This window comes from Lycium ferocissimum, chromosome 2 (assembly GCF_029784015.1).
Source record: "Lycium ferocissimum isolate CSIRO_LF1 chromosome 2, AGI_CSIRO_Lferr_CH_V1, whole genome shotgun sequence".
NCBI classification, from domain to species: Eukaryota; Viridiplantae; Streptophyta; class Magnoliopsida; order Solanales; family Solanaceae; genus Lycium; species Lycium ferocissimum.
In genome coordinates, this window is record NC_081343.1 from 20,780,477 (window position 1) to 20,852,565 (window position 72,089).

A 72,089-nucleotide genomic window follows, 5' to 3' on the forward strand; every position below is an offset into this window, starting at 1 on the left:
TGTTGAGATAATTTCAATGTATATGGATGTTATCTAATTTTGTTGGTGTGTTGATGAGATTATGCTCCTTGATTTGGGAGAAAGAAAGTGTATATTGTTATTGTATGTTGATAAACATCGTGTGGGATGTTTTATGGAATATTTTGGTATTGATGATGATGCTGTTAGTGGTAGTGTTGTTGTTTTTGTGTTGGTTGTTGGCATTGTGATTTCGGGCTAGGGATATAAATGGGAGAGATGCTGCCCGAATGTTGGCAGATTCTAACGGGGTTTAATTTGAAGACTTAAGATAAGCATATGACAATAAGCCTAACAGTAGTATGAATTCTCTTGAATGTAAATTTATGAGTTTGAAAGGATAAGCGTTAAGTAGTGGGAGATCAACAAGTTATGTTAAGGTTATCCTTTCTTTTAATTTGGCATGATCCATGATAGAACGAAACGTAAACGAATGTTGCTCCATAATGATTCTACTCTTAGAACATTAGAGAAATTTACTCCTTGACATTCCTATGATTGAGATTCCAAGCATATTGTTTCTTAAGTCCTAAGTCCCGAAGGGGCATGTACGAGGTTTCACATTTCCATGCATTTCTTGATTAATTCCAAGTCCCGAAGAGGGCGTATGATTATGATGACTAGAGAGTCACTCCGAAAGGAGTTCCGAGTTTTATAAGCTTTATCATGCATTATACATATATACATATTTATATACTTATGCATCATGATATTATGGGGCATGGGAAAGGCTATAGCGTTATATACGCAAACCACTTGATCACTGGTATATGATGATTGTGATGCCCGAAGGGGCCTATATGACATGATGCCCGACGGGGTGAAGCTCGAAGGAGCGAATGGGTAAAGGTGCATATACATATATACATGTTTTCAAAAGTACATTATGTATATTCATGGTCCTTAGCGACAGTCACAGGTACAGGTTGACTCCTACATTCTTTCTTATCCTTTGAATCTTGATATGTTGTTTCATTTCTGCCTTACATACTCGGTACATTATTCGTACTGACGTCCCTTTGCCTGGGGGCGCTGTGTTTCATGCCACACAGGTGCAGACAGATGAGTAGAGGACACTCGCTATAGGATGTTCCCGGGCTATCAGCTGGTTTGGTGAACTCCATTTCTATTCGGAGTATTGCCGAGTCGGAGTACATATGTATATATATGTGTCATATGCATTATGGGTACGTCGGGGCCCTGTCCCGACCTATGTTATGGTATCTTGGTTCATGTTAGAGACTTTGCAGACAGTGTCCTGTGGATAGTGCGTCGAGATGTCGACAGTTGTGTAAGGCCGCCACATAGGTCGATGTGTTCATATGCATTGATTTAAAGATTTTATTGTCACTAAAGGTTTTCTTTCACTAAACGATAAGGGAGAAGTCCCTGACATGATGAAAGAGTTCTATTAAAAAGTTTTCATGTTTTACTTGACGGAAGTGTCATTTCATAATTTAAAGGTTCACAAAAAGGTGTGACTTATGAATAGAATGGTAGTATGGCAGTCAGCCGAGTAGGGTCTTGGGTGTCAGTCGCGGCCCTTCGGTTTGGGTCGTGACATAGACTTTGAGTACTTGAAGGCTCTTCGGAAGGGCAAGGCTTAGATTTGATTATTTGTGGCTCCAGCTCAGCAGCGAGGTAGGTAACAGCTTACCTTCTGGTTAGAATTCGGTTAGCGAAGCATATGTATAGTTAGTTATTATCGGGGAAAGCGTGTTACTAGTTATTTTCGGGGAAAGCATGTTACTCCTTCCGGTATGATGTTGGGATAGGAATTCTCAGGTTGATATTGTTGACTGATCTGTGGGCTTGTTGCCTCTTTGTGATTTATTGGCTTGGTCCCATGTGTGTGATATTGAACTTTTACTTAGTTGCCATATTGTGATTATGATAATGTTGTCTCTCACTTATCTTGACATTATCATGGATAGAGGAAAAGACTTGACTTGATACTGATATTGTGATATGTGTCCATGTGTGGCACGGCTGGGATTGATATGATTCGCTTGTTATTGTTATTTTGCATTGCATTCATCCTCATTTCCATGATACATTGATATTTCCTGTGATTTGGTGCTGATGATGATAAGTGAGAAGGAAACATTCGTGATTCTTTGAACATACTTGATATAGTAGCCATCTCTGGGTTGTGCGCAGAATGACTCATGGTGTGGAGGCGAAATCTAATTAGGTTGGTTCCATAAGGTGTTATGTGGGCTTGTTGCCATGTTTTCTATGTTTGTGAATTTTATTTGCATTAATCTCTCTCTTGATATCCCATTTATCATCGGAAGGCTGGGATAATGAAAATGGCTTAAAATCGTGAATTGTGCTTTATGACAAGTGTAATTGATATCATGCATGGCATACATTCTTATTTCATATGATGATTTGTTATAAACTGTAATGTGAAATGATAATAACTGAGAGAGTGTCGCCTCCGAGGTCATTGCAGGAGATCAAAAAAGAGAGATGAGGGTCCGACGCCCGAGGTCTTTGTCGGGATAGTAAGAGTGTCTGATGCTCGAGGTCTTTATCGGGATCGTGAGAGTGGTACATAGACTTTGCGGGCCCCCCATGGGTCATGACTATCGAGATGTGTAGGTATTTCATCCGTCACATATGTGTACGATATGAGATAGTTGTCTAGTGCATTGCATTGCATTGCATCGCACATGCATTTATATTACATCCATTCGCATCTCTGATTCTAGTTGTTGTATCTATAGTATTGCATGATGCGTTCAGCCTTGATTTCTTAGATGTTGATTTATTTGAGATGTTGCGTGGTTGTTAATCACTTACCTAGACACTTGATAGATTCGAGGACTAGAGGTTCCACCTAGGCTATGACTGTAGACCACTGAGATCTAGTGTGGTTCACATTACTGCAAGTCTTACGTGGATGTGCTTAGTGATTACTTCATGGATTCCGACATGATACTTCTATACTTGAGTTGTTATTCTTGGACTGTGTGGTGTTTGTACTTGATTGCGAGCATGTCTATTGTTCAGTTTCTTTCTTTATATATGTTAGCTAACTGTTGTCGGCTTATTTTCACGCCCCAAAACCTACCCTAGACGTGACCAGCATCCGACGTCATGAACAACATCGGAAGAACCTAAACAATGCAATAATAACACTTGAACCTTCCAGGTTCAATATTCGCCTTCAACAGTTTATAAAATAATTGTAACAAATCATGAATATGTGAATTAAATCAGCGGAAGTCTTTATTCATCCAGTACTTAGTCAAACGTAATAACGTGCCCGAGAGTTAATCAATAACTCAACAACTACCCACAAGAACGTATACTATGGAGCTTCTAAGATAAAGGAATAATAGTTTGACTCATCGGGACGCAGCCCGAAAAACTAATAATGAATAAAAAAATAAATAGGGTGTCCCACGAATGAACGTGTGGGCTCACCAAATCAGCAGCAACAGTAAGTCCTTCCTAAGCGCCTGAAGTGTTAAGAACCTGCTCTTCTCCGTTACCTAACATACCATCAAAAACAACAATGGTATGCTTGAGTACTTCGTACTCAATGAGTGCCTCGGGGACAATAGGTAATACAAAAATAAAATATAATAATACATAAAGAAATCAGTTATGAAAAGATAGTATAAAACAGTTATTCCACTTTGTGTTTCTTAACATGATTTGTTAAACAGTTTACAAAGCCGTTTCAAAATCCCAGTTTCAATTATGCTTTAAATAAATTAGGCATAAATACCAGTTCCATAATAAAGATAGATATCACAATCGCCCATATAGGCCCAACTCAACATCAACAACACTGCGTAATACACCGGAATATGGATTCACGGTGGCTACTCTTCCTCCCGAATAGCAAGGCAATTAATACACCCCAGGTGCTGAACCCAGAAGTGGCCACTCTTCCCCTCCCCCCTCCCCCCCCCCCCCCAAATGGCAAAGCAATTAATACACTAGGATCCATAGTGACTACCCTTCCTCTCGAGTAGCTAGGCATAAACGCACCAAAATATGAAATCCTTGGTGACCACTCATCTCCCAAGTAGCTAGGCAAAATCACATCAACAGAGTTCATGGCATAAAAGCCGAATTACAATTCATCTCAAGGTAGTCACGTCACCATTAAGGTTCATTATGTCATATCGTAAAGATAAATCATTTCAAAGAATGTCTTGAAAACGTTTCACTTCTTTAAACAAGTTTCAATTTCCATAATTCGTGATAACATACTTTTATGAGTCAACAACCTTTCAAGTAACTAGTTAAATCATCCATCAAGAGAATTCCAATATCATTACCAATCATTATCCTTCATTATTAAGCATCTCTTATAGAGGAAAACATTCATAATATCATATACATATATAGGGTTTGTTACAATCTAGGTTTAATGTGGGTTTTTCCCTCACACACATTAACCACCATTTAGACATGAATTAGAGTTCAAAAAACATGAAAAGATTACATTTCCTTTCATTCATTAAAGAATCTTCAATAAAATTTATACTTCCAACAATAGTTTCAAAAGTGATTTTCATTCAGAATAAGTTTTTTTTTTAAAGAGAGACATACAAATCACTTTTATAGTCAAAAAGGATTTTTAAAAGAGACATACAAATCACAACCAAAGAGTTCGTAAAAACCGATCGAAAGAGTATGTTCAAAAGAGACATACAAATTACCTTTATATTCAAAAAGGATTTTATTTTTAAAGAGACATACCTTAATATGTTGAATAAAGTTTAACAATTCACTTTTCTAATGAAGAACACCCAAACCCTAGCTTGAATCACTTTGGAAAGAATTATGTTGCAAACCCTAGGTTTTGGTCACAAGAATCATGTTAAGAATCATGGGTTTGATGTTAGAATGGATTAGTAAAGTTAAGGATGTCACTACCTTTGATTTGAAGACTTAGAAGAATGATTTTCATCCTTAGGGTTGTTTAGAAAGTGGAGTAATAAACAAAACAAGTGTCTTATTTATACTTTTCTAGTGAAAACGGGCCAAAGGACGCCCCCGAAGGACGGAGCGTCCTTCATGTTACGGACCGTCCTTTGGACCGTCCTTTAGTAGAAATTTCCAAAGATTTTTGGTGATTTTTGAGGCATTACGGTGCCATGTTACGGCCCGTAACACGTGTTACGGTCCGTAACGTCTCACCGCAACACAGGTCAAATTTCCAGCAAAGACAGGCTTCAGTATAACGGGCATAACTTTTTGTGTGTAACTTTTGTTGGGCTAGACGACCTACCGTTGGAAATCTATTTCAAAGAGCTATAACCTTCATCAAGGACGTTTTCTCAAATTATTAACACATTTTCATGAAAATCACCCAGAAGAAAGACCTACCAAAATTTAGGCGAATTTAAGAGCCCTTAAAAATTTCACTAGTTAGTTTGACTTCAAAACAACTACCTTCCACCCGAATTCATCAAGAATGAATTCATATAGATAAAATATCATCTTAATACTAGATTTTTACACATTCAACCTAGTTCAAGTTTACGGGGTGTTACACTTATGATACCTACCAGTACATAGTGTTTGTACTGATACTACTCATGCTACACCTTTTTAGGGTGTAGAGTTATTCCAGGAACATGAGCGAGATTCAGTTAGTCTTCAAGGATATCATGGAGGTCATCTTAACTTTTTCGTTTAATTCTCATTCTAAACGAAGTTGTATTCAAAAAAAGGTTGTAACTTTTATTCAAGTTGTACACTTAGAAGCTTTTGTACTATTCAGACTAGATTCCTTGGGTAGTTGTTGTATTTTCCGCATTTCTATTCGTCTATGATTTTGGATTTCTATTGCTCTTATTATTTATTTATGTTGTTGGATGAATCTTTAAGGTAAGGGTTCGCCTACCAGGTGGGAAAAAGGTAGGTCACGATTAGTGATTTGGGTCATGACAGGGTTCCTGTCATGAAAGAGGATTTTGGAGGTGGGCTAGTTAACTTGGCCAAGTGGGGGAGCTGCCAAGATGAGATTTTATCTCTATTTCAATTTATAAGCTCGTTGGAACATCTTCAAAGTAAAAACTTGAAAAGAAATGATATGGAAATCAGTTTTAAGTTGCTGCGATTATTGGACTGTTTTGGGATTTTTTTTTTTATAATATGTTCTTATTGCGAGCTAGTGGAAGCAACTGAAAATATGATGGTTATTTTTATTGGCATGTTTTGGAAGAAAAAGGAAAGTAAAGTTGTAGTTGTATAATCAGAAACCGAGCTTGCTGCTCGATATATTATTATTCTGAATTGTTGGGGTTGTTCTTGTTATGTTAAGGAGTGGGATGGATGGTGTTGGTTTTCGATGTTGTGAATATTGTTGTTGGTGCTGTTTTGGATTTGGAAAAGTAAGGAATGTAGGGGAAGTGCTGCACAATTTTTCGTAAGAGAGCTACTATCTTAGAAATGTGTTTTGAGTTCTTCCATGAATTAACCATAGTTATAATACCTTAATGTAGGTTAGAGTACTATGGGAAGTATATATTGAGTCGTTAGCGACAAAGCTATATTAAGGCTAATCCTACTTCTTTGGCATGTTCTGAAGTGAAACGAAACATTATTCCATAATGATTCTACTCTTAGTAGTTAGGAATCTCAATGTTGTTCAATCCAAAGAACGACCCGTTTGATCGTTATTGCATTTCCAACACTTTTGACCCTTTCCTAAGCTTGGTGAGCTCACTTTTGACCCGAGGGGACCATTGATATGCTTTTCGAGGTGTTTAGATTTGATTCGGGCGACTTCTTGTGAAATTTTTGCTTAAAGCGAAAATGAGTTGACTCAAAGTTGACTTTTGAGTAAACGGACCTTTTTCAAAAGTCCGTAGACTTCGAGAGGTCCCGATGGTCTTTTAGAACTTGTGTGTATATCTAGTTCGGTTCCCAATGCACTCGGATACATTTTGGGACTTGGGTTGGGAAGTTGGAATTGAGGCATCGGGAGTTGACTCAGTCAATGAGACTTCCTTTGGGAATTTTGAGGCCACGAGTGAGTTCGTAGCGTATTTTTATATGTGTCTGTGTATATGGTTTGTGAGCAGATGGCCTCAGGAGTTAGCTAAAAATTCGGGTTGAGTTGTGAAAATTGGAATAGTTTTCTGGTGTCTGGTGCCCACTTTGGCGGCACCAGCACCGCGGCAGCAGTACCGCTATAACGGTCACCTTGCCGCTAAAGCAGCCGTGCCATTTAGGCCTGACCGTCATAGCGGTCAAGGGACCATTGGGGCGGTGCCGCTGAAGCGGTCTGAGTGACCGCGGAAGCGGTGATCGGGCAGTGACTAGGGCAATTAATGATATAAAACCCCAAGTCTTTTCATTCTTTTATTATTCCGAAAGTGGTTCATATGGGGAGAAATTCTAGAGGATTCTTGGAGAAGATTCTTGGTGGTAAGTCCTTCTAATCTCCTTGCTAATTCATTATTCCTAACCATCTTAGAATCCCTTTCCCTTGTTAGTTCATTAAATGATGAAGATTAAAGTGGGTTTAATGAATGTTCTATCTAGGCTTCAAAATAACGAAATTGATTAGGTTTATGCTAGATTTTGATGTGTCCAAGGTTGTTAATCATATACCTTCCATTATTAGTGTTGAATTCTTGAATTTAAGAGTTACGGTTTATACCCAAAATTGGGCGTTCTGCTTGAATTTCAAAATTGGATGAATCCTTGAGTTAAATTAGCAATTAGTTGATGGGTTTTGATCACCTAGTGTTTAATTGGATAATTTACCCCCGAATTTGCCGCTTTGCCCTTGTGGGTCCCGTTTCCTAAATTCTAGGGTTGGTTTTTGACCTAATTTGAATGATAGCAATATAGATATCGATCTTCATGATTTCTAATCTAGATTTCGAATATCCCGAGACTTTCTTGATCTTGAGGCTCAGCGGAAAGGGAAGGCTAAGGAGTGATTGTTGATGTTACTAATGTTCGGCCATCCAGGTAGGTTACGGCTTACCCTGGGAGAGTCTTCATGTAGCGAAGCATAAATATAGATGCTATTGTCTGAGAAAGCATGTAAACCTTCGGGTATGAAGTTGGGTTGGATATTGTCTTAGGTTGGGCCCTGTTGTGTGATTGGGGCTAGCCATCCCGCTCTGTTGTGACTTGATTTGTTCAAGTGTTGTTGGCTTGATGCCGCGTGGTGATAGTAGATATCGGAGACTATTGATATATATGTTCATGATATCATGGTACCTCACTTGTTGACGTTGATACGAGGATAGTATTCTATATGACTTGTGTAGTATTTCATGATATGGTTAGCGCACCCATGCTTGGTACTTGTGATATTGATCTGATTATTGATGTTGATTTATACATTGCACGCATTCTTATCTCTCATGATATACTGTTGATACATTGATGATACTTGAGGAAACACTGTGATGAGCTGGGCTCAGTTTGCATGAGAGTGATGTGAGAAGTCTGATATCCGATGATTGTCCCGAAATCGTGGATTGAGTGGAGTGATGTGAGAAGTCCGATATCCGATGGTTGTCCCGGAATCGTGGATTGAGTGGAGTGATGTGAGAGTTCGATATCTGAGGGTTGTCCCGAAATTGTGGATTGAGTGAGGTACATGGACTTTGGGGGTCCCCCATGGGTTGTGCTACCGAAACGTAGATACTTCTGTCGGAGTACATGTGTACACATCATTGCATTGCATTTGCATTCATACATTATTGCATTGCATTACGTGCGAGCACGAGACGTCCGCTGCCTTGAAGATTCTTCTTTATTTATGTCATATTTTCTATTCCAAGACATACTCAGACTTTATGTATTATTGATATTCAGACTTTTAGATTTTAGTTAGATGCTCTTGTATGGATTAGACCAAGCTCTGGGGTGTATTTTCTTATTTCCGCACTTGTTCTTGTCACGACCCAACAAGAGGGCCATGACAGGCACCCGGTACTAGCTACCGAGCACCCCTTATTGTACTATCTATCATAGTTCCCAACAGAACTGCAATGAAATGGTCACTAATTATCTTCACAAAACATGCATATATACATAAGCTCTCGAGGTGTGAAAAGTGATATACAAAAATATACACTAAGGTGATCATGAGAAACCTATTACCCACACATATGTATCTACGAGCCTCTAACTGGAATACTGAACATTTAGACGGGACAGGACCCCTCCATGCCCCAAAACATATACACAAAAGAATGTACCAATATGCAGCAACTCCGGAGTAGTGGAGTGCTTCTGCAAAGCTGCTGACAAGGCTCCTAAGGATCTGTACCGTCTCCCCGTCTACCTGTGGGCATGAACACAGCGTCCGCAAGAAGGGACATCAGTACGAGTAATGTACCGAATATGTAAGGCATGAACGATAATATAATAAGGGATACAAGTATGAATAATAACATAATGGAAATATAGAGCATATCGTAAGATAAAAGAGTAACCTGTACATATGAGTGCCTCTTAAGGCGGATGTCATGCATGCTTAGCTTTCTTTGAAAAACATTTCTTGTTCATGTATATAGAAAATAGAACATATCATATTGCCGAGGAACGTCGGCTCCAATTCATGTAACCACATATGTCTCGCGTCCGGGCATCCCGCGTCCGGGATGATAACATGTCATATTATACCAACCGATGGTGGCCATGCGCCTATAGCGCCTCGCCCTTTTTCCCATATTCCCCATTTACATATACATATATCATATAAGCAGCATGCAGGAGAGCCCAAGGAAAGTTATATCTCTATTGGAGTGACGTAAGGTCGGTAACCTCCGATTATATTATGGAATAATCATCATCGCTTTATCTCACCTTGAAGGAACAATTATTATAAGGTGAGACTATCAATGAAAAATAGGATCAAGAGAAAACATAGAATAAGATCATAAATCTCATAAGGCGTCAATTCATATACTTTGGAATCTTTAAAAAAATAGTCATCATCCATGAATAAAATTGAGAAATCAAGAAATAGCTCAACATTCTTAGATCGTCATTGAAATCGTAACTTGGAACCTTTAAACATGAAATCGTTCTCATCATAGTCACCATAGAAAAATATTCTCATCTTTGGCATCATTGTCATCATGATAAAAACATGTCCATCCTTGTTGTCATAAGAGCTTACAAAATCATAAACCTCTATTTTGGAAAAATACGGGCATTTTGGAAAAACATTTACGGGTTATCGGGAAAGGAATCATGCCTTGAAATCATAGACTTTTATCTTTTGATAACAAGGAAGATATGGAAACATTTATAAAATCATAACATAGGAATCATGCCTTTGAAAGAGAGGGACGAGCCTTAACATACCTGCTCGACCTCCTATTGGCTACGTTTATCCACCCAAGCTTGTAAATCTACATTCGAGGGAATTCACGCTAATGTTAGTCTCCTTATCACACACTTATCCTCAGTTTCAATTTAAACTATTTTATATTCTGTCAAAAATCGGGCAGCATTTCCCCTGTTTATGTGCCTAGCCTAATTCTTAGTTCAACAACCAACAACAATACCAACATCAATAATATCATTTCCCATATCAAAGTGTTTCATAAAACATCCCACGCGCTGTTTTCCAACTTTCATAACTAATTAACTCGCTATACAATCATTAAACCACTGTATCTTCGTAAATCAACCAGTATTAACATAAATAGGGAGAGATCCATACCTTGTTCTTACTAAAACAGCAATATCTTGGGTGTTCTCCTAGAATCCAAGCCAAAATCCACCGCAAAACGACACTACAATCACAGTTGCGCGCTATCCGAACCTAAACTACACTCCGCCTCTTAAAATTCCCTCAATTTTATGCTATGCTCACCCCTCAACTATTTTCTAGAATTTTCTTGGGCAAATCTGATGAAAAAAGGGGGTTTTACCCTTTATATAAGGTTCAAATTCGTAGCAGTATTGTAGTAGGTCGGTTACTGTAGCACGCGTTTATGCTTTATTAGCTGAACTTGTAACGTCCATAATTCTCTACTCCGATGTCCTATCGACGAGAGATTTATTGAATTAGAAACTAGAATCGACGAACTTCATTTTAGGCTTTTGAAACACCTAAAAAATCCTAATATACTAGGAGATATACCCCTCCAAAGTTGACTAAAAATCTGCCCAAAATTCTGCCAACTTTTTTTCCAATTTTTTCGACGAATTTATTTTCTTCGATTTGCTTGGTCCCGAAACCTTTGGGAACTTGCTTGACACTTGTTAAGAGTATTAATTAACCTTATAAGGGTTCCATGACCTCTCCGAGCTTACTTTAGTTTACTTACAACGCAAACAACGCGAAAAATTTTCGAGGTGTAACATTCCTCCCCCCTTAGGAACATTCGTCCTCGAATGTTAAGCTCTTAGGGATTTCTATGAAAATTTTGCCAGGGTTTCCCCTGTAATTGTACCACTATTATCCTGTCACAACAACCCAAAACATATAATCGCCTCACTGGGCTACAACATCAATATCCATACTGGCCACACACGACCAAGAAATCACTTTAGAGAAGCATTACATACCTGAGGGTGCTGATGGCCCTGTCTGCACGTCTTCTGGGGTGGGAATAAATGTGGGTATCTAGATTTCATTCCTTCTTCAGCTTCCCAAGTCATTTCTTCTCTGTTATTATTCCTCCATAGGACTTTGACTGAAGCTACATCCTTGGTTCTCATTCTTCAAACTTGTCTGTCTAGAATGGCAATGGGTACTTTTTACATAGGGCAGTTGTTCTGTGACCTGGACATCCTCTATAGGCATACTTCTGGCAGGATCCCTAATGTGTCTATGAAACATCAACACATGATACGCCGGGTGAATTGTCTTCAATCCTGAAGGCAGATCTAACTCATAAACTATTTGGTCTTCCTTGCGTATAGCTGTAAGGCCTAACGAATTAGGGACTGAGCCTATCTTCCTTACCAAATCTCATCACACCTTCCATTGGAAACCCTACCAAAATACCCAACTGTTAACTTTGAATTTTCAAATTCCAAACAATCTGATAATCCCCCATTCTTGTAAAACATTCATCCGAGCCATATGGACATTGGAGTAATGACTGGTACCATACGTAATTTCAATCCATATCAACTGGTTACCCAAATTTTCATCATGGTTCTAATATACATGCTCATGACATATCTTGAACATCAGAAAGGTGTGTTCTACTTACCCATTTATCTCAAGGCGGAAAGGTCCTCAAAGCGGGAAGGAATACTTGAGTAGTCTATATTCTTTAGGTTCCTCTGTACATACATCCTATGCCGGAAATGTTTCATATCACCATTATACATATTTATGTCGTCACTTTATCGCGTTCCTTTGAATACTTCATTTTCATTTCAGTCCCTCTCATACGGTAACTCTACTTCCTTCTATCGACAAGATGTTACTAGGTTCTAGATTGAATACTTTTGCCCTTAAGGCTTCCTTGTACCATTGTTTTCTAACTATTTTGTGATACTGAGACTTCGTATCCACACAACTAGCTCGCGGTGGCTCCTTCACCCAACTTTACCCTTAGTCTAATCTACTTTGAATACCATCGCGCTCAATCCTTCTGTGCTTCTTTATTTCTGGACTCCTCATTACACTCTTATCTTGAGTTTACACGTAATTTCTCCCTTGGTGTGCTCCTTTTCAATCTCTACTTGGTCATGCACATAATCGATTGGTCATGCTTATTATCAACTGTCCTTTCATTTAATCAGCCTATTAGTGTAATGCCCCCTTTGAGGTGGTTTCTAGTTCTTTTCACCATATTCCCATCTCTTGATAAGGCCTACTTCTGATCCTATGCTCACTCATCTCTACCTTCCCCCTTAGGGTGTCGGTCCATCATCCTATATTTAGCGTCCCATTAGTTCCCCTCTTTTTTTTTTTTTTGTTCTTGCAAATGCATACTTTCAGCGAGTCCATAACTAGTCTTAGTTGTGACTATTCGCCGTCGGAATTTATCTGGGTGGTTGCACACATTTGTGATGAGTCACATATTCTCGTAGACGTACAAATCCTGGATAGGCCTGAACTCCCATAAAATGGATCTTCATGGTTTCTTTACTAAATATGTATATATTTTTCTCCAAGATCATCTTTCTCTGTCATTTGCTTTGCTACATAAACACTCAGTCTTCAGATAAGTCTTCTGGAATTTACAATTTTATCCCTTCCATTCCTTTATTTCAACAAGAAGTTACAACTCCCATCTAATCGGGCCGACACCCTGTTTTTCCTTTTATTGTACCCCTCATCCTTTTACCAAATGACTCCGTTCACAAGACAACAACTCTAAACATATTTCAGAATACCATTGGCCTCTTTTTCTTTTCTTCTCTTTTCCCTCAGAACACGATATTTTGATAAACTGCAACTTAAGGTTCAACATCAATCTCTCTACACTCTTTTACGATCCGCTCATACTGCCATAGGAGTATTATACTCTGCTATCCCATCGTACTAATAATGGGGTAACACATAGTCCTTTTAAAAGTCTTTATATGGATGTCGTGTAAACTCGCTCCTTACACATAAGACACCTTACTTAACAAAGGGTCCCATAATTGTCGTCATAACTTAATGGGCCACACCGTTCGTACAGCGTGAGTAAAAACTTCAACTTCTTCGTAACTCCTTGTTACATCCTCCCTTAGCGTTAGAATATCTACAGGGTTTAATTCCCTTCCTCCCTCAGTTTGTCGAGTTACTCCTCTAGTAGACCTTCCTCCTATTTGGCTCGCTTCTACCCTTCCTTCTTTGTTTCCAATACTTCCCTCTCTCTTCTCTCTCTGCTTTCCGCTACACACACACTTATACCGAGCATTAATAACTCCCGTTATATAATCGTTCGAGTAAATATATATATATATATATATATATATATATATATATATATATATATACACACATCTTAAACATTACGGTTACAAGATTAACCAGTTATCAGGCAAAGAGCTTCTTGTAAACACATCTCTCTTGATCCCTTTCCTCGAGGTATCACCGAGGTCAATAAGTCTAGCTCATCGGGGCAAATCCTAGTCTAATAATCTGATTAGGTGTTACGTGTATCGGTCTATACATATATATATCAAGTTCATTCCATAATTCGATCTTCCCAACATAAAAGAGCTAACCAAATTCTTCTAGCTTGCAACTTTTTCTGGGATGCTTATCTCTTTAATTCCCCTTGGTATGGGAGACTTCTTCCTACCCCCAAACACATCATTTTCCCTTCTCATGTTCCTCATTTCATCCTAACCTATTCATCATTCCCTTAGCTTAATACATACTTGCTACATTTATCCCGCATTTAACTACTAGCTACGTCCTTAATCACTCATTGCTGGGCCCTTTCTTTCTCTTCGCTACAATCCTACCCACAGTTCCTACAATTTCCCTTAAACTCTCGGAGGAATTTTGGCTGAATTTCCTTTATAAACATAACAATCCCAAACCTGCACGCTCTTTCTAGAATTCCATTATTATTATTTTTCTACACATTACGTCAATCAGCTCCCTTCGTAGAGGTGTACTTACTCATAAATCATGATTCTGGCTATCACTAGGTCACCAACAAGCATAGACATCTCAAACCATTTGATTTGGCTCGGGTTTCAACCCAATACATTCAGCAATATAAGGAGCGATATATGACGACGTAGAACCTGAATCAATCGATGCATATACATTATAAGAGAATACTGATAATATACCTGGGACAATATCAGGGGATGACTCAAGATCCTGTCGCCCAGCTAGCGCATAGGTATGATGCTGGGGTCCACTCGAACTGGGCGTTCCTTCTCGGTCTCTATCACAGCCTACTGATATCTGCGGCCTTTGCATCGGAGGGCGTACCAATGATGAAGAGCCAACTGCTATTCCCGTGGGCTGAACCCTACCTCTGCCACGTCGAAATGGGCAGTCGCGCAGAAAATGACCTGGCCGAGCACAGGCATAACAAACCTCTAAGCCCACGCGGCACGGCCCCGTATGTAGTCTACGGCACTGAGGGCATCGTGGTACAGGTGGTCTCATCTGACTGAATTCACCTCTATACAGGGAACCCAAAACTCCATAGCCCTGACCTGATCCGAGATAAGTGGGTCTATCAAACCTGGGTCTAGGAAACTGTAGAGGTACACTTGTTGTTGAACGAGCTGGGTACCCACAGAACTGTTGCCTTGAGGTACCTCTGAACCCACGGTCAAACCTTGAAGACCTGGTCCCCCTCCTGTGACCCCTATCACCAGGACCCACACCCTGCCGCTGAGCTTGAGCGGCTACTAATTGAGTCAGCAAAAGAATGGTCTGTCTCATCTCCTGGCTTGAAGAATCAGGTGGGGGAACTGGGGATGCTGGAGCTGGAGTGGAGACCCCTTCTTGCTCCCCTAATATAGGCGGAGTGTGAGCAATACGAGAGGAAGCCTCATTATGGGATTCACCCTTTTCAATATTTACCGGTGACTCCCGTTCAGTCCACCTTTCTACTGCCATTTTGCCCTTCTGGGCGGCCATTGCTTTCCTCTTCTCAGGCATCACAGAAAATGTAACACTCGATTAGGAGGAAGGAAATTCTCTTATTATAGCTCTATCGCACGATCTATGAAGAAGAAAGACAGTCATGGTTCCTATATGCCCCGCAGCCTCTTGTCTATAAGTGTGGCGCGCTTCATACCCATAAATAAGAGTCTATCGAACACGGCTCGCAGACACACCTTAGGACAAAACTGCTCTGATACCACTTTTGTCACGACCCAACAAGAGGGCCATGACAGGTACCCGGTACTAGCTACCGAGCACCCCTTATCGTACTATCTATCATAGTTCCCAACAGACTTGCAGTGAAATGGTCACTAATTATCTTCACAAAACATGCATATATACATAAGCTCTCGAGGTGTGAAAAGTGATATACAAAAATATACACTAAGGTAATCATGAGATACCTATTATCAACACATATGTATCTACGAGCCTCTAACCGGAATACTGAACATTTGGACGGGACAGGACCCCGCCATGCCCCAAAACATATGCACAAAAGAATGTATCGATATGCGGCAACTCCGGAATAGTGGAGTGCTTCTGCAAAGCTGCTGACAAGGCTCCTAAGGATATGTACCGTCTCCCCGTCTACCTATGGGCATGAACACAGCGTCCGCAAGAACGGACGTCAGTACGAGTAATGTACCGAGTATGTAAGGCATGAACGATAATATAATAAGGGATACAAGTATGAATAATAACAAAATGGAAATATAGAGCATATCGTAAGATAAAAGAGTAACCTGTACATATGAGTGCCTCTTAGGGCGGATGTCATGCATGCTTAGCTTTCTTTGAAAAACATTTCTTGTTCATGTATACAGAAAATAGAACATATCATATTGTCGAGGAACGTCGGCTCCGATTCATGTAACCACATATGTCCCTCGTTCGAGCATCCTGCGTCCGGGATGATAACATGTCATATTATACCAACTGATCAGGTGGCCATGCGCCTATAGCGCCTCGCCCTTTTTCCCATATTCCCCATTTACATATACATATATCATATACATACATCATATAAGCAGTATGCAGGAGAGCCCAAGGAAATTTATGTCTCTATCGGAGTGACGTAAGGTCGGTAACCTCCGATTATATTATGGAATAATCATCATCGCTTTATCTCACCTTGAAGGAACAATTATTATAAGGTGAGACTATCAATGAAGAATAGCATCAAGAGAAAACATAGAATAAGATCATAAATCTCATAAGGCGTCAATTCATATAAGTTGGAATCTTTAAAAAAAATAGTCATCATCCATGAATAAAATTGAGAAATCAAGAAATAGCTCAACATTCTTATATCGTCATTGAAATCGTAACTTGGAACCTTTAAACATGAAATCGTTCTCATCATAGTCACCATAGAAAAATATTCTCATCTTTGGCATCATTGTCATCGTGATGAAAACATGTCCATCCTTGTTGTCATAAGAGCTTACAAAATCATAAACCTCTGTTTCGGAAAAATACGGACATTTTCGAAAAATATTTACGGGTTATCAGGAAAGGAATCATGCCTTAGAATCATAGACTTTTAACTTTTGATAACAAGGAAGATATGGAAACATTTATAAAATCATAACATAGGAATCATGCCTTTGGAAGAGAGGGACGAGCCTTAACATACCTGCTCGACCTCCTATTGGCTACTTTTATCCGCCCGAGCTTGTAAATCTACATTCGAGAGAATTCACACTAATGTTAGTCTCCTTATCACACACTTATCCTTAGTTTCAATTTAAACTATTTTATATTCTGTCAAAAATCGGGCAGCATTTCCCCTGTTTATGTGCCTAGCCCGAATTCTTAGTTCAACAACCAACAACAACAATAACAATACCAACATCAATAATATCATTTCCCATATCAAAGTGTTTCATAAAACATCCCACACGCTGTTTTCCAACTTTCATAACTAATTAACTCGCTATACAATCATTAAACCACTGTATCTTCGTAAATCAACCGGTATTAACATAAATAGGGAGAGATCCATACCTTGTTCTTACTAAAACAGCAATATCTTGGGTGTTCTCCTAGAATCCAAGCCAAAATCCACCGCAAAACGACACTACAATCACAGTTGCGCGCTTTCCGAACCTAAACTACACTCCGCCTCTTAAAATTCCCTCAATTTTATGCTATGCTCACCCCTCAACTGTTTTCTAGAATTTTCTTGGGCAAATCTGATGAAAAAAGGGGGTTTTACCCTTTATATAAGGTTCAAATTCGGGTCGGGGTCACTGTAGCAGGTCGGTTACTGTAGCACTCGTTTATGCTTTGTCAGCCGAACTTGTAATGCCCATAATTCTCTACTCAGATGTTCTATCGACGATCGATTTATTGTGTTGGAAACTAGACTCGACGAACTTCATTTTAGGCTTTTGAAACACCTAAAAACTCCTAATATATTAGGATATATACCCCTCCAAAGTTGACTAAAATTCTGCCAACTTTTTTTTCCAAATTTTTCGACGAATTTATTTTCTTCGATTTTCTTGGTCCCGGAACCTTTGGGCACTTGCTTGACACTTTTTAAGAGTATTCATTAACCTTATAAGGATTCCATGACCTCTCCGAGTTTACTTTAGTTTACTTACAACGTAAACGACGCGAAAAATTTTCTAGGTGTAACAGTTTTATATTATTATCGTCAGACGTACGTGATTTATTCTCTTTCTCTTATTTAATTATTTATTTACATTTTTACTATCATTGGGTTGAGGGTTCGCTTACCGAGGTAGAAAACGTAGGTGCCCGCACGACTTAGCTAAATTGGGTCTTGATAAGTTGGTATTAGAGCCCTAGGTTACCCAATCTATAATAGAAGAGCGTGTTTAGTAGAGTCTTGTGGATCGGTATGATGAGCTCCGTATTTATCTGCGAGAGGCTATAAGACATTTAGGAAACTTCGAATTCTTTCATTCTCTCGTGCGACTTTATTCAAATTGGTATCTAGTCGATTCCAATTGGTATCTGAACTTTCTTATCTCAATCACCCACGGAGGGTGGAAACTCGTCCTTAATTCTTATGCGAACGGTCGATCTATGATGTGTTGTGGAATGCTACGAGATGTGTTATCCTGATTCGGACGCATGATTCAGTTCAGTCACTAGTTATGGCCTGAGGTTTCGATTGTGTAGAGTCGTGACTAGACTCGGTTACTATGTGGAGTAGCAATTGGACTCGTTTATTGTGGAAGTTCGTGAGAAATTAAAAGATAGTTCAGAGGGTTACAGGTCTCCATGTTTCAGCGTTGGGTTGCTCGGAGGTGACAAAGTGCATTTATGTCTTCCCAATAATGGGCTGCTCGATGATATGATCGGTTTGACTTTAGCTTCGTCAAGGCTATATGATGGTGCGCGTGACACTGGTGAACCAATGGTGGGTCGGCGATTCAAAGAACGGTAGAGCATTAGACTTCGGTATGTGAGAACAAATATAAGTTAGAAAAAAAGTTAACAATAAGCACATGAAGGAAGACCTTGGTGGAAAGCGCATAGCGAAATGGGACTTCATAAAGTATCTTGGGCATGAGTAGTTTTTGAGAGATTGGGAAGGGAAAAATTAGTGTCTGGCATGGTTGTCAGGATAAGGTTAAGACTGGTGCTAAAGGTTATTCTTGATATAAGTTAATTGATGTTAAAGGACTACTCGGTTATTAAGTGAATGCTATGGGCACATCGTTCGATTGATAAATTTGATTAGGTTGTAGTCTTTGAGGAGTTAGTAAACGACTCATGGAAATGCCTTCAAATATAGGCGTATGCGATAAGTTAATGACTTAAGGAATTACTGGTTTTTCACTTAGATGGGAGGAGAAGCATTGATATTATTTTGTGGTTGCCGGGCTTAAATGGATGATTAGTTTAGAGGATCGAGTGGATTTGAGCGAATTGTTGGTTGATAGTGATAAAAGTGAGTTGAATGAAATACGAGAATTAAAGGATTACAATGAGACATCTTGCTATCGGGTTCAGGGGATTAAGGTTCGTAAGACTTGAGGCGAGGTAATATGGCTTTTCGAGTCGTGTTTGGACTATGGGGACATTATAGCATGATGTGCAGTGAGAGTTTGGTTGCAGTTGTACAGTGTGGAGTGGGTTTGAGAGTGTATGGATGAGTTGGTATGTTCGGTTATGTCATGAACTAATAGAGGTCAGTGGTGGACTAAGGTTGGGAACTTTGTATTCATCATGTAAAGATTGACTAGACCCCGCTGATGTGCCGGATATTTATGGCACATTCGAGGCCTTTTTACGAGAAGTTTTACTTGTTTTTAAGCAAGTCAGTGTCTATTTAATGTGTTTTTAGTGTTTTTCAGGTAACAAAATAGATTTGGACTGAAAACAATTGGAAGTCTTGAAAATGGTCGTAAATTCGGTTTACGGACCGTATTCTCAAATACGGGCCGTATTCCATGGTCGTATTAAAGAATAAGGAAAACAAAAAGTCAGGCTGAGACATGGTGATTTATGAACAACTTTTACGGACCGTATTCCACTTTACGGTTCGTATTTCAAGGCGTATTTAACCATGTGGGCATCTGGCAGAAAGCCAAAGTTTTGGAAGTTGAAAGACGACCTGGCAATTTACGGATCGTAAACCAATTTACGGTCCGTATTTCAGAAGATCAAAGTTGCTCAAAACTGGGAAGCAAGTGTGGGCGTAAACCAGTTTACGGTCCGTAAACCACTTTACGGACCGTATTTCTTATCGACGGGGACCAAAGTGCAAATCTGCAACTTTCACATTTTCAGAACCTATAAATAGTCATTATAGGGTTTCAATTATTATCAGTTCTCATAATTTTAGCTTTTCACTTATAACATTAAATACTCTCTAGTTTTTGAAGGTTCAAACATCAATTCAAGTATTCTCAATTCCTCTTTTCTTCCAAAGTAAGCAATTATGACTTTTTCAATTTCTTGTTCTTTGTCATGAGTAGCTAATTTCCCTTACTAAGGTTGTGAACCCAATTGATGGGTGTTTTGTGATTGGGTTTGTGATTGATATACAAATAATGGATTATTAGGGTTTGTTTATTCTTCATTCTTCATTCATAATTAATGGTTGCAAACATTGATTAAAGCCATAAACCTTGATTTGTTTGAAAAAATAATTAGGGTTGGTAAGAATAAACAACAAGAACTCAAAGCTTTAAACCTTGTTTAATAAATTCACTTAGGAATAAGGAGAATTTACTTGGCATGATTAATCGTTCTTCATAGTTACTTTCTTATATTTGGGAAAATCATAGAATGAAATAATCTTTATTTATTGGGAAATAGTAGAGATTCATATAGGGATTAAGTGCATTCATATAATGATCCATTAGAAGTATATCAAGATCAATACCCATGATCATACACTCTATCTAAAGGGGACACAACCTTAGTTTCTTTTACAATAAATTCACAATCAAAGCAATAGTTAGCAATTAGTTACTAAAAACCCAACTTTTACCAAAATCATCGGATTAAGACATTAGACCTAAACATAGCATTCTACGACTTTAGTAACCTTTTCACACCCTATTCCCTGTGGGATTCGACCCCAACCTTGTTGGGTTACTATATTTGACAACGTCCGCGTTATACCATTAATAGGTGTAATTTGAGCGTATCACTAGTGGTGTTATTACTAGGCTTATGTGATTGAAAAAAGGGGATAGTCATGCCAGCGGTTAGAGATATTCAGATTCGATAGTTGAGGTAAGAGGTGATTCTTTGAGGACTAGTAACATTAAGGATCTGAGTAAGGGATCAGTAAATATGGGTACTTGAAATGATATAATAGACGATGGTGGGTTAACTGAGTTAAGTTCAGGATACATTTCAGTAATTGAGTAAGGCAGTTCTGGAAATGATGACTCAGTGGGATACGTGAGGATATTAGTGAGACTGATGTGTGATACACCGAATTTAGAGAGTGTTTAGCTTAGAGTGGTAAGTGTTAAGGGAACTATAACGGATAGAGTTATGGCCTACTATTACCTCCAGATGTGATTCAGTTAGTGTACGAGACTTATGGTTATGTGATAGACTACCGAGTGGGTTCGAGTAATGGTCAGACGATGGCAGTATAAGTGAACTGATAGAATTGAGGAATTGAAGAGCCAAGAAAAGGTATAGTTGATTGAGAGTTGGCAAGAATGAGGTACATCTTGGGATTAGGTGAGTCTATTTAGATTGTGGCATCGTGGAGATTGTGGCATCGTGGTCTTGCATATTCAGATGAGGTGTGATTGTTGCGTAAGCTTAAGGAAGGAAGTCTATAGATGGACTAAGTTATATGAGGAAAATTCTACAAGATTCGTGATCGGCATCTAGTAATAAGCATATTCAGTGAACCGACATGTTGAGATATATAAGAAGTGGCGTGGTGGTACACTGTTGGAAAAGTTCATAACATTCTACAGTGAATGAGTTAGTGCGCTTTAAGAGAAAGGATTGTGAAATTCCTATCATGTGAGGCTTGAGTTATATTTTCGGGGAGGGACCTTGCTCGTGGTAATACAGTATGATTGCAAGTAATATTGACTGGACAGTTTGGGTAAGAGCTTTGGTTATTAAGGACTTGGGGGTAATTAATTGAGATTTTGAGCGGCAGTGTAAGATTGGATACTTTCGGAGAATTTACGAGCATATCGAGGTGATACTGTGACAGGTTCGATGGTTATATAATTACTATATGAGGCTTCAGGTTTCGCGTTGAAAGGTTCGAGGCTGTATCGAATTTGCTTATCGGTAAAGGTTGAGAAACATGATGTTTGAAATCGTAAGGTATAGCTCTTCAGTACTAAGTTGATAACTTGGATAGGACTCAACTTGTGGAGTTGAAAATGATAGACAGGATTTGTTATACATGTTATGACTGTATTTGGTTTCGAAATTCGGAGTCAGTTCTAATGACTATTAGTGATCTTCGAGAGTGGTGCATTTGTTCAGGGTCAGCGTTGTTCGAGTTAAACTAAAAGGTCTATGATTACACTTCCAGGAAGATTTTTAAGGACTCGAAGCGTTTCAGCTCAAATTTGAGGTATGACAGATTTACCGAGCTTGTCAAGATTTTCTAGTGGATTTGATAATACTTTCTAAGATCAGGTACTTGGACAAAATAATGGTTTACAATGAGCTGAGTACAGATTTGAGGAGGAGCTGTTGTGCGAAAGGTCGTTATAATGATCAGTTGGGTTCCAATGGACTTTGCTGTCACGACCCAACCTAGGGCCATGACAAGTGACCGGGTTTACCCCGTCTGAGAACTCAACCTTTGCTGGCGACAAATTTTTTTCTGAAATTCTAGCTAAAATACTAGAGTCGATATATAACTCAAAACGTCTTAAAATGTGCTGACATACATACACATACATAAATATATACATGGCAGGACAAGGCGGGCCGAAGAGGCTACCGCCACTTCTGTACAATACCATAGTGACCGACAGGACCAAACAGTATCTATAACACCCACGCTGCTCGCAGACGTCTAAAAGTACAACTTGCTGAATATATACACAAAATTATACCAAAATAGGAACAGCCTCCGGAACAAATGGAGTTGTCCGACTCCTAGAGCTGAGTCCCCCTAAGCTGGATCGCCGCGTCGCGTCCACACGTGCGGGCATGAAACGCAGCCCCCGAAGAAAGGGGTCGTTACGGAATATGTGCGAATATGTAAAAGCGAGGATGACAATAACCATCGCGCAATTTAGGAAGGGAGAATCATAATCTACCCAATATCTGCAGCCTTCGCTAAAGGAAAACATAAATAAATGCACAAGTCCCAAAACAAGCTTTAAGTAAATAATCGCAGTCCAAAATGTAATCTAGAACACCTCATTTAAAGGAGTAATGCAATACAACACATCACATGCGCCGCTTCCGGCAAAATAATGATTGCCCCTTTGGGCAGCCGCTTCCGGCTCGATATCAATAATGGCCCCTTCGGGCATGCCGCTTCCGGCATAATGATCATGATGGCCCCTTCGGGCATTGCCGCTTCCGGCATAATAATGAAGATAGCCCCTTCGGGCATTGCCGCTTCCGGCATAATAATAAAGATGGCCCCTTCGGGCATAATAGTAATGATAACGTAAACATAAGTAGTAAATGAAATAAAATAGTAAAGCCTCGCACCCCTTTCGGAGTGGTTTTAGAAAGTTTAGAAAATAAAAATAAATTTTATGTTTCTTTGAACAAAACTAGTTCTTTAAAAATCATTGGTGAACCACAAAAACGCGTTTTAAAGCCACTTTTGGAAAACCGAAGTAATAATTATATCGATAACGTTGTTGCACAAAGAAAGTATACTATAGATCATAATGAAATAGTTCAACAAGCATCCTGTAATTATTGTACCAAAATAAGTCGAATGGAGCAATACAAGAGTCTCGGGACTGTGGGCCCACCTCGGGTCAAGTCGAGGCGGCGAACATAAATTACAAGGACTAGGCTCCCTAAAGCCATCCATGAAGGTTCCGGAGTGATTCGGATATATTGGCAACCGTTACAAAGGTTTAAACGTTCCTTTAACCAAAGATAAGGATTTTGGTTCAATTGCTTGTTAGTGAATAGTATGCAAAATCAAACTCGAATTTCCAAGGGCAGAATTATTCCCGAGGTTCCGATCTTCACCTAGTATGACAAGGACATGCCAAAAGAAGGAAAGGTAGGCTTTACATACCTTATTCGCGTCTTACGCTCGTCTGAGCTCCACTCCGTTTCTACCAAAATCTACAATTGGTCACAATTACCAAATGGGAGTTACAAGCTTTTAAGAATTCAAGTTAAATCCATATTTGCCTACCGAAATTTCGGCAGCATCTCCCCTATAAATTCAACATCCCCGGGAGTTAACCCGGCCATAATATCAACAACAACATCCACAACAATACCAACAATACAATAATAGACACCACAAATCACAATATAACACAACTAATCTTCTTTCCACCATATTACAGCTTTCATTCCGATTTCACCTTTCCAAATTCATGTCAACATTCTCATATTTATTTACTAATCCACAATCATTCAAATACAATTCGGAAACACTTCATATCATTTCTACAAAATATTCGCAACATATACCACATAGGCAAACTTTCCAACAAAGCCATAACGTACCCAAAACTTTCAATCTCTAACATGCATATTCATAGTATATTTCCATCTTCCAATTTCATCAACAACCATCATAATTTGCACCTTAACAATTTCATTTCCATGTTAGCATAAAACTAGAATAAAATCATATAATTCCTACAACAACCTAACAATGGATTTTTCATGCCAACTTAAACCATTCACTCCACAAGAATACAACAACACAATTAGTACACTAAATAAATTCCATCCATCTCTCTTCATGCAAAAATTCTACACGGCCACCACACACATATGTGCCACACGTATGCACACCCACACACATCTAATTCCATAATTTTTCATGCAACCTTAATCACTATAACACATGTGCCCATTCCATAACACAAAACATAGAGTTCTTACCTTTTTCTTCAATTTCCCACTTTCCGCAAACGGAGTTTTCTTGCTTAACTACTTATACCATGTCGAAGAGCGCTTTAAACTTGTTAAGAATTCGAGAAGGAAGAGATTTTTGGATCAAAGTTGAAGGCTTGGAAATTTTTCTTTTTTTTTTTTTGTTGTTGGCCGAATGGGTGGTTTGGTTGCTCTTCCAAGTTCTTCTTTTTTTTTCTTGAAAATTCTTGGAGTTATCAAGAATAATGTGGTGGCTTCCCTTTTTAATCACATGGATTTTTAATTCCATGTGGGTCTTGGGCCATGGCCTTGGCCGGTCACCCCCTCAAAGTTGGGCCTCATTTTCTCTTTTTTTTTTCTAGCCCAATTCATCATGGTTCCTATTTAAAAAAATTCCCGGGACTAATTTCCAAAATTCCAAGCTTGCCCTTAGGCCTTGTCCAAGGTTCTCATGTCAATATTTCCATAAGTGACAACATGCACACCACATAAAATGAAAGCATGGCCTTATTTTTACAAATCACAATTATGTCCGAATTTCCCGAATGTGTGCAAAAACACGGGATATAACATTTGCTCGGCGAGATATTCAGTGGTATGGTTCATGTATTGTGATTTGAAGGTTTAAGAAGGCTTGGAACTGGCCAAGTTGGTTGCCAGTAAGATCAATTTATAGATTGCGTAGAGATCGCAGATGGATCAAGGATTCTTTTTTGCGAGAGTAAGTTATGGTTCCATAATTTTGGTATGTGTATTCATATGTTTCTAAGAAATCGTGGTACAAGTAATGACTTTAGCAGATGTGGGAGAAGAAGTTAGCAGAATCAGAGTATTTTATCAGTTTAGAATGGACGATGGTTTTTGAGCATGTTTCAGAGGATGGCCTTGGTTTAGGAAGTGTTTGTGGGGCCTATTGATAGCGCTCAGGGTCGCGGTTTTATCGAATTAGAGAATTCGAGTAAAAGCAAACTATTATTCGAGGATCAGTTGTGAAGGAAATTTGAATGCGGAGATATGAGAACTGGAGCTTGAGCTAAGTTAGAGAGTTTTGACTGGTAGAGTGAACGATCAGGTTTTAATGTAACACCTGACAAGGGTGTCTTGCGATTTGGGAAGGAGGGCAAGTGAGCCCGAAGTGTATTGGTCGTTGTGACTACCAGTTGTAGGACCCTTGTTCTATGAGTTAGTTTTCCACCAGATCTGTCAAATGTTCATCGGGTTTTTCCATGTTTCTGTATTGTAGAAGTACCGTTCTAGTGGTTTCTGTATTATTCGTTAGGATTCAGTTTTGTTCGATGAGAATCTTTCCTCTAACGAGAAGTCCGACATGCGTAGCCGATAAATTCAGTTATTGCTGATTCCAGCATTTTCCGTCCTCTCTTCCTTGTCGCTCGAGGACGAGCGATTGTTTAATTGGTATTTGATGTAACGACCTGTTTGGTCGTTATTGCATTTCTGACACTTTTGACCCTTTACCGAGCTTGGTGAGCTCACTTTTGACCCGAAAGGGCCATTGACAAGCTTCCCGAGGTGTTTAGATTTGATTCGGGCAACTTCTTGTGAAATTTTGGCTTAAAGCGAAAAAGAGTTGACTTAAAGTTAACTTTTGGATAAACGGACCTTTTTTGAAAATTCGTCCACTCCAAAAGGTCCGAATGGTCTTTAAGAACTTGTGTATATATCTGGTTCCATTCCGAATGCACTCGGATGAATTTTGGTACTTGGGTTGGGAGGTTGGAATTGACGTATCAGGGGTTGACTCGGTTAACGAGACCTCCGTTGGGAATTCTGAGGTCATGAGTGCGTTTGTAGCTTGTTTTTACGTGTGACTTTGTATATGATTTGTGAGCAAATGGCCTCGGGAGTTAGTCAAAAAGTTGGGTCGAGTTGTGAAAATTGGAATAGTTTTCTTGTGTCTGATGCCCGCTTTGGTGGCTCCAGCACTGCAGCAGCGGTACAGCTATAGCGGTCACCTTGCCGCTGAAGCGGCTATGCCATTTAGGCGTGACTGTTGGAGCGGTCAAGGGACCACTAGGGAGGCACCGCTGAAGTGATCTGAGTGACCGCGGAAGCGGTGATCGGGCAGTGACAGGGGCAGTTAATGATATAAAACCCCAAGTCTTTTCATTCTTTTATTTTTCCGAAAGTGGTTCATATGGGGTGTCACGACCCAGCCCCGTAGGCCGTGACTAGTGCCCGAGCTGGGCACTCGTACCCACCTATCAATTATAATCAGATCATAGCGAACATAATAAGAACTTATACGTACAAAAAGGCACGACATCGCACACACGTATATACATATGTCATATATACAACCTGAGGATATACAGAACGCAAACACAACTAAACAGTGCTACCCACAACCCACTACAGGCCTCTAAGAGTAATACAGAATCACATGACGGGACAGGGACCCGCCGTACCCCTGAATAGACATATACATATATACAGCAAAAGAATCTGTACCAAAGTGTAGGCTCGGAGCAAAGGAGCACTCCAAACCGGCGAGTAGGGGATCCTAAGGCGGCGGCTCACCCAAACAAGTATACGCACCGCGCGGCATGAAACGCACCCCCGAAGAAAGGGGGTCAGTACGGAATATGTACTGAGCATGTAAAGCACGGAACACAATAGACAGAATCATAACCGAACTGAGATTTACTAAAACAAGTAATGTAATCAGAAAATCTGCCTTTGAATCATGTATCATGTGTGTCACTATTATATCATCAAATCATTATATACATATAGCGTACCCGGCCCTCCAAAGGAGGGACTCGGTAAATAAAATCATATAATCATCATGCAGAGTAATCATATAATCATATGCATATGCCGTACCCGGCCCTCTAGTGAGGGACTCGGTGAATAGAATCATCAAATGCCATCCTGGCCGCCATCCCCATATCATCACATCATCATATCATCATATATATATATAGCGTACCCGGCCCTCTAGTGAGGAACTCGGTGAACAATGCAATGAAACTGTGCACGAATACGTACCCGGCCCGGGACTCTGTGAAAGATACATTGAGGTATGCACGAGCGAGTAGTGAGAAACCATATACACAAATCATCTCGAACACTCGATGAAGTTAGATAAATTAAGAACTATCATTTGAAACTCGGGACGATAGTCATATCAAATACCTTTCGGACATCACTCGAAACATGGCAACCGAACTTTAGAAATCATAACTACGCGTCGGAATCATATACATATCAATCCTTATTTTCGGACTTGGTAAATATTAATAATAATAATAATAATAATAATAATAATCATACTCGGGGGTCGGAATACTAAGCAAATTAAGTTCCTTCCAACAAACCTTCAACACTATACAAGGGAACGTCTCGGGGGCCCACGGACAAGTATCAAACCAATCCGAGCCCACCTATGGAAGTTAGAGTCATCATACGCTACGGAACCTCCTACGAGCATATCGAGGCGATCCGAGCCTTTTTGTGAAAGTTACGGTCGTTCGTAGTTTCAGAATCTTTTAAGAACAAAATTCCTTATATAACACTTAAAATTCAAACATACAAAGGACACAAGGATCATAACATGCCTACATTAAGAATGTTAACATCAAGAGGTGAACAAAAGTCGGAAACACGCTCGGATCGTAAGAATAGAAATTCCCCGAGGCTCGTACGATTCTTTCCTTACGTCTACGACATGCCAAAGAAGGAAAGGGTGAGCTTTACATACCTCGTTCGCTCTCCAAGCTATTCCAACTTACGCCGTGGATTTCCCAAGATCTACAATACGTCATTAAATACTAACATTAGCTTTAGGCATTTAGGCTTGCAATCCCAAACTAGCGCCTAATTCTACGGAATTTGGGCGACATTTCCAGTAAATGCAACACCCCGAGAATTCAACTCGGCCAAATTCATCAACAACCATACCAACAACATACTAGCAATACCAATAATATATTCAAAACGCATTATAACGCCAATAACTCTTTTCTACATACTTAGCAACATTCCACTTGTATTCAATTTAATTACATACATTCCAACCAACATCAACGCTTACATATTCAAGTATTAATCCGAGGGCATTCAAATAAGGTTCAAAAACATTTTAAACAACCCACACTATATTTCAAACAACCCAAATACAACTCCACTCCACCCGAAACCATGCCAAACCCGAGAACAACAACGGCCCTACATTCCTCTCTCCCAAATTCATGATTTACACTAGTAATCCACACATTAGCAACATTACTTTCATAAATATAGAAACTACATTCAAATCACACTAACTCCTAAAAATAGCCCCCAACGATCAAACTTCAATATGCATCATTAAATCTTCATTTTACCTTATAAAATCCACAACAACAACAACCAAAACATTAAGTATAATTAGCTTAGCATGCCCACACCAAATCAGCCCCTACACGGCCATTCCTCAACATACATAATCTCATGAGTTTCATTCATTTTCTACACTCTACAACAACACATAGACATGCTAAATACAACTAATTCATCACTCCTCCTACACACAACACACTACACGGCTACAACACCCACTCACACGGTTCAACTTCAACAACCATATTTTTATGAATTTCATGAATTTCCGCATACTATAACATGCACAAACCATTCATAACATGTAAAAAGGAAGATTGAACCTTACCTTCTTCACTTGGTTCTTCAACTTAGCTAGAGTTGGTGCTTGAATTTATTCTTGTTCTTCTTACTCCAACGACTACTCCACGTCGTTATGCACCTTCTAAGGAGTTGAAATGCTTAAAGAAAATATTTTTTTGGAGAGGATTTTGATCTTCAATTTTGTCACGACCCGAACTATGGGCCGCGACGGGTATCCGGGACTAACCACCGAACACCACTTGTCCCATTTCATGGAAACATATCATTGTTGGAAGCTTGACTACTTTTATAAACATAAACCTTTAGGCCATCAAAATAGTATATACACATATACGCATACATGTACCTGGAGACCATATCCTACTACCCACACATGCGCATCTACGAGCCTCAACTAGAGTACTGAGTATAACACAGGGTCCAAAGAAAGGACGTCAGTACGAACATTGTACTGAGTATGTAAGGCAGAAGTGAAATGAGCATAATCAGGAAAACATAGGTCATGAGATGAGAATATAACCTGTACACTCTTTACATATGAACCAGTTTCATGTACATACATCATACATAAATACATCACACACATTATCATAGCATGCAAGCATCGTCACATCAATCATACATCATCATATCGTTACCCGCGTCCGGTAACCACCCCACGCAGCCCACTAGTGGTGACATGCCCGCCCTTTTCTCGGTGGAATCGTAGGGGCACCGCCGTAGCGGGTGACATGTCCGGCCGATTAGGCACCTGGTGGAATCATAGCAAATTTCGCCGTAATGCAAGGACACGTCCGGCCAATTAGGCACGGTGGAATCACATTATCACACATACCATGCATTTCATACACTTGTCATCATGAACATTCAATTCATAGACATATCGTAGCTTATCATAATCTTACCATGATTTAACATCCTTAGTTATATATACATACATTACGCTTAAGGGTAGCTATGTTTATGTCGGGATGACATAAGGTCGTAAACCCCCGGTCATGTTATGGAATAGCATGAACGTCATACCTCACCTTGGAGGGATTTACAATTTAAGGTGAGTACATATGAGAAGGAATGCCAATGGATCGTGATCATCATTATTGATTTCGTAAGAACATCATGTCTTGGTCTCTAGAGTCGTTATCGCATTCATAGCATATTTTTTGTCCCGTCTCGTCATTCATGAACTTAGATTTTCATCTCTAGAAACGTAGAAGATTCATGAAGGAAGAGGAAAATCATGCACAAGATTCATGCCTTAGAAGGAAGGGTAATGCCTCACATACCTTTGTCGTTTAATTTCTTTACAACTTGCTCGTCCTCCTTTAACGTCCTCGCCTTTACCTTCAAGAGAATCCGTATCGTCGTTAGCTAGGCAATTATAAAACCATGCCTCTTAAGGCTAAAGAAAATTGGGCAGCGTTTCCTTTGTTTATACTACTTTCCACCATATTCCATATCAACTTCCAACACTCATGACAACCATCACAATATCGCTAACAACAATAGTCATTCATCTCCATGATTCACACTTCATAATTTCATCTAAAGTCTCCATATTCATGACGAAGGTTCATTATCACATTCATTCACTTGTAATACTTATTCCATGCTCTAAATATCATTTATAGCACATTCACAATCTCCACATAATCATTTTCGTGATTCACCTCAACTACTATTCAACAATGACATAATCTACCCATTTATGACCCATTCTTCATACTCTTTCATAATCTAAGTGTTTCATCTTAATAATACTTCCAATAACATGTAAAGTTCATGAAACTCACCTCAAATGGTGGAGGAATAAACCTTGAATGATAATACACCTTCTAGCACAAAACCCTATTTCTTCCCTCTTGGAATTCCTTGACTTTGGTAGCTTTAATGGAGTTTCTTAAGCTTGATTCTCTTGATTTCTTGTTGTTGATCCTTGATTCACTTAGTTTTCTTGTGGATGAAATGTTTAGAAGTTTCTAGAGGTGTGGAGAGGTTGAAGTCGTGATTGGAAATGAATAAAATGAAGTGGACTTAACATTTAAAGACTTGAGAGTTCGGTAGAGTGGGACTTCCACGGACAGCTTCACGGTCCGTGGAACCCGATGTGGGTCGTGGAACTGGTCGTGGTTCACGACCAGACATTTTTCTGGCTGTTCCACGGACACACCCACGGTCCGTGAAACACTATACGGTCCGTGGAACCTAGCCGTGGAACTCACAGTTCCACCGGAATGGTTCCCGTCGTTTCGTTTGATCTCCAATTCTTATGGAACCTTCTAAGCACTTGTTTATTATTTCATTATCAATCTAGGGGACGTTATAACTCTTCTCCACAATAACCTTAAGGCATTATTAACTCAATACTCATAGTTTGCATTCAACACACTAACTTATAACTCGATTCTCTTAACAACTTTCTTGCTTCAACCCGGATGCCTTTGGAAGTCTTACTTAGGACCATCAATTACTACTTATTGCTTATCCAACCTCGTATACGTCATTTCCTTCGTGAGATTATACACCTGTATACTAAGGCGAATTTCTGAGGTGTAACAATTTTTTTTTCCAATATGGCCGTATGGAGCTTTTTTTTGTCTCCAAAGTTCTTGAACTTTCTAAGGTGAAGGAGAAGATGAATATGATGACTACTTGGTCATATTTTAATTCCATATATTGGCCAACCATGTGGCCATGGCCCACACTAAGGTGGCCGGCCACATGGCCCCCCTATTTCTTTTTTTTTCTTTTTTTTTCATGGAATAAATACTTTCCAAAAATAACATTTGACCCCAAATGTTTCCTTAATATTTCCATGCCACCATATCATGAACACTTATGTCTTAAAACACAGTTGTGGTTAAAACCTCGACTTCGTATCCCGGAATGGTCTTGTCCTTAACTTACTGTGGTTGACTTGGATTATCCCGACGTACAAAATACGGGATATAACATGGGGAGAAATTCTAGAGGATTCTTGGAGAAGATTCTTGGTGGTAAGTCCTTCTAATCTCCTTGCTAATTCATTATTCCTATCCATCTTAGAATCTCTTTCCCTTGTTAGTTCATTAAGTGATGAAGATTAAAGTGGGTTTAATGAATGTTCTATTTAGGCTTCTAAATGATGAAATTGATTGGGTTTATGCTAGATTACGATGTGTCTAAGGTTGTTAATCATATACCTTCCATTATTAGTGTTGAATTCTTGAATTTAAGAGTTAGGGTTTATACCCAAAATTGGGGGTTTTGCTTGGATTTCGAAATTGGATGAATCTTTGAGTTAAATTAGCAATTAGTTGATTGATTTTTGATCACCTAGTGTTTAATTAGTTAATTTACCCCCCGAATTCCCCATTTTGCCCTTGTGGCCCCATTTCCTCAAATTCTAGGGTTGTTTTTTGACCTAATTTGAATTATAGAAAAATAGGTATCGATCTTCATGATTTCTAATCTAGATTTCGAATATTCCTAGACTTTCTTGATCTTGAGGCTCAGCAGAAAGGGAAGGCTAAGAAGTGATTATTAGTGTTATTGTTGTTTGACCATCCAGGTAGGTTATGGCTTACCCTTGGTGAGACTTCGCGTAGCGAAGCATATATTTAGATGATATTGTTGGAGAAAGCATGTAAACCTTCAGGTATGAAGTTGGGTTGGATATTGTCTTAGGTTAGGCCCTGTTGTGTGATTTGGCTAGCCATCCCGTTGTGTTGTGACTTGATTTGTTCTAGTGTTGTTGGCTTCATGCCACGTGGTGATAGTAGATATCGGAGACTATTGATATATCTGTTCTTGATATTATGGTACCTCACTTGTTGACGTTGATACAAGGATAGTATTCTATATGACTTGTGTAGCCTTTCATGATATGGTTGGCATACCCATGCTTGGTACTTGTGATATTGATTTGATTATTGATGTTGATTCATACATTGCACGCATTCTCATCTCTCATGACATACTATTGATACATTCTTGATACTTGAGGAAACACTGTGATGAGCTAGGCTCAGTTTGCATGAGAGTGATGTGAGAAGTCCGATATCCGATGGTTGTCCCGGAATCATGGATTGAGTGGAGTGATGTGAGAAGTCCGATATCCGATAGTTGTCCCGAAATCGTGGATTGAGTGGAGTGATGTGAGAGTACGATATCCGATGGTTGTCCCGGAATCGTGGATTGAGTGAGGTACATGGACTTCGCGGGTCCCACATGGGTTGTTCTACCGGGATGTAGATACTTCCGTCCGGAGTACCTGTGTACACAGCATTGCATTGCATTTGCATTCATACATTATTGCATTGCATTGCATTATGGATTATATTGTGATGATCTGGTGATTTACTTGTGTTTTTGGGTTCGGATTGTATATATTGAGACTTGGCACACTTGGGTTTGGATGCTCCCGCCTAGGTGATGACGTGTCGTTGGTTCTGTTTGTGGTTGACTTATACTTGTTGATTTATCTGCTTATCTTACTTTATTTTCTGAATTATGTTAGTTACACTTAGTAGGCCTATGATACCTGCCAATATTGTGGTTTTGTACTGACCTGCACTTGTTGCATTCTTTTATGAATGCTGAATTCCAGGTAGAATCTACTTCTATTTCTCGTGGCTGATAGTCGCTCCGAGATTTGCTTAGAGTCTACAGGGTGAGCACGAGACGTCCGCTGCCTTGAAGATTCTTCTTTATTTATGTCTTATTTTCTATTCCAAGACATACTCAGACTTGATGTATTATTGATATTCAAACTTGTAGATTTTAGTTAGATGCTCTTGTATGGATTAGACAAGATTCTGGGGTGTATTTTCTTATTTCTGCACTTGTTCTATATTATTATCGTCAGACTTACGTGATTTATTCTCTTCCGTTTATTTAATTATTTATTTACGTTTTCACTGTCGTTGGGTTGAGGGTTCGCTTACCAAGGTAGGAAAGGTAGGTGCCCGCACGATTTAGCTAAATTGGGTCGTGACAATTCCCTTATGATACTATTTTCAAGCATGTTCATATCTATGATTCCTAAGTCTCAGTGAGGCAGATAATGATGATGTTGATGTTCATAACAAAATCGGAGGATGAACGACTCTAAATCACTCCGAAAGTTGTTCTAATGTTCCATAAAACTCTTCATGCATTGTATATAATGTACTATGATCAATGGCGTTATATATGCATATATGATATCTATATGAGTTATGGGAAAGGAAATGAAGTTATATACGCACCACCACCTGATCAGTTGGTTACATGATGATGATTATGACCACAAGGGTTGTTATGGGACGGTAAGATGCCCAATGAGGCCAATGGCGTTATATACGCATATATATAAGTATAATAGTATAAGTATGCATGTTCATAGCCCACAGTGGCAGGCCGAAGGTACAGGTTGATGCTTATGTCCCGCTCATTAATGATGTCTTATTGTTATGTTCCATTTCTGCCTTACATATTCAGTACATTATTCGCACTGACGTCCCTTTTCCTGGGGACGTTGTATTTCATGCCGTGAAGATTCAGGGAGATGAGTAGAGTACCCTCTAATGTAGCCATTCCACGGATATTAGCTTTTGGTTAGTGAGCTCCCTCTTATTTTAGAGCATTACCGAGTCAGGGTACATTATATATGTCATTTTGCTTATGGGTATGTTGGGGGCCTTGTCCCGACTTATATGTATGGTGGTCATGTTTCCTTTTAAAAGCTTTGTAGATGATGTCCAATGTACAGATGTGGTTACGTCATGTTAGTTTATTATGGCGGCCTTGTCGGCCCACATATGTATATATTTCCATTGTGCAACTACTGCATTCACTTTCTTGCAATATTTATTACTGATGAAAGAACTCCATAAGGAAGGTGATGTTCTAAAATTCCACCAAATTTTACAATATAAAGCCATAGAAACATCATGTGTTATATCCCGTATTTTGAACATTGGGACAATCCGGGTTAACCATGATAAGTTAGGGACAAGACTATTCCGGGATACAAAGTCGAGACTTTTGACCTTCGATTTCGTTTTAAGGCATAAGTTGTTCATGAATTTATTGGCATGGATCATTTAGGAAAATTTGGGACTAAAAGTGAAATATTGAAAGTTGACAATTCATGAAAAAGGGGCCCTTTGGCCGTGTGGCATGGAATTGGTCCCCACACATTTTGTGGCCAAATTTAATTGGTCCAACCCATGTGTGGGCCATGGACACTTGTATAACTCATATATGAGCACAAAATATGACTAATAAGTCATCTTCTTATCATTCCACACTTAGAGAAAAATCAAGAACTTGGAAGAACATCACCTAGGCCATTCGGCCAAGCCTCCAAAAAATTGAAGATCAAAATTAGCCATCACAAAAATATTTCATTCTAGCAAACCCACTAATTGAAGGGTCCTTGTTAACGTGGAGTTGTTGTTTGGGTCAACAAATCGCTCGTTTTCATCCGTTGCCAACCCTATCTAAGTTGGAGGTTAAGGAGAGAGGTAAGGTTTAATCTTGTTTTTATGTGTTATGAATGATGTGTGCATGTTGTAGTATGTCAAAAATGGATGAAACTCATGAAATATGACCTATGGAAGTTGAGCCGTGTGCATGGTGTATGGTCGTGTAGGTGTGTGATGTTGTGTGGAAATGATGAATTAATTCTAGTTATCATGTTTGGTTGTTGTAGTGTGAAGAAATGGATGAGAATCATCAATATGTGTGTGTGTAGTGATGGCCGAATATGGGTCATGATATATGACAAAGAATAGATCAATTCTATTTAGTATTTTGATTGTTGTCGTTATGAATTCTATGTGGGCGATAAGAGTTTAATGACTCAAGTTGATGTTGTAATTGTTATGGGCTGATTTGGAGGTTAATGTGCATTTAATGTAATTTCTATATTTATAAGAATGACATTGTTAGAGTGTGGATTGTTGGTGCAAATCATGATTCGGAAGTGAGGAATGTGTTATGGTTGTGGTTCTCGGGTTTGGGGCAGTTTTCGGGTAAGTTGGAGCATTGTGTGAATTGTTTAAAGTGCTTTTGAATATGGTTTGAATAGTTCCGGATTAGTAATTGAATGTGTGAGCGTTGATGTTGGTTTGAACATAAGTAGTTAAATTGAATATGATGGAATGTTGTTGAATTATGTGGAAAGAGCTACTAATGTTAGAATGCGTTCTAAATCGATTGTTGATGTTGCTAGAATGATTGTTGGTGTTGTTGTTGTTGATTTGGCCGAGTTGAATTCTCGGGGTTGTTGCATTTACGGGGAAATGCTGCCCAAATTTCCGTAGAATTAAGTGCTAGTTTGGAAATGAACTCCTAAATGCCTATAGTTAACATTGGTATTTATTGATGTTATGTAGATCTTGGGGAGTCCGAGACATAGGTTTGATTTGGATTAGCTTTGAGAGCGAACGAGGTATGTAAAGCTTAACCCTTCCTTCTCTTGGCATGCCTTAGTTGTAAATAGGCTATGACACGAGCCTCGAGGAAATTCTATTCTTGCGATACGAGTATGCCTACGATTCTTATTTGCCTTTTATCTTTGACATTCGTAATGTGATGGAATAATGGCCCTTATGTCTTTGGAATATTTGGTTTTCAAACGTTGCATAAAAAGTTTTGTTCTTAAAAAGTTCTACGTCGGAAAAAAGGTCGTAACTTTCGTAGACAGAACCGGATTGCTTTGATATGTTCACAAAAGATCCTATAAAGTATAATGACTTTGATTTTCAAAGGCGGGCCCGGATTGGGTTGACGCACGTTTGTTGGGTCCCGCGACTTTCCTTTGTATAATGCTAACGACCTTTTGAAAGAACTTAATATGACTATCTTTTCGACCCCCGAATATGGTTATATACTTATCTGTTGAGTCTGAAATGATGATTCTTATACTTATGATTTCGATACGTAGCTATGGTTTCCAAAGTTCTATTTGATGTGTTCCCGAGCTACATCCGGAAGAAATTTGATTTGATTAATGTCTTGGCTTTTAAGTGATGGTTTGTTTTGACTATCCGATTGAGTCTTTGAAAATGTGATATATGATATGATGTATGATAACATGATGATATGATGATCTTATTTACCGAGTCCCTCACTGGAGGGCCGGGACACGTGATATGTTATATATATATGTATTCTGGAATATGATCAGTTGGTTTCAGAGCCGGTGGTGGGGCAAACCCAATAGTGGGGCAAACCCAGTGGTGGGGCAAACCCAATGGTGGGGCAAACCTCAGCAAGCACGCTGAGTCCCAAAATGGGGGGTAAGTGTAAGGCTGCCTTAGGCAAATCCCACATTGGTTTAGGCGAATCCCACATTGGTTTAGGCGAATCCCACATCGGTTAATGTCATCTCATATGATAGGTTATGATGTTATGATGTGTTACGGTATGTATATGATGATCTTTTACTTATGTCCCTCAGTCCCATTATGGGCCGGATACGATACATGACATCGATACGCATGATTTGTATTTTCAGGAGTAAGCATTTTGGCATTCTGATTATTATATTTGTCTTCTGTACCTCGTATGTGCGATTTGTATTTCAGATGCAAGCATTTTGGTATTCTGGTTGTTATGCTCACTTTCTGTACTCCTTACTTCGGTTATGACCTCGTTTTTCGTATTTCATGCTTTGCATACTCAGTACATATTCCGTACTGACCCCCCTTTCTTCGGGTCGCGTTTCGTGCCACGTGTGTACACCCGTATAGTAGAAGATGTTCCGGCCGGATTGGCGAGCTCCATTTTCCCCGAGTGTTGCCGAGTCAGAGTGCTTTCGTTATGGCATCTGGAGCTATGTTAGAGACTTTGCAGACAGTGTCGTGTTTATAAGATGTCAGTTTTGTAAGCGGCTATGTAAGCCGATGTATCATTACGCTTTACGTTACAGATTTGTTATGATTAAAGGTTTTATTTGATTTGATAAGATGAAAGGCATGTTTGTTTTCGGAAAAAAAATTTCATTATGTACTTATGTCATGTCCTGCGGGCCCAGTATGGTTATGAGTATCACGAGAGTCAGCGGGTTCGCTCGGCCCTAAGTAAGGGTCGGGTGCCCATCACACCCTATCAGGTTAGGGTGTGACATCATGCATTGATCTTAAACCCAAACCTCCTTCCTTTTCTGGTAGACACAAATGAAGCCATAAGGCCCAATGTCTTTTTCCCCGGCTGTGTTATTCCAGAAAAATTCGCTTGCAAATACTGTTGGGTACTCGGCTCTTGCATCTCAGGTTCTTTTCATGATTCTTCTCTCTCTCTCGCCCTCAGAATTCCCAAACGAGGTCATCCTGACCCGATCAACCCCCAGAATACCCAAAGCAAGGTTTCCAACCCAAAGACCAAAACGCCCCTAACTGCCTCGGGAATCAAATCGACCATCCTACCTAGTTATAATTGACCTTCCGGACATAATAGAACCGGCGAAAATTCCAGAAAGACTTGTTTACTCAAAAGTCAACTATTGGTCAACATTTCTTTCACTTATTCAACTTTAAAGCTTCTAAATTCCTCAAATTACATCGAGACTCATTTGACTACCTCGAGAACCATGCCACCCATCCCCGTAGGTCAAAAACACACTAATGGAGCTAGGGAAAGAGTCAATTAGGTAAAAGGGTCAAAAGGGCCTAAACGATCAAACAGGTCTTTACATAAGTGATCTATCTTCTTATGTTGTAGGTGATCCTTTAGGTTCGAGGACGAATCCTTTCCAAGAAGGGGAGGATGATATGACCTCAAAAAGTTCAAGACCTTTCACTCGTAGCCAAGCAAAGGAGCTCCAAGTCTTACAAGCTATGTTCATGAAGAGAGGAGCATTGGAGGAGCTTGAAGAGCAAGTCTCAAAAGTGTACAACATGGGGTTGATTGCTTGGAAGGTTATTGAAAAGGAAGGCAAAGAATTGGAGGCCACAAAAGGTGGCTAGAGACACAAAAGGGCTATTTGACCCAATTAAGGCTATTTGTGCAAAGGCTACTTTTGGCCTTAGTTGTAATAGGAAAGACTATAAATAGGAGCCTTAGGCTTATTTCATTCTTAGCTTGAATTTTGATGAAAACCTAAACTGGTGAATGATAGTTTGTTTGGTTGATTATCTAGTTAGCTTAGTAAATTGCTTAGTGACTAAGAGTGTGATTTCTTAGTTGTTTATGAACCTTCCCTTGATATTCATATTGAAGTTACTCACTTTGTGGATTCAATTTGTTTTGCTTCTATGTTGAATGTCAAATAGTTTAAGTGCTTTTTAGCTTGGTTCCATTGAGAGGGTTTGGGTTCTTCCTAAGTTTTCTCATAAACCCAAATTTAATTGTGTCTAACTTCTATCTTATTTTCTTGCAATTTTATTCTTTTTGATTCCCTAGAGTTTCACCTTTAGGAATCTTATCACTCGTCACTAGAATCGCTTTGTAAACTTGAAATCACTTAGGGTTGATGTGGAACCCTTGGGAGAGTATTTCAGAATATTTCTCTCAAGTATTTGGAATCAGAAAAATGAAGATAGGGAGAGTATGGAATCACTTAGGGTTGATATGGAACCCTTGGGAGGGTGTATGTATGTATATATATATATATATATATATATATATATATATATATCAGCCCTTAATGGTCTTGGGCAGAGATCACGACCCAACCCACCATGACTGGCACCCACACTAACTCCTAGTGGGTGAACCAATTCGTAAGTCATCTACTCATTCAAGTCCATTTTTATATTAACCATTCAAGCACAAGATAAATCAAAATTAAGTCATGCCATAAAATAATGAAGTAAATGCAAAAGTCCTAACTATTACAACCCCAAAATTCGAAAGTCATCGCACAAGGACTCTAATCCAAAACATGTCTAAGGAATGTAAGTTGTCTAAATAAATAGCCAACAATGTCTGGAATAGAAATAGACATCAGAAAAGAAGATCTTCGGGCGGCCTGGCATGGATAGAAGCTCACCCTAAATCTGTCACCAAATGGCCTCAATGCTAGATATGAGGTCGAGTAGCAGTTTCTGGATCACAATCTGCACTCAAAACAATGCAGCAAGGTAGTATCAGTACATACACTATGTACCAGTAGATATCATAGGCCGACTAAGTTTAGTATCATGCATACATCATAAAATCAATAAAATAAACAAGCCAGCCAACAACACATAATAAATTAACCCAAATCAACAAGACAACCAAGGATATTAACAATCAAGTTACCCAATGATATCAAGAGTCAAATCAACGAAAGCAAGCAACGGAAGTAAGTCTACCAACAATAACCATATACACGCTGTACACACATGCTAACTAATGTCATTGCTCAGTAGTCATGACCTGCAGGGGACCCATGATGTCCATATACCACTCGTTTCAGACTCACTCCTCGGACCCGAGCTCACAACTAGGCCACATACTCACCCCCCGTCAAATGTACATGTTCATGTCTAGGCCTCATCTTCACCCCCGGTCAAATGAGTCTATATATATCCGTATCTAGTATCACATTATTTTCAATAATCAAATTATCATCTGTATCTCAATTCCACCAAGAAGATCATATTAACTTCTCATCACAACACCATCAACCTGTAAGTCCCAACACAATGAAAGTGGCACCAAGCCCACATAATCACTCAATCAACAACATACAGGAATCTCAACCACATACATCATGTTTAAAGACTATACATGCTTTCTCTTACCAATTTCATAACACATACCATCAACTAATCAAAGTCTAACTCAAGTAGACTGTAACCTACCTCAAATGTAGAGCTGGAACAATGTAGATTATTCCGCTACAGCCTTTCCCTTCCGTAAAGCCTCGGAACGCTCAAAGTCTAGCAATTAGAATGCTCAATAAGTAATAATTCCTCTAGTCATAAAATCAATTCAAGAACACCTTCCCTTTATCCCCATGGGTGAATGATTTCTAGGTGTAAATCAACCTAACATTTGCCTTAGCAACCACCAATTATCAATTTATAAGGCTATTTAAATACAACATCTATTACAAGCAGTTTCCATGGTCAAACTACCATTTTTATGAAACCCTAAGTCTTAATTCACTTAGTTCAAGACTCTAATGGTTCAATTCTTGATTAAAAGGCGATAACCAAAGCCATTAGATGATTGTTACACCTTGGAAATTTCATGTCGTCGTGTAGTGAATGAACCAACGCGAGCTTAAGGATAACGGGAAGTTCTTAAGACTATAAGAAGGATATTTAGTAGTCTTAGAATGCATATGTTAAGGTTTTGAAGTCATATGAATTGATGAAATAAGGATCGAAAAGGACAAGTGAAGTATAAGTGGGGTTTAGGAAAGGTTTCGTAAATTATTGCGTTAAGAATTGTTTGGTAAGGCCTTAAGGACGAGTTATAGGGATGTTTAGATCATTAATGAAGTATTAAACAAGTGTTAAGAAGGTTTTATAAGGATTGGAGATCAAACGAAACGACGAGGACAACTTCGGAAAAGCTGTGAGTTACACGGCCACCTTACACGGACCGTATAACTTTATACGGACCGTATAAGGGTTTGTATAACCCAACAGAAAGAATGTTTTCCATGGTGGTGAACCACGGACACTTACACGGACCGTACATGGTTATACGGACCGTATAGTACCCGACGGGCCGGACAAGTTGTAAGTATAATACATGTTCCCACTCTAATTTTCTCATTCTTTCCACTTCTCCACTTCTCTCCAAACTTCTAGACTATTCCATACACTTCTTCAACATAAAATCAAGGGAAACCAAAGATCAAACACTAATATTCAAGGGAAATCAATCATATGGAAGCTTGCTAAGGTTATGGAAGTTAGAAATTCCTTTGGAATTGTAGTAAGGGTTTTCTCCAAGTGAAGTAACCCCAACAAAAACCCATTCCTACACATTCAAAGGTGATTTTTATGATTATTTCATGCTATTAAGATTATTGGATAGTTGAGAAACTTGAATTATAGAAGAAGATAGGAAGTGGGGGTTCAAATGTGGAAATAGTAGTATTCATGAGTGACAAATTAGATTGAATCATAGTTCTTGGCATGCTATAATTATAGTTTTGTTGAAGAAGCACTGTGTGCAAACGGATACGACGTAGAATGTTGGCTATGGCTATGGATGACTTTGAAGTGGAATTATGAGAATTAGAAAATGTATAGTTTGATGAAAGCTATTGATAACAATATTGTAGTGTTGTTATTGGTGTTTGGGAGTTGTTTGCTATATAGAGGAAGTTGTATAAACAAGGAAAATGCTGCCCAATTTTTATTAGCTCTTAATTGATTTAGCTTAAGCTTGCGCACATTGCCGATTATCTAATTTTAGTATAAATCCTCTTGAATGTAGAATCGCGAGCCGGAAAGAAGTCATCTAGTTGATAGAGTAAGGAGATATAAAGGTATGTAAGGCTAGCCCTTTCTTTCTAAGGCATGAATCCTATGACATAATTCTCTCTATCTTTCTATGTCTTTTCAAATTCCATAATGAAATCGGAGGATACCGACCCTACGTCACTCCGATAGAGTTACAGCTTCCACTTGTACCACTATGCATGTTTCATGTTGAGTATATTAGGATGATTATATCGTGCCTATATAGCCGGGCAGCACCGCTAAGGCGAGCGGCTTGTACACCGTGTCTACGTGGCACGGGCAACACCACTAGTGGGCGGCTTGAGATGATCGTCCCAGACGCGGGATACTGATAATATATGATTCAGATAGTTTATATATGTGTATGCATACATGACATGATGTTGATTATGATGTAAGTAAGCATACATGATCCGCCTCCAGAGGTAAGCAGTCACAGTTATTACTTTTCTTATGTTTCTATATTTCCTTACTATGTTATCATATATGCCTTACATACTCAGTACATTGTTCGTACTGACGTTCTTTTTTTTTTGAATGTTGTGTTCATGCCCACAGGTAGATAGGGGGACAACCCAGATCCTTAGGACCATATTCAGCTGACACACAGGAGCACCCCTTTATTCTGGAGGTGCAGTTTTGATGCATTCTTTTGTGTATATTCGGGCATGACGGTGTCCTGTCCCGTCCTTATGTTCAGCACTTCACTTAGAGGCTCGTAGATACATACGTGTGGGTTATATCTAATAGGTGACATCTTACTGTATATCATTTTGATAGCCATGAGGGCCTACGTATATATGTATGTATGTATATGTGTGTTTTGGAAGTAATTCATGAGCAGTTTATTATAAGTCAAGCCTTGAAGCTTATGTGTGCCTAAGTTAAGTATTAAAGTCAGTATGATAGGTGGTATTCGGTAGCCAGCTCCGGGTACCAGTCATGGCCCTTAGCTGGGTCTTGACAATGATAAACACATGATAACAATCATAACCTATCAACTATGGAAGGTTTATTAGGTTCTAGGGTTACTATTTCTAATTTACAATTGGAGACCCATAAAAGGGAAGATAAGCATGAAGATGATAACCTAACGATGGAAGGAATGGTTGAGACTTACCTCTCAAGGATATTCTTGCCCTAGCTTGGAATTTCGCACTAGGTGCTTTTGGGGAACTGTTTTGGAGTTTTATGAATAAAGAATTCGGAACTAAGTGTTTAAAAGTCAACATTATCAGTCCAGCCGCAGCGGCACTTCTTCCGCTACAGCAGTGATGCTGAACCAGTATGCTCACTAATTTTATAGTTTTTCAACTCTACCACCCAACACTTCATCTGAGGCCTCACAAACACAAACAAAATATGCACATTGATACAAAAATCCCATACGGACTCACCCGTGGCCTCAGAGTTCCGGACGGAGTTCTAATTTCCTACGTCACCCCCCCCCCCCTCCTGGGACTCAACACAATCAAGAAATAATCACAAACAAGTCATGTTTTTCAGTTCTTAGGCTTATACAATCGAGATTCTATTAGCTCGTTCTACCTTTGGGAAGGTTCTATTTGGTGGGGTGATCCTATGTTTTCCATAATGATCGGGAGGGTCGTTACACCAGATACCAATTAAAACACCGTTCGTCCCCGAACGGACAAAGATGAGGAATCTAGGAAAAGTTACCTGACTCGGCGAAAAGGTGAGGATACTTGCTACGCATATCCGATTCTGTTTCCCAAGTAGCTTCCTCCACCGGGCGATTCTTCCACTGAACTTTCACGGAGGATATTTCTGTCACGACCCTACTAGGGCCATGATGGGTACCCAGGGCTGACCACCGAGCACCACTTATTCTACTACTCATCCTGCGTGCATTCATATTTCTTATGCTCATAATCATAAAAAGAAAACTATTTTCATTTGAAACATATACACTTTATATACATAAGCCCTTCGGCTATTAAAATAACATATATATATATATATATATATATATATATATATATATATACGGTAAGAAACTGCAAGACCATACTACCCATACATACGTATCTACGTGCCTCTACTAGAGTGCTAGAAATCGGGACGGGACAGGACCCCGTCATGCCCAAAACATATATATACAAAAGAATAATCAATGGCACCTCCGGGAAATGGAGTGCTCTCAAGTCAGCTAATAGCTCCTACGAGTCTGGATCACCTCCCTGTCTACCTGTGGGCATGAACACAGCGTCCAAAGAAAACGGACGTCAGTACGAAATATGTACTGAGTATGTAAAGCATGAGTAGTAACATAAGTAAACGTGAAGGGCAGCATAAAATAAAAGTTCAAATACCTTTTTGAGATGTTTGTCACGCTTACTTTACCTTTTCTTAAGGGTCGCGAAATGCACATACATATACGTATCATAGTACCGTATTTGCTCATACACACTAAACATTATCCGTATTCAGCCACGTAGTGGCTCGACAATATCCGTATTCGGCCACGTAGTGGCTCGATAATATCACATACATATCTTCCGTACCCGGCCATAACGAGGCTCGGTATATCTCATCATCATCATCGCCATTACTACGAAAATCTTTTATCATCACATACATCTCATAGGCTTATCATAACTTTTCATAGAGCATGCATTTGAATTAAGGATAATCTATGAAAATCATATCATATTCGTAGCACGAACTTTATAAAATTATCGTATGATAGGCTTTATAGTCTCTAAACTTCGGCTCTTCATTACCATTATCGCATCTATGGCATTTTTCTTACCTTTATCTCATATGAAATCCTCTATGAACATAGACTCATAATTTTTCCGGAACATTTGTCGTAGGACATACGTTATAGCTCATAGACAATCTATAACAATATCGGGGTGACATAAGATCGAGGACCCCCGATTACATTATGGAGTGATCACATTCATCATATCTCACCTTGAAGGAACTAACATTTTAAGGTAAGTGTAACACAACGAGTAACCTCAAGGGATCGTAAATAGGGTCATTAGGTTGTAGAAACATCATATCATATCCATAGCAAGAACCTTATGGAATTAGCATATCATGAACTTTAGAACTTTTAGGCTCAACTCATAATCATCTTCGTCATACTCACATCGTATCTCTTTTCTTTATCTTATGAAAAGCTCTTTATAACCATAGACTCATAATTTCCGATGTGTAGGAAAGTCATAGAAATATAGGAGAATTCATGCCATGAAGTCATGCCTTAGAAAGAAAGGACTAGCCTTACATACCTCTTTCATTTAACAATTCTATCGCTTGATTGCTCTCCTTCGATGCTCGCGTTTCTACCTGCAAGAGAATTCGCATTAACATTAGCTAATCAATTATAAGAACGTGCTTACTAAAGCTAGAGAAATTTGGGCAGCATTTCCTTTGTTTATACAACTTTCCTCGTATTACATATCAACTCCCAAACGTCCATGACAACGCTCACAATACTATAAGCAACAATCATCATTCATTTACATTATCCACATTTCAGAATCTCACTTCAATTCCTCCATAACCATGGTCATAGTTCACTATTACGTTCTCTCACGTATAATGCTTATCCCATGTTCTAAATGTCATTCTTAACCTACTTACAATCACAACATATCAATATCCACAACTCAATCCAAACTTCTACTCAACAATGACACTATTCCCACATTTATGACCCATTTTCTATATTTTTCTACAGTCCAAGTGTTTCAACTTTTCAATACTTCAAACATCATGAAAATACCTTAAAAATTACCTTAGATAGTATAGGAACAAGCCTTGAGTGGCAATACTCTTCTTGCACCAAAACCCTAGTTCACTTCTCTTGGAATTTCTTGACTTGGATGAACTTTAATGTGTTTCACACTCTTGATTTTTGTTGTTTTGATGAAGTTGATCATCAATTTATCTTGGGTTCTTGTGGATGAAGAGTAGAGAGAGTTCTAGAGTGTTCTTGAGTTGAGAAGTGAAAATGAAATGAAAATAAATGAACTTGGGTCCCTTATATCAACATTAAAATCTGTCCCGACCAGATTCTACGGACCAACATACGATCCGTATAATTTATACTGACCGTATGTCTGGCCGTAGATCTGATCCAGTGAGATATACCATTCTGGGTTGATTATATGGCCAGACATACGGCCAGTATAATTTATACGGCCAGTATGTTGGGCCGTATAATGCCCAGTTCATCCGAACTCATTCTCGTCGACTCGTTTGATCTCCAATCCTTATGGAACCTTCTTGGAACTTGTTTAACACCTCATTACTAATATAAGGGATGTTATAACTCTTCTCCAAAGCATCATTAAAACATCATTTACTCAATACTCATAAATCTTGCCCGACACACAACATATGACTTGCTTTGCTTAACACCTTTCGTCTCCTACCTTAAATGTCTTTAAAATCTCATTTAGAATCATCGAATGCTATTTCTTACTTATCAAAACATCATATACGTCGTACCCTTCGTTAGTCTATTCACTGTACGATAACGGAAAATTTTCCGAGGTGTAACATTCTTCCCCCCTTTTGGAACATTCGTCCTCGAATGTTAAGCACTCGAGAATTCTACGAAAATTTTGCCAGAGTTCCCCCTGTAATATGGCACTATCATCCTGTCACAACAGCCCATAATAACATTGCCTCACAAGGCCACAACACAATAGCAATATAAGTTGGCCATACACGACCCATATGCATAAAAAGAAAACATACATACCTCATAATCTCGATGTTTCATCATGGATCTCTTTCGGGGGCTGAAATAAGTACGGGCACCTAACTGCATATCTTCTTTTTTTTCTTTTCAGGGGGTCTCTTTCATCTTCTCATTCTTTTATAATACCTTTATCAAGCTTACACTCCTAGTTCTTAACTCACAACCTGGGGCTATTTGGGAGGGCAGTAGGAACTTCTCGTATGATAACTGTCCTGTAATATCATTACTCAGCACAACTATGGGAAATTATCAGTGAACTTGCAATGCGTAAACATATGAGAGTCCGAATTTACCAATTTCAATTCTGGAGATAAGTTAACTGAGCTCTCTAAATCACCTTGCATCTATTCTCAGGAAATCTCTTAATAATTTTCATGACCCTTTCAAAAAGAAATTTTGCATCTCAACAATGTGATACCGAGGGTCACTGTCGTCAAACTTTCGTATGCTTTCAAATAGTTTATCCTCATTTCAATTAACTTGCGGCAGCTATTCCACTTATCCTCCCGTCTTAGTTCATTATTTCCTTCAAGTATCTCCTATTCCATCCTTCTTTACTACTTCCTTGTTGGCCTCTTCACTACCCCCTTCCTATCATTCGTATTCCTATTCATCACCATAGTAGTATTTAGTACCCAACTCTATTTTCTAAAACAAATTTGTCTGGTGATTAATATCCTCTCTCTTCTCCATTACCTGAACACTCCTTCTTTAGGCAGGTCCCTCTTAAACTACAAGTTTATCTCGTCAATTAAGGATGCATTTTTTTTAAGTCTCTTCAGTAGTACTTTAAAAAGGGTATTTCATGAAGATTACAGGTGGTGGATCAATATTGTCCTCAAGGATGTATAAACATTGTTAATACCCCATATCATACTTTACCTATTACAGTCGCTACATAGCATAAAACCTCTCAATTCAAACTTTCTTAATAATACAAATATTTATTCCTCCTTTAACACATTATCAAAGGTGCAGATATACCTGTGACGGCATCGGGGAGTGACTCTAGATCCTGTCGCTCAGCTAATGCATACGTACAATGCGAGAGGACCACTCGAACTAAGCGCTCTCCCCCCTACCCCCGACCTCGCTAGTGTGTCGGGAGTCTTGCCCTGTGGGCGCATAGATGACGAAGAACGGTACGGCGCTCCCGGGCCGAACCGTACGCCTGTCTACTCTAAATGGGCACTCTCTCATAATATGACCGATCGGTCGCAAACATAGCAAACATCCAAGCCCAATCGGCACGCCCCCATGTAGCTTACCGCACCGGGTACATTGTGGTATAGATGATCTCATCGGCCTATATATATATATATATATATATATATATATATATCTAAATATATATTGATCCCAGTGTCCCGAATGAATAGAGCAATCGGACCTCTGGCCTGTAACTCGTGGAGGTACACTAGTCGCCGACTGGCCTGAGTGTCTAGAATATGACTACCTCGACCCTCCTCTATAGCCGCTATCGGCACCCATGGATCTGACCCTCTTACTTTGCCCCTTATCAATATCACGCTCGCCCTTTTGCGGATGTTGTTGCTCTTTCAAATTCTGGGCATGGACTTGAATGCGGGAAATATCCATCCCGTCTTGCAATGAAGCCGTTAAACAATCTTTAAATAAATGTAGCCCTAAGCCACTCACAAATCTGTGCACCCTATCTCCCATGTCGGCCACCATGGTTGGAGCATATCTAGCCAATAAATTAAACTGAAGGCTATACTCCCGGGCACTCATATTTCCTTGTTTCAAATTTAAGAACCTATCCGCTCTAGCTCGGCGGACCTCGGGTGGAAAATAGTTGTTATATCCCGTATTTTGTACATTGGGATAATCCGAGGTAACTGTGATAAGTTAAGGACAAGACTAGTTCGGGATACGAGGTAGAGACTTGTAACCTTCGATGTTGTTTTAAGGCATAAGTTGCGTATGATTTATTGGTATGGAATATTAAGGAAAATTTGGGGTTAAAAATGAATATTGGAAACTTAATATTTCATGAACAAAAGGCCATATGGCCGTGTGGCATATGTGGGCCATGGGCCACATGTGTTAATTATATATGTAGTTAAAAGATGACATTAGTCATATTCTTCATCTTTCCCCTAGAAAATTCAAGAAACTTAGAGAAAAAGAACAACAGAAGCCATTCGGCCATGGCTATGGACGAATAAGGTTCATGAGCAAGGGATCAAAAAATATTTTTTTCTCAAGCATTTCAACTCCTTAGAAGGTGCATAACAACGTGGAGTAGTCGTTGGAGTAGAAAGAACAAGTATTAATTCAAGCACCAACCTTAGTCAAGTTGAAGAACCAAGTGGAGAAGGTAAGGTTCAATCTTCTTTTTCATGTGTTATGGATGATTTATGCATGTTGTAGTATGTGGAAATGAGTGAAATCCATGAAAGAATGGATGTTGATGTTGAGCCGTGTGTGTTGGTGCTTGGCCGTGTATATGTTGTGTTCTGTAGGAGTGATGAATTAATTGTATTTAGCCTGTTTGGGTGTTGTTGTAGTGTGTAGAAATGGATGAAAATTATAGAATTTGTATGTTGATGTTGTGGCCGAATATGGGCTGATTTGGTGTAGGCATGTTGAACTAATTTTAGTTGTTGTTGTTGTGGAATCTATGATGATAATGAAAGTTTAATGATTCAAGTTGAAGTTGACATCGTTGTTGGGCTGTTTTTGAAGTTAATGTAATTCTAATATAGTTTCTTGCATTTGTAAGAATAATGTTGCTAAGGTGTAGATTGTTGGTGTAGTTCATGAGTTTGGAAGAAAGAAAGGTGTCGTTGTTGTTCTTGTTGAATTGGGAAGGTTTCGGGTGGAGTATGTGTTGGTTGGGTTATTTTGAATATTGTGCGGATTGCTTGAAATGTTCTTGAATCTTGCTTGAACGATCTCGGATTAGTACTTGAATGTGAGCGTTGACGTTGGCTTGAATGTATGTAGTTGAATTGAATATAATGGAATGTTGTTGAATTTACGGAAATCTTGCCCAAATTTACGTAGAAAAGTGATAGCTTGGGAATGAATTCCTAAGTGCCTACAACTAATGTGTAGTATCTAATGATGTTGTTGTAGATCTTAGGAAGCCCGAGACTTAAGTTTGGACTAGCTTAGGAAGTGGACGAGGTATGTAAAGCTTACCCTTTCTTTCTTTTGGCATGTCTTAGACGTAAGTAAGATGTGATATGATACGAGCCTCGGGGTAACTCTACTCTTACGATTCTTAATCACCTTTTAATGTTGGCATTCTTAATGTGGTAGAATTATGGTTCTTATGTCTGTTGTATGATTGGATTTCAATGTTGCACAAAAGAAATTTTGTTCTTAAAGGATTCTATGTCTAATAATGGCCGTAACTTTCATAAACGGAACCGGATCGCTTCGATATGTTCGTAGAAAGTCCTAAAGTGGATAATGTCCGTAACTTTCATATACGGTCTCGGATTGCTTTGATATGTTCGCAAATGACTCTATAATGAATAATGCCCGTAACTTTCACTGGCGGGCTCGGATTGGCTCGATATACGTTTATGATTTCTGAGACGTTATGTGACATGTTTCGTAATGATATTTCAAGAGCCCTAAGTGTGACTACTATTCGATACTCGATCGTTGAGTTGTCTACGTACCTATCAAGTCTTAAAGGATGATTTGTATGCATATGGTTTCTCACTACTCTGCTCGTGCGAGCTGTTATTACTTCTTTCACTGCGTCCCGGGCCAGGGCATGTATTCGTGCAACTCCACTGCATTATTCACCGCGTCCCTCACTGTAGGGGCGGGGCATGTTATTCACCGCGTCCCTCGCTGAGGGGCCGGGGCACATTATATGATATGATGATGGCGCCAGCCCGACGGGGCCGAGTACGATATACATGATGGAGATATGGGATCTCGACCGAGTCCCTCGTTCGAGGGCGGGACACGCTTCTATTCACCCGGTCCCTCGCTGAGGGCGGGTACGTATATATATATATATATGATGGCATGATGATATGATGACATGATGATATGATGATTTTATTTACCGCGTCCCTCACTAGAGGGCCGGGCACGTTATATATATATGATGATGACGATGATTTTATCTACCGAGTCCCTCGGCTGGGGGGCGGGACACGTTATGTATATGCGTATGTACTACATGATATTGACATGCATGATTTATGTATCGAGGGGCAAGCCTTATGATTCCCTATACTCCTTATCTCAGTATGACCCTGTTTACTGTATTTCATGCTTTACATGCTCGGTCGTATTCCGTACGACCCCTTTCTTCGGGGGGCTACGTTTCGTGTGGTGTATACAGATGAGTAGAAGATATTAGCAGAAGATGTTCCAGCGGGATTGGCGAGCTCCATTTCCTTCCGGAGTGCTGCCGAGTCAGAGTATTTATGTTATGGTATCTTGGGTTATGTTAGAGACTTTGCAGACAGAATCATGTATGTAGCAAGTCAGTCTTGTAAGCGGCTCTGTAAGCCGATGTATCACTATGCATTATATTACAGTATTTCATATGTTTACGATTTTTACTTGGTTTGAGAAAGACGAAAAGTATGTTGTTCTTTGAAAAACTTTCATTATGCATTCATGTCATGATTAAGGGCCCAGTATGATTATGAGTGTCACGAGAATCAGCGGGTTCGCTCGGCCCTAAGTAAGGGTCGGGTGCCCATCATGCCCTATCAAGATTTAGGGTGTGACAAATTGGTATCGGAAAGATTCGTCCTAGGGGTTGTCGCAAAGTCGTGTCCGAGAGTCCTGTTTATGGTGTGAAGCGCACCACATTTATAAACAGGAGGCTACAGGGCATCTAGGGTGGTTACTCTTTTTTCACATCTTAGATCGTGCCATAGAGCCAAGTCATAGGAAATGAGATTCCTTACCCTGACCTTTGGTTTCAGCAGAAGAATGGCATCGACGGAAAGCGACTAGCAATATTGGAAGTTACAAAGCACGCAGGTAAGCAAAGGTATGAAAGATATATGTCGGGTAAGATATTGAAGTACGATTGAAATACAAGTTGAAGATTAAAAGGGAAAGTAAACAAGAAAGTGTAACAGGTGCGGTTTGAGTGGACATACGAGGTATGTTCATCATTTTCGTCTTGTTGTTGGTATTGGGAGCCCTGTGTGACCGTGATATGATATGATATATATATATATATATATATATATATATATATATATTGTTATTTTTGTGAGGCATTGTTGGTATTTCTGCGTGCGAGGTTTTGAGATAGTAACAATTACGGGGAAACCGCTAAAATTTTCCTAGAAATAAAGAGAGAATGAGATATAGGTTTGTAATATGTCTTAAAAGGACGTGCCAATAGTAATGATAAGATTTGACTAAGCTACGAGTACGGCCGACATCGAGAAAGAAGTTAATTGCTGAATTGAGGATAATAATAATTAGAAGGTCGATATCGATATGATAAAAAGAATTTGGAGAGGGCTTGTAATCCTAAGGGATGATTTAGAAAAAGGGCTGATAAATCTTGATGGAGTGCTATTTGGATAAGCAGGGACGAATTATGACGAGCTTATAGTTAAAAAAAGTAATAGTATGATTAAGACAAGAGTACAGAGGAAAAGAATTGTGATGGATATGAATGTACTTGTAAGACAGCTTGTGAAATATTAAGGATAAAGTTGACCAGAAAGGGTTAAGAAGTGTTATGTTATAGGACTGATTACGAATAAGATATAATGTGAACATAATGAGGACAGTTATGAGAATAAGTAAGGCCTAGTGAGAAAGTGGCCAAAGCTATGATGTGATCTACGTAGCTAGAATATAAAGGCAAGTGTGAAACGGAAAAGAGAGCTATAGAACGAATAAGGAAGGCTTATCAAGTTCGGTGGGGGAAGTTTGGAATAATAGTTATATAATAAACGGGAATGATAGCGAGTGTAAGGAAAGAAAGGGTAATCGGAAGAGTAAAAGACCCTCTCGAGTTCGGAGGGAGACACGTTATGAGAACGTTTCGGAATTGTTAAGACTTCAACTTACTCCAGAATAGGTGATGAAGGTCATGCGGTGAGGTGAATGCCATAATATTAGCATTAAAGCATCGTATTTCATCAGAGTTCCAAGGTTAAGCGTGCTGGAGTGAGAGCAATTTTAGGATGGGTGACCCCCTGGGAAGTGTAGTACAAATCCTATGAAGTCGGACACAGGGGAGCCAAATAGGAAGCTAGAGTAGCCTAAGGATAATTAGGATATACAGAGTGGGCGGAAACCTTAAGAGGTCACATAGAACGAGGCAGACTGAACCAGTGAAGAGGAAGAAGGTGCATCACAGTTCTAGAATTAGGATGGGTTTGAGTAGCGTTTGGGAATATTTTGTGAACGAGATGCTAGTAATTATGTATATATATAGGTGTGTATGTGATACCCGTACATGGCTATATCAGCGGATATGTGTATTCCGGCAACCAACGTTGCGATATATGGAAGGCATTAATCGGACAGGGTAACGAAGTTCGAGTGGAAAAAATATAAATGGCACAAATGCTACAAGGCAAGCTAATGCTGTTTTCACTACAGGCTAAGCTTGGAAAGTACTACCACAAGGATATTTGGAAAAGAAAGAAAGTGAGTAGATGAACGACAAGGGGATCAGAATGTCGGAATAAAAGTGCCGCCTAATTGAGATTGGAAAATGCGGACATAGGGCAAAGTATAATCGGGTAATAGTATAAGTACACCCCTAAAGAGGGGAAGCGGATGTAAGAAATGCAAGTGTAAGATGGAGACAATCGATACTACAATATATTTGATACGGATGCTTGGGCTATAGGTAAGATTCCTTGCTGAGAGTTAATTGTAGAGATCTTGAATGATATGACATTAGAAAGTGGAGGCCTAAAGGGGAATACGGCAAGGGAAAGGTAACGAGTAACTTACGGAGACATTGTGAAGGATAACACTGCTATGCTGGATTAGAGGTGAAGATGTGGGTAATAAAGTTGTTCGCCAATGATACGGCGACCTATAAGTAGCAAAGGAGAAAGATAGAAAGCCTCCTATGGTAGGAAGTGAGAAAATCAAAGGAGTATGACAAAATAGGCTATAAGCGAATGTTAGTACGGAGGGAATATGTGAAGTAGAGCGAACCAAGGGAAGGAAAGATCGTGACCAAGGTCGAGTATACTTTGTACAGGTCGTACAAGGGTAGTTATGTTACCTATGAATATTTAGATGCTAGGGATGAGACCAAGCAAATACTTAATGAGAAAAGTTTGGATTCAGTAATAACAATATGGTTACGAGATTTTGGGTGCATTAAGGAAAGATGTAAAGGTGGTTTAAGCTAAATTACCGAGACAGAATTAGTATTGAGGGCAAACAGGACATGGCTATGGTTGAACCAAAGATCTATCCCGATACCGGTTGTAAGATAAGAGAGGCGAAAACAAAGTAACACATAAGGATTAGCGAAGCCACGCTAAGGTATTTCTTGGGCTAATTTGAGCACCTTCGTATATTCGCGTAAAGACTGCAACATCATGTGTGACAGGAGAGTTGAGAGCAAGATCTGAGCAAAGGGACAATAGAAGGGTTTGAATTAAAGATAAAGAGACGACACGAGATAATGTGTCTAGAATGTTACAAATTGAGTAAAGGGGGATTATAAGGCGATTCAAGCAAGATGATCAGAACTAGCTGGTTACTAAAAGAGGGTAAATTTATATGCCAAATTCTTTCAGAATTATACCAGTTGAGGATAGTTAAAGCCGGGAGCGGCTATGTAAAGTTGTTATATGAGGGGACTTCGTCGCTACTTGATAACCAACTCCAAAGACAGAGACTAAGAGCAAAAGGTAGAGTGACAGTTAAAGTCTTTTAAAGGAGTCGAGAAGAAATATATGAGGCTCGGTATGGCAGGAAGTGCGGGGCACCTACTGGCCGGTTGACGTTGGCGAAACTAAGTTAATCGGCCTAGATATGATTCAACAAGCCGTTGATAAGGTAAAACTTGTTCGGGGAAAGGTTATTAGCAGCACAGAGTCAACAGAAATTATATGCAGATAATCGACGTCGACATGTAGAGTTCCAGATTGGCGAGTGGGTATGCTTAAAGATATCACCCATGAAAGGTGTAGTGAGATTCGACAAGAAGAAAAAGTTTAACCCGAGATGTATTGGACCTTATTACATTGTTCGTACGGTAAGAAGGTCGCGTACTAAAGACGTAACTTTTGTTAAGGTACTGTGGCGGAATAATAACAGGAAAGAGATGAAGAAGAAATATAATTGGTAGATGAGACTGCATGTTATAGTAATAAGGGAAACCCCCCCTGGATTCTTATAAGACCCTACGAGACTAGTTTAACATTCGAGGACGAATGTTCTAAAGGGGAGAAGGATGTTATATCCCGTATTTTGTACATTGGGATAATCCGAGCTAACTGTGATAAGTTAAGGACAAGACTAGTTCGGGATACGAGGTAGAGACTTGTAACCTTCGATGTTGTTTTAAGGCATAAGTTGCGTATGATTTATCGGTATGGAATATTAAGGCAAATTTGGGGTTAAAAGTGAATATTGGAAACTTAATATTTCATGAACAAAAGGCCATATGGCCGTGTGGCATATGTGGGCCATGGGCCACATGTGTTAATTATATATGTAGTTAAAAGATGAAATTAGTCATATTCTTCATCTTTCCCCTAGAAAATTCAAGAAACTTAGAGAAAAAGAACAAGAGAAGCCATTCGGCCATGGCTATGGCCGAATAAGGTTCATGAGCAAGGGATCAAAAAATATTTTTTTCTCAAGCATTTCAACTCCTTAGAAGGTGCATAACAACGTGGAGTAGTCGTTGGAGTAGAAAGAACAAGTATTAATTCAAGCACCAACCTTAGTCAAGTTGAAGAACCAAGTGGAGAAGGTAAGGTTCAATCTTCTTTTTCATGTGTTATGGATGATTTGTGCATGTTGTAGTATGTGGAAATGAGTGAAATCCATGAAAGAATGGATGTTGATGTTGAAAGTGTGTGTTGGTGTGCTTGGCCGTGTATATGTTGTGTTCTGTAGGAGTGATGAATTAATTGTATTTAGCATGTTTGGGTGTTGTTGTAGTGTGTAGAAATGGATGAAAATTATAGAATTTGTATGTTGATGTTGTGGCCGAATATGGGCTGATTTGGTGTAGGCATGTTGAAATAATTTTAGTTGTTGTTGTTGTGCAATCTATGATGATAATGAAAGTTTAATGATTCAAGTTGAAGTTGACATCGTTGTTGGGCTGTTTTTGAAGTTAATGTAATTCTAATATAGTTTCTTGCTTTTGTAAGAATAATGTTGCTAAGGTGTAGATTGTTGGTGTAGTTCATGAGTTTGGAAGAAAGAAAGGTGTTGTTGTTGTTCTTGTTGAATTGGGAAGGTTTCGGGTGGAGTATGTGTTGGTTGGGTTATTTTGAATATTGTGCGGATTGCTTGAAATGTTCTTGAATCTTGTTTGAACGATCTCGGATTAGTACTTGAATGTGAGCGTTGACGTTGGCTTGAATGTATGTAGTTGAATTGAATATCATGGAATGTTGTTGAATTTACAGGGGAAATACTGCCCAAATTTCTGTAGAAAAAGTGATAGCTTGGGAATGAATTCCTAAGTGCCTACAACTAATGTGTAGTATCTAATGATGTTGTTGTAGATCGTGAGAAGCCCGAGACTTAAGTTTGGACTAACTTAGGAAGCGGACGAGGTATGTAAAGCTTACCCTTTCTTTCTTTTGGCATGTCTTAGACGTAAGTAAGATGTGATATGATACGAGCCTCGGGGTAACTCTACTCTTACGATTCTTAATCACCTTTTAATGTTGGAATTCTTAATGTGGTAGAATTATGGTTCTTATGTCTGTTGTATGATTGGATTTCAATGTTGCAAAAAAGAATTTTTTGTTCTTAAAGGATTCTATGTCTAATAATGGCCGTAACTTTCATAAACGGAACCGGATCGCTTCGATATGTTCGTAGAAAGTCCTAAAGTGGATAATGTCCGTAACTTTCATATACGGTCTCGGATTGCTTTGATATGTTCGCAAATGACTCTATAATGAATAATGCCCGTAACTTTCACAGGCGGGCTCGGATTGGCTCGATATACATTTATGATTTCTGAGACGTTATGTGACATGTTTCGTAATGATATTTCAAGAGCCCTAAGTGTGACTACTATTCGATACTCGAACGTTGATTTGTCTACGTACCTATCGAGTCTTAAATGATGATTTGTATGCATATAGTTTCTCACTACTCTGCTCGTGCGAGCTGTTATTACTTCTTTCACTGCGTCCCGGGCCAGGGCATGTATTCGTGCAACTCCACTGCATTATTCACCGCGTCCCTCACAAGAGGGCCGGGGCATGTTATTCACCGCGTCCCTCACTAGAGGGCCGGGGCACATTATATGATATGATGATGGCGCCAGCCCACAGGATAGGCCGAGTATGATATACATGATGGAGACAGGATCTCCTTTACGAGTCCCTCATTCGAGGGCCGGGACACGCTATTCACCGAGTCCCTCACTAGAGGGCCGGGTACGGTATATATATATATATATATGATGGCATGATGATATGATGATTTTATTTACCGCGTCCCTCACTAGAGGGCCGGAGCACGTTATATATACATGATGTGATGATTTTATCTACCGAGTCCCTCACTAGAGGGCCGGGACACGTTATGTATATGCATATGTACTACATGATATTGACATGCATGATTTATGTATCAGAGGCAAGCCTTATGATTCCCTATACTCCTTATCTCAGTATGACCCTGTTTACTGTATTTCATGCTTTACATGCTCAGTACATATTTCGTACTGACCCCCTTTCTTCGTGGGCTGCGTTTCATGCCACGCAGGTGTATACAGATGAGTAGAGGATATTAGCAGAAGATGTTCCAGCGGGATTGGCGAGCTCCATTTCCTTCCGGAGTGCTGCCGAATCGGAGTATTTATGTTATGGTATCTTGGGTTATGTTAGAGACTTTGCAGACAGAATCATGTATGTAGTAAGTCAGTCTTGTAAGCGGCTCTGTAAGCCGATGTATCACTATGCATTATATTACAGATTTCATATGTTTACAGATTTTACTTGGTTTGAGAAAGGCAAAAAGTATGTTGTTCTTTGAAAAACTTTCATTATGCATTCATGTCATGATTAAGGGCCCAGTATGATTATGAGTGTCACGAGAATCAGCGGGTTCGCTCGGCCCTAAGTAAGGGTCGGGTGCCCATCATGCCCTATCAAGATTTAGCATGTGACAATAGTGGCTGATGAAGGCATCTACAAATTCTTGCCAAACCGGAGGAGGCGCATTCTCTTTTCTTGATGATATCTGTTACACCTCGGAAAAATTTCCTGTTAATGTACAGTGAATAGGCCAACGAAGGGTACAACGTATACGATGTTTTGATAAGTAAGAAATCGCATTTGATGACCTTAATCGATATTTCAAAGACAATTAAGATAAGGGAAGAAAGTTGTTAAGGAAAGCAAGTCATATGTTGTGTGTCGGAAAAGATTTACGAGTATCGAGTTAATGGTGTTCTAATGATGCTTTGGAGAAGAGACGACATCCCTTGGATTAGTGATGAGGTGTTAAAAAAGTGCTAAGAAGGTTCCATAAGGATCGGAGATCAAACGAGTCGACGAGAACAAGTTTCGGATAGATGGGCATTATACGGCCAGACATACTGGCCGTATAAAACATACGGACCGTATGTCCAGCCATATGTCCTGCCCAGAATAAGGGTCTTCACTGGACCAAACATACGGTCCAGACATATGGTCAGTATAAAATATATGGACCGTATGTTGGTCCGTATGTTCTGGTCGGGACAGAACTTAACGTTGATATAAGGACCCCCTCTCTCATTTTAATTCATTTCATTTTCACTCCACAAGTCAAGAAACCTCTAGAATATTCTCCACTCTTCATCTACAAGAAAATAAAGGAAATTGATGATCAACTTCATCAAACCAACAAAATCAAGAGTGTGAAACCCATTAAAGTTCATCTAAGTCAAGAAATTCCAAGAGAAGTGAACTAAGGTTTTGGTGCAAGAAGAGTATTTCCACTCAAGGCTTATTCTATCATTATCTAAGGTAAGTTTCATGATCTTTTCATGTTGTTTGAAGTATTGAAAAGTTGAAACACTTGGATTGTAGAAGAATATAGAAAATGGGTCATAAATGTGGGAATAGTGTCATTGTTGAGTAGTAGTTGGAATGAATCATGAATATGGATATGTTGTGATTGTAAGTAGGTTATGAATGACATTTAGAACATGGAATAAGCATTGTATGTGAAATAACGCGATAGTGAACTATGACCATTATTATGGAGAATTTGAAGTGAAATTGTGAAATGCGGATAATGCAAATTGTGAAATGCGGATAATGCAAAGAGATTGGAGGAAGTCGTATAAACAAAGGAAATGCTGCCCAATTTTCTATAGATTTAGTAAGCACGATCTTATAATCGCTTAGCTAATGTTAATGCGAATTCTCTTGAAGGTAAAGACGTGAGCATTAAAGGAGAACGAGAAAGCAATAGAATAGTTAAACGACAAAGGTATGTAAGGCTAAACCTTCCTTTCTAAGGCATGAATCTTATGGCATGATTTTCCTCCTTCTTCAAGAATTTCCTATATTCCGGTAAACTAAGAGCTTATGTTCATGAATAGCCATATGAGATAAGAGATACATTACGAATACAATAATGATAATGATGAGCTTAAGTCTAAAGATTCTAGAGTTCATGATATGATGTTCCTACAAAGCTATGGTGTTAACTATGATCCATTGATGTTTTTCTTATATGCACTCACCTTAAAACGTTAGTCCCTCCAAGGTGAGATATAACGATTATGATTACTCCATAACGTAATCGGGGGATTACGACTTTATGTCACCCCGACATAGCTATTGTTGCCTTCAAGTTCTAATGTATGTTTTGATGATAAATGTATAATGATGCTATGTCATGATATGCCTATAAAATGAATAGTAATGATAAGTCTATGATATATACGATGATATAATTCCACCGTGCCTAATTGGCCGGACATGTCACCGCGAAGGCGGGCTGCTTGTGATTCCATCGTGCCTTAAATGGCCGGACATGTCACCGCTAAGGCGGGCCGCTTATGATTCCACCGCGCCTAGAAGGCCGGACATGATCACCACTAGTGGGCTGCGTACGAGTACACCGTGCCTAGAGGGCCAGACATGACCACCACTAGTGGGTGGCGTATGATGGTTACCCGGACGCGGGTTAACGATGATGATGTATGTATGATATGATGATGTATACGCTATGGTAACTCATATGATATGTTTATGTATGATATGCGTATAATATGTATCCACTTAAGAGTACGCAAGTTATATCTTCATCCCATGCCTTATGATTTCTCTATTATATTTATTTCATTCATGCCTTACATACTCAGTACAATGTTCGTACTGACGTCCGTTTTCTTTGGACGCTGTGTTCATGCCCACAGGTAGATAGGGAGGTGATCCAGACTCGTAGGAGCTATTAGCTGATTTGAGAGCACTCCATTTTCCCGGAGGTGCCATTGATTATTCTTTTGTGTATAGATATATGTGTATATATAGTTTGGGCACGACGGGGTCCTGTCCCGTCCCTATGTCTAGCACTCTAGTAGAGGCTCGTAGATACGCATGTTTGGGTAGTATGGTCTCACCGTTTTTCATCATATGTATATATATATATATATATGTATGTATTATTTTGATAGCCAAAGGGCTTATGTATATAAAGTGAATATGTTTCAAATGAAAGTAGTTTTCCATGATTATGAGTATAAGAATATGAATGCACGCAGGATGAGTAATTGAATAAGTGGTGCTCAGTGGTTAGCCCCGGGTGCCAGTCATGGCCCTAGGCAGGTCGTGACAAAAGTGGTATCAGAGCAGTTCAGTCCTAGGAAGTGTCCACGAGCTGTGTCTAGTAGAGTCTTGTTTATGGTGTGTTGCGCGCCACGCTAACAAACAGGAGGCTACACGGCATTTAGGAAAAATGACCATCTTTCATCTTAAGAGATCGTGGGATAGAGCCGTGTTATAAGATTTTATCCTCCCTAATAGTGTGTTGTGATTTCAGAAATGCCGCCAAAGGGAAAAGCTAAAGCCGCCCAGAAGGGCAAGACTACGATGAAAAGGCGGGCAGAAAGAGAGCCTCCAATGAATGTAGATGAGGGTGAATCACATAATGAGGCTCCATCTAATGCTTCTTCCACCCCGCCTATTACAGAGGAACAAGAAGGGGCTTCAGCTCCAGCTCCTATGCCTCCAGTTCCTCCACCGGCTACTTCGGGTCAACAAGTGACCGTAGCTATTCAATTATTAAGCCTCTGTCAGAATAGTCTTAATCAAATCACCCATACGTGGCACGCAAACTCGCCTTTTAATCCGCAAAGACCACCTCTTCGTCAATCACGGCCTCCTTGGCCTCACCACGCAACACCTTGTCACGAATTTTACAAAACTTAACATCCTCAAACTGCTTAGCCGTAATCTGCTCTAGAAATGATGACCAAGCCTCAACACAAGCCAACACCCTGCCCGTGTTAGAAATACCCAGCCTCACAAAACTTTTAGCCAGAGTATGAACCTCTCTAGCTAACGGACGCTCCGAAGAGATCAAACGAGCCAGACTTCCCATACTAGCCGACTTCGCTCAACACGTCAGCCACCACATTTGTTTTACCAGGGTGATACAAAATAGTGATGTCATAATCTTTCAGTAGTTCCATCCATCTCTGCTGCCTAGAGTTCAAATCCCTCTGAGTGAACATATGCTGCAAGCTGCGATGGTCAGTGTACACCCCACAATGGACACCATACAAGTAGTGCCTCCATATTTTCAGCCCGAACACCACTGCTGCCAGTTCTAAGTCATGAGTGGGATAGTTCTTCTCATGTACTTTCAACTGTCGAGAAACGTAAGCAATAAACTTCTTTTCCTGCATCAAAACAACACCCAACCCAGAACGTGAAGCATCACAATAAACAACAAAATCCTTGCCCTCCAAGGGCAATGCTAGAATAGGCGTTGTAGTCAACAACGCCAGCTTTTGGAAGCTCTCCTCACACTCGTCGAATCACTGAAACGGTACCTCTTTCTGAGTCAAACGGGTCAAATGAGAAGCAATAGAGGCGAACCCTTTCACAAACCGACGATAATAGCTAGCCAGACCCACGAAACTACAAATTTCGGTCACTGATGTGGGCCTAGCCCACTCCCTGACTGCCTGAATTTTTTGCGGATCCACCATAATACCCTCCTTCGAAATTACATGCCCCAAGAAGGACACAGAAGACAACCAAAACTCACACTAGGAGAATTTGGCATACAACCTTTTCTCCCGCAATACCCCAAGAGTAATCCTCAAATGTTTCTCCTGCTCCTTCTTACTTCTAGAATACACCAGGATATCATCAATGAACACTATTACGAAAGAGTCTAAAAAGGGCTTAAAAACACTGTTCATCAAGCCCATGAAGGCGGCGGGGCATTTGTAAGCCCAAAAGACATAACTAAGAACTCATAGTGCCTATACCTGGGCCTGAAGGCTGTTGTAGGAACATCCTCTGACCGAATCTTCAACTGGTGATATCCTGACCGTAAGTCAATTTTAGAGAACACAGAAGCTCCCTGTAAATGATAAAACAAGTCATCAATACGGGGGATGGGATACTTGTTTCGGATAGTAACCTTATTCAGCTGACGGTAATCAATACACATACGCATAGACTCGTCCTTCTTTTCAGCAAACAACACCCGAGCACCCCAAGGAGAGGCACTCGGGCGAATAAACCCCTTACTCAAAAGATTTTGCAACTGTTCTTTCAATTTTCTTAATTTTGCTGGTGCCATCCTATATGATGGAATAGAGATAAATCAATGTCACGGTCAGGTGGCATACCTGGCAAGTCCACGGGGAACACATTAGCAAACTCACGTACCAGTGGAACTGAATCAACAGATAGAGTATCTGTGCTGGTATCACGGATATGTGCCAAATAAGCTAGACAACCCTTCTCCACTAGCTTCTTAGCACAAACGAAGGATATGATTTTCTTAGGGACGGGACTAAGGTTGCCCTTCCACTCAAATCTAGGTGCCCCGAGCATAGCTAAGGTAACGGTTTTGGACTGACAATCTAAAATTGCATAATGCGGGGACAACAAACTCATGCACAATATGACATCAAAGTCTACCATGTCTAGGATCATCAAATCCACCCATATAGTATATCCCACAAATGTAATCGCGCAATAAGGGTAGACTCTATCTACCACCACCAAATCCCCAACTGGGGTAGATACATAAATCGGGGCATCAAGAGTATCACACATAATATCCAACCCAGGCAAAATATGAAGACACATATGAAAAGTAGAACCTGGATCAAATAAAACAGAAGCCATCTGGTCATAAACTGAGATAGTACCTATGATGATAGCATCAGAGGCCTCAGCCTCAGGTCTACTTGGGAAAGCGTACAAATGACTGCGCCCTCCTGTAGCCTGTAAACCATCGCGATTAGCCCATCCAGTCTGAGCCCCGCCCCTGCTGGGCTGCTGTCCACCTCTGCCTGCCTGAGGACCGCCTCAATTAGGCTGAGCGCCACCCCTACCCGTGGTGTGGCCGCCCCGCCCTACTAGTACATGAAAGAAAGAAAGGAAAGGAAATTTTCCTAGTGCCCGGTAGCCTCTCGAAGATGAGTACAGATGTTTCCGTACCGATCCGCAAGACTCTACTAGACATGTCCTTGTACGACGAGATCGATGAACCTAAAGCTCTGATACCAACTCTGTCACAACCCAATCCGGCATGACTGGCACCCACACTAACTCCTAGTGGGTGAACCAATTCGTAAGCCATCTCCTCTTTCAAGTCCATGTTTATGTTAACCATTCATGCACAAGATAAATCAAAATTAAGTCACGCCATAAAATAATGAAGTAAATGCGCAAGTCCTAACTATTACAACCACAAAATTCGAAAGTTACCGTACAAGGACTCTAATCCAAAACATGTCTAAAGAACGTAAGCTGTCTAAATAAATAACCAACAATGTCTGAAATAGAAATAGACATCAGAAAAGAAGATCTTCGGGCGACACGGGCATGGATAGAAGCTCACCCTAAATGCGACCAAACGGCCTCAACGCTAGATATGAGGTCGGGTAGCAGTCTCTGGATCACAATCTGCACTCAAAAGAATGCAGCAAGGTAGTATCAGTATATACACTATGTATCAATAGATATCATAGGTCGACTAAGATTAGTATCATGCACACATCATAAAATCAATAAAATAGACAAGCCAGCAAACGACACATAAGCAATTAACCCAAATCAACAAGACAACCAAGGATATTAACAATCAAGTCACCCAATGATATCAAGAGTAAAATCAACGGAAGCAAGCAATGAAAGTAAGTCTACCAACAATAACCATATACACGCTGTACACACATGCTAACTGATGTCATTGCTCAGTAGTCATGACCTGCAGGGGACCCATGGTGTCCATGTACCACTCGTTCCGGACTCACTCCTCAGACCCGAGCTCACAATAAGGCCACATCCTCACCCCCGTTCAAACGTACATGTTCATATCTAGGTCTCATCCTCACCCCCGGTCAAATGAGCCTTTTCATATATATATATATATATATATATATATATATATATATATATATATTCTTATCACAACACTATCAACCTGTAAGTCCCAACACAATGAATAGTGGCACGAAGCCCACATAATCACTCAATCAACAACATATAGGAATCTCAACCACATACATCATGTTTGAAGACTAGACATGCCTTCTCCTACCAATTTCACAACACATATAATCAACTAATCAAAGTCTAACTTAAGTAGACCGTAACCTACCCCAAATGTAGAGCTGGAACAATGCAGATTACTCCGCTACAATCTTTCCTTTCTGTAAAGCCTCGGAACGCTCAAATTCTAGCAATTAGAATGATCAATAAATCATAATTACTCTAGTCACAAAATCAATTCAAGAACACCCTTCCCTTTAGCCCCATGGGTGAATGATTTCTAGGTGTAAATCAACCTAACATTTGCCTTAGCAACCACGAATTATCAATTTATAAGGATATTTAAACACAACATCTATTACAAGCTGTTTCCATGGTCAAGCTGTCATTTTTATGAAACCCAAAGTCTCAATTCACTTAGTTCATGACTCTAATGGTTCAATTCTTGATTAAAAGGTGATAACCCAAGCCATTAGATGATAAACACATGATAACAATCATAACCCATCAACTATAGAAGGTCTATTAGGTTCTAGGGTTACTATTTCTAATTCACCATTGTAGACAAATAAAAGAGATGATAATCATGAAGATGATAACGTAATGATGGAAGGAATGGTTGAGACTTACCTCTCAAGGATATTCTTGCCCTAGCTTGGAATTTCAACCTAGGTGCTTTTGGGGAACTGTTTTGGAGTTTTATGAATAAAGAATTCGGAACTAAGTGTTTCAAAGCCGACATTCTATTCTCGTCAATCGGCATTTAGCGGCGATCAAAGCGCCCATTGCGGCGGTCTAGATATAGGCGGGCAGTGCCCATTACTGGGAACGACCAACTACTTCCCTTCGCCATGGCGGGCCTGATCCCGCTATAGTGACATTGCTATAGCGGTCTTGTTACACTTTGGAAATTTCCCGTTAACGTACAGTGAATGGACTAACAAAGGGTACGATGTATACGATGTTTTGATAAGTAATAAATAGCATTTGATGATCACAATCGAGATTTCAAAGACATTCGAAGTAGGGGGGGAGTTGTTAAGGAAAGCAAGGTATATGTTACGTGTCGGACAAGATTTACGAGTATTGAGTTAATGAGAGCTTAATGATGTTTTGGGAAAGAGCTATAACATCCCTTAGATTGTTAATGAGGTGTTAAACAAGTGTTAAGAAGGTTCCATAAGGATTGGAGATCAAACGAGTTGACGAGAAAAAGTTCGAAAACAGCTGGGCATTAATACGGCCAAACATACTGGCCGTATGTTCAACCGTATATTTTGCCCCGAATGACATCTCCACTGGACCAAACATACGGTCCAGACATACGGTCAGTATAAAATATACGGACCGTATGGTGGTCCGTGTGTTCGAGTCGGGACAGCTTTAAAATTTATATAAGGGACCAACCTCATTCAATTTATTTCATTTTCTCACTTCACACTTCAAGAACACTCTAGAAAGCTCTCTATCCTTCATCCACAAGAACCCAAGAGAAATTCATGATCCAACTTCATCAAATCAATAAAATCAAGTGTAAGAAAAACTCATTAGAGTTCATCCAAGTCAAGAAATCCCATTGGAAGTGAACTAGGGTTTTGGCTCAAGTGAAGTATTTCCACTCAAGGATTATTCCTACACTATCTAAGGTAAGTTTTATGGTATTTTCATGTTGTTTAAGGTATTGAGAGTTGAAACACTTGGATTTTAAAAGAATATAGAAAATGGGTCATGAATGTGGGAATAGTGTCATTGTTGAGTAGTAGTTTGAAGTGAATCATGAATATTAATATGTTATGGTTGTAAGAATATTAGGAATGACATTTAGAACATGGGATAAGTATTATATGTGAGAAACGTAATAGTGAACTATGACCATGATTATAGAGGAATTGAAGTGAAATTGTGAAATGTGGATAATGTAGATGAATGATTATTGTTGCCTATGGTATTGTGATTGTTGTTATGGATGTTTGGGAGTTGATATGGAATATGGAGGAATTTGTATAAATAAAGGAAATGTTGCCCAATTTTTTCTAGCTTTCGTAAGCACGTTCTTATAAGCGATTAGCTAATGTCGATGCGAATTCTCTTGAAGGTAGAAACGTGAGCGTTGAAGAAGGGCAATCAAGCGATAGAATTATTAAATGAAAAAGGTATGTGAGGCTAATGCTTTCCTTCTAAGGCATGACTCCTATGGCATAAATCTTCCTATTTCTCCATGATCTTCCTAATATGAGTCCATGACTATAAAGAGCTTCATATAAGATAAAGAAAAGAGATACGTTACGAGCATGACAAGACTGATGATGAATCTAAGTCTAGAAGTCCTAAAGCTCATGATATGATATTCCTACGAAGCTAATTGTCCTTATATGGTCCCTATGATATTATTTTCCCTATCTCTCCATGGCTTTCTTACATTCCGGGAGCTATGAGTCAACGTTGATAAAGAGCTTCTTATGAGATAAAGATGAGAAATATGTCATGAATGCGATAATAATGATGATAAGTCTAAGCCTAGGGATTCTAAAGCAAGATATGATGTCCATGAAGTTAATGATCCTATTTACGATCCCTTGATGTTGTTCATGGTGTACACTCACCTTAAAATATTAGTCCCTCCAAGGTGAGATATGACGGTTATGATCACTCCATAATGTAATCGGGGGTTCACGACCTTACGTCACCCCGACATAGCTATAGTTGCATTCAAGTTCTAATGTATGTGTTTAACGATAAATGTATGATGATGCTAAGTTTATGATAAGGTTACGATAAGATTATGACAAGGTCATGATATGCCTATGAGACGTATAATAATGATAAGTCTATGATGTGTACGATGATAAAATCCCACCGTGCCTAAATGGCCGGACATGTCACCGCGAAGGCGGGCTGCTTGTGATTCCACCGTGCCTAAATAGTCGGACATGTCACCGCTAAGGCGGGCTGCTTATGATTCCACCGCGCCTAGAAGGCCGGACATGATCACCACTAGTGGGCGGCATATGAGGGTTACCCGGACGTGGGTTAACGATGATAATATATATGATACGATGATGTATGTGCTATGATGATACATGTACTACGATTATATATGATATATGTATGAAATGTATCCACCCTAAAAGTTACGCGAGTTATATCTTTATCTTATGTCTTATGATTTCTCTGTTATGTTCATTTCTTTCTTTGCCTTATATATAAGGTACAATGTTAGTGCGACGTCCGTTTTCTTTGGACGCTGTGTTCATGCCCACAGGTAAACAGGGAAGAGATCCAGACTCATAGGAGCTGTTAGCGGGTCTTGAGAGCACTCCATTATTCCAGAGGTGCCATTGCTTATTGTTTTGTGTATATGTATTTTGGGCACGGCGGGGTCCTGTCCAATCCCTATGTCTAGCACTCTAGTAGAGGCTCGTAGATACGTATGTGTGGGTAGTATGGTCTCACGATGTCCTTATTGCATGTATATTATTTTGATAGCCGAAGGGCCTATGTATATAAAGGTAATTATGTTCAAAGAGAAAAATAGGTTTTCCTATGATTTGAGTATAAGATTAGCAAATGAACGCTTGAGGTGTACGATGGGTAATGGTACGAGCGGTGCTCGGTGGTTAGCCCGGGTACCCGTCATGGCCCCTAGTCGGGTCGTGACAGGTCTAGTGCCCGCCATAGCAGACACAACAATAATCTGACTGATCGTGGCGGTGAGAGGCTGGCCGCTATAGCAGTCCCGCCACAGTGGCAATTCTTCCGCTGCAGCGGTGATACTGAACCAGTATGCTCGCTAATTTTACAGTTTTTCAACTCTACCACCCAACACTTCATCCGAGGCCTCACAAACACAAACAAAACATGCACATTGATACAAAAACCCCATACGGACTCACCCGTGGCCTCGAAATTCCCGACAGAGTTCTAATTTCCTACGTCACCCCCCATGGACTCAACACAATCAAGAAATAATCACAAACAAGTCAAGTTTTTCAGTTCTTAGACTTATACAATCGAGTTTTTATTAGCTCGTTCTACGCTTGGGAAGGTTCTACTTGGTGGGGTGATCCTATGTTTTCCATAACGATCGGGAGGGTCGTTACAGCAGATTGGGTCTCGGGCTGCCCCAAGACAACCCATCTCTATCCTTTTTCCTTTCTTTTGTTGAAGAAAAATCTAGACCTTTCCTTTAAGCAAGTAGGTGATGCACCTACTTGTCACCTACTTGCTTGATAGGTGATACATGCTGGTTCCATTTAAACACGTGTCTCATCCTCACTTGATAATTATGACACGTGTTAAATAGTCAAGCAAGTAGGACGGATAAGCAAGGCCTCATTTTCATTTGTCCAAAATCTCATTTCTCCTCCAAGTCACATTCACCTTAACTCATTTATAATTTCAAAGATGATCTCATTTCGGAGCTTACGTCAACTAACTCATGACGCAACTTAGCGTGCGAAATTATGGGATGTAACACTGCCACAAATCAGGAAATTTCCCTAACAACAAGCTAATCTCATCCAAGTAATATCCAAATATTATCACCATCGACTTATATCGTAGCCTAATAAAAAGAAAGAAGAAACAGAATAAGACTTTTCTCATAGAATAAAAATAGAAAATCTTCTTGAATTTGGAAGCAAAAAATTCAAGAAACGACTTACTTAAAAATTGATGATGCATGTTAGCTACAGTCATGATAGTATAGTGTTTTGTGCTTTCATGGAACACATGATTCTTGGCTTAGAGCAGTTTGACTATCACAAAACATGGGAAAGGGACCATTGGATGGAACAGTAAATTCTGTAAATATCTTTTGCAACCAAACCAACTCACCAACCACCTTAGTTTCGACTCACTTTTAGCTTTTAATTGAGGAATGGAAAACTTGAGAAGCCTGCTTCATACGAGCAGCATGGTGCAATCATTGCAGGAAGAAACTAGAAGATCAGTGCGAGGAGAAAGAAAACTAAGCCTTACACATCACATTACATAAAAATTATTACTTTCAGCTTAAATAGAAATGTTGTATGTGTAGTGCAGTATAATTATAGGAGGATGTAGATATCTTCATATTCAAAGCAACTATCGTCAATTCATCATGATCTTAAAATCTAAGTAAATAGGACAGAATAGGTGGGAAAAATAAGAAGAAAGAAATAGATAAAATATCAATATGTATAATGACCAAAAGATGGAGAAAAGCCTACCCCAATGATTCTCCTATTTTTATAGAGAATTTGATGCTACTGTCCATAAAAAAGGAGAAAAATTTATATTGTTTCGGAATGTTCTCTGCTATATAATCTTCAAGTTGTGACCATCAACATCTAATGATCCCAATGATAACTATTACTATTCACAACTTGCTTCTCCGGAAGCTGTAATACAGTCAGAAAAATCAAAATTGTAGACAGAACTACGAAAAAACAAAACACTACTAATTAAATCAAGTGTTCGAGTTTTTTAGACTTTGTGGATCAAATTATTTTTTCAGTACATCAATCAAGTGTACATCAGATCGACAAATAAAACTGAAATCATTAATTCTACCCTGCAGAGATGGTTCATTTCTCGAGTGAGCATATTCATCTCGCACAACTTTCTCTGTTGCATTTTCTCAGTTGCACGTATAATAATTTTAGGTCATTGGCATATATATTTTTTGGACGGGAAAAATGTCTTCCATTTTCAACTATAATTACAATTTAGTAGGTTAAAGAGTTAACTCTTTAATGCCTCACAAATAAGCAGCAGTCTAGAATAAAGCTATGCTAGAAACTTCTCTTTCGGGAAGTAAATAAACAATTCCCTGTTCTTTTCAGGAATAGTTTCACAGAACAACAATTATTATTGCTTACACCTAAGAGGTCTAATTTCAAGTCACATATGACATTATGCCATAATTTTGATGTCTCACACGGCTGAGTATATGGAATGTAAAACATATATAAACATAGAATGTTATGTCAAAGGAGAGTTATTTCCTTAAAGCTCAGCTGCGCGCTGAAAAGCTCCATGAAAGACTCAAATCATACTACTCCTTTTCAACTCTTTCCTTTTTGTTCGTTGTTGTAGTAACGATGCTTCTTCTTTTTTTCTTTCCTGCGTTTACCAGTCTATATATTTCATGTCTCTAAGTTTCATCTCAGCATCGTTTGGTTGACTAGCGATTCTCATTCTTTTCTTAAGACAACATAACTCCTATAGATTATATATGTATTCAAGTCATACATAAAGTATTAAAATATCTATACATTACCCCATAGTCAGGGAAAATAGCAACCAGCAAAATAGGAAAAAATAAGTTAGCTCAGCTAAGGTAACACCTTTTAGTTGAGATCTTTGGGTTA